The sequence below is a fragment of the Argopecten irradians genome, chromosome 14 (assembly GCF_041381155.1).
Source record: "Argopecten irradians isolate NY chromosome 14, Ai_NY, whole genome shotgun sequence".
NCBI lineage: Eukaryota > Metazoa > Mollusca > Bivalvia > Pectinida > Pectinidae > Argopecten > Argopecten irradians.
In genome coordinates, this window is record NC_091147.1 from 16,870,854 (window position 1) to 16,942,942 (window position 72,089).

Below are 72,089 nucleotides of genomic sequence, written 5' to 3' on the forward strand. Positions count from 1 at the left end.
TCTTTCTGAAATTAATAGCTTAGATAACATGTCCCTGAATGACGTGTTGCAGCTACCATAAGATTTTGCCCACGAAGCAATATATTAAAACCCATGTGCCTTTCAGTTTTGTCCTTCAGAGGTGTACACAAAGGTTAATTTTTCATACAAGATCTAAATCAAATTTCGTAAAACGACCTAAATTCAAGGGTACCTGTAACAGGTCATTTACTTCTTCTGGTAACAAAAACCTGACTGGAAAAGTTAATCACAAAAAGTGCAATCTGAAATTCAGTTAAATACTTTATACACGTATAATATATACAAATTTTTTTTTCTTATATATTACATGTTTGATTAATGTAAAATTCTTTGAATCGTTAAATTCTCTATTTGTAAATAATTACTGAATCATTATACTATGGTGTTTATGGGAATAAGCAATGCCATCGCATGTCATTTCTTGAGAGAACAAATAATGATTTTCTTTTTAAATCTAATTAAGGTTATGAAACGATAACGATAATTGAGCTTCTGTGAATTATGTAATCCCAACGAAGCCATGTATATGTCAGGGTGAATAAAACCGTCTTGGTAGGCTTTTTACTATAAAGGTTAATATAAATTAGATTTGGTAAAGGGTCCTTGTATATCAATAGACAATCTCATGCATGTAGGTATCTTAAATCGAACTAAGTTCCTTATGGCTATAGAAAAGTAGAAATTTCCACCAAAGCGATATATGTATTTTAATCAATTGACAACGTAAGATTATTTTCTTTTGGATAAGAGGGCTTGGGCGTAATGCAAAACCTACCATTCTGTAAATATTTCAGAACCCTATAAAAATATAAGGGTTATCACAATCCTATCGTCAATGTATGCACCATTTTAAAGCGGAACATTTTCCCTATATCCATTGTATTGGTATGTACAAGATTTAACGGGATCATGATACGATGATGAGCCACGTCGACATACCCTTTGTCAAACTTATAATCATACCAAGATGTAGGTTTTGGTTCGCTTTGTCATTAATATTAATGCCACGCCGCCTAAAATACAACTTATAGCGTACCCCTAACCATCCCCCATACTCCAGGGGTGGGTATAACGACAGTGTAAGTAACCCCTAAAGTATCCAGGATTACGTCTACCCCGCCCCTTGATTTTCTTAAATATATGAGTGGACCATTACAGCGACACTGCGGGATTTATATTACGATGTGGAAGAACCTATTCGGAACAAAGGTAAGCAAAACGATTTCGGAAATTACCACGCACATATCTCTCTTAATATGGACTAAATGTAATACTGTTAGATATAATCTGTGTAACATGTAATGGAAAATTCACTATGTTCAAGCCTTATAGTTCAGAAGTTACATTACAGTGTGGATTTTTTCGGAATAGTGGAAAGCGAAATTATTTTGGAAATATCTTTGATTGTGTCTAACGATACTGGAATATAGCAGTATTAGAAAAGAAAATATTCCTGGTCCATGTGCTTCTTTAGCAAAGTAGTCAAAGTGACCCACAAGTTACAGAATATCAAAGTGGAATGTTTTTCAGAATAGAGGTAAGCATATTGGAAATATCTCTTTCGGGGTAATTTGAACTTCGATATATAGGGATATTGATACTGTGTTATTTGAAATGTTTACATTACCACCGAACAGTACCTGTATATGTTGTTACTATGCCCAATGTTTGTTATTTTCCAATATTAAAATTGGCAATTAGGTTTCGCCGTAATATACTAATGCCACAATCAGAGTTCAAGAGGTCACGAAAACACTGGATTCAAGTCTGTGAGAAATCACTGAAAATATGTAAAAATATTCTTAAAATTGATCAATTTGAAAATATATTCATTAATTTTAAATAATTGTAAATTCGATATTCCATACTTTTATTCTTAAAATTCATCAATTTGAAAATATATTCATTAATTTTAAATAATTGTGAATTCGATATTCCATACTTTCAAACACTTTGTTCAGTTTGGAAAATATGCAATGGCATGTTAAAGTCAGTGAAAGTTGCATGTGTGACGTTTCAATCACATGGGTCTGAGAATTAGTAACAGTTTATATAATTATGTGTCCAACAGAGTGCCAATAGACCATTTTTAGATGTTTTAGGGGTCTAGATCAAAAATCGGTAAAAATCATACTCTATATAGAACTAAACATGTAAAGGGTGGAAAGCTCCCCGACACAAAACTTCTACCAAATATGGCTTTAGCGGCTAAAAAAACGGTTACTACTGTTGGAAAAAAGCAATAATTTTCCTTTCAAATCATCCTACACATCTGTATAAAGTGCCGTCACTAAGACGATAGCATTCACTTTTCTACAAAAGTAACACGTAGATGTCCTCTGGAAAATATTCAAGTCTGTAAGACCATACAATAATCACAAAAAAATTATTCCGTCAGAACAATTAAATTTTTTTCTTTTCAGACACGCACAATGCATCGAAAAACACTCCTGTTCACTTTTATTTGCGGTGCTGCATTGGTCCTGCGGGGGATACTCAACCTTTCCTGCGAGAATAGACAGATTTCGCGAAGTAAGTACGTTACACCTATTGATCAATTTATCCGGTGACCTAATGAGCTACAACGCGAATATACCACAGCCCTCCAAAACACTAGTACACAGATGTTCGATCATTCAACTCATTGTTGTCCTTTTATGGAACTGTTTGTTGAATAGAACGTTAAATAAAAGGAGTTTGAAATGCAGTTCTTTAGTGTATCGAATATATACTAATCACGACAAAAATACGTGTATAAAGTAAATGCCAATATAGATGCATTTGCTTGTGTAGAAAAGTTTTTAGATAATATATTGCTCATGAAACTTCACTCACGAATACATGTGCTATTTAGTTTTACACTAACCCTGTTGTGTACCTGGTGCCCCTATTGTATGCTAGTAAAACTCGACTAAATTGAGGATATTTTCTTTTCTCTTCCTTATTTACTTTCTCATTCTTCCTAACTACTAACGTCTCCCCCTTGACACCGCTTCATGATCAGTTGGGACCTCGTCCTGGTGAGGAATGCTCGGGGTTCTGTCATCTGGACGAGACTCATCATTGTCATGGCTTCTGCTCATGTGTATGTGCCAGATAAAAGGGACATAAAAAGAAAAATTGATTGGCATTTTCATCTTCTCCACACAGACAAAAAGGCTTATCAGATACTTAAAAAAAAACATATGGTAAATGCATTGTAGCTGCACCAATTCCTTAGGTGTATGGGTTTTTCTTAGTGTTTCAGAAGCTTGAAGTAGATACAATGTCTTGTTTTAGGATGGGTTTTTTGTTTTTTTGGGGTTGTTGGTTTTTTTTTTTTTTTTTTTTTTGGGGGGGGGGGGTTAGAGATCAATTTGATATAATAGCATTGTTAATAGAATTACATTGCGATGCAGACATTATTCTGTTCTATACGTGGTACTGTAAAATCCTCCATATTGCCGGTAGCATATGCTGAAATTGCTGAGCGCAAGTTTGGTAATAGGTAATATGTCTGATAAATCATTAGATATCATATCATTCTTTTATTATAAACAGATTAGATGCCTTTTTTCATTCTAAACAGAGTTTCTAATTTAATTTTTTCTTTGACGTTTTATGATTGGTCTAGACCGCCTAGACAGTTCTTGACAAGAACACCTGTTCAGAGGTGTCATTGGAAATCCGGTAACCTGGCTATAAATAGACACAGGAAATTCCCTGTCTTTTCTACATTTTTGACCAATCAAAATAGAGCATTGCCGATCATCGGGCAATAGCCATAATATTAAGGAAACATGGCAGACAATATTGCCAGGTAGGATAAGGAAAAACATTTTACACATGTTTAATGTAGCCATATGTTCGAATATTACGTATATTGTGAAGAAGTCTATAAGAAGTGCTAAAAGTACCTAGTGAGGATACGTGAATGAAGCGTTTTTGAATTTTTGCTTAAATTATAGTCGTTATGTTTCCTTCAAAATTGTTTTCTAAAGAGGCATCATTTCATATAACAAAACAAATATTAACTTTTTGTAGGTTAATTGTTGAGCCTTTGAAAGGCGATATTAACGACATTACAATGTCGGCTAACTTTGGCTTGTTTGAAAAATGGGGCCCACATAGTGATGTTCATTATGTACATTATTTGATTTCCTATCAAAAGTTTCCGAATCATTATCGCTCATCTTGACTTCGATTTAGTCCTGTCTCTGCATGATTTTCAACGGGATTTTTTTTTCATAATTCTTCTAAATCATAAAAAAATCAGACAGATACGAATATTGAGATTTTAAGTTCATTTTGTTTAGAATTCAATCTTTAACGAACTGTTGCTGTGACAATGTTTTTTTTTTTATTACCAAAGAATACATCTACCATAACGTCCACAAGTTAGCATCACTGATGGCGGCCATCTTTGTATCAAACTCAAAAGTTCAGTATCTGAATCACGGGTAGCAATATGTATGCCAGGAACACTCAGTTGTGGTCGCTTTTTCCTTTTGCTTTCATTTAAGACTTCTACCACTTAATTCCCTTAATTCATGCCTTGGCATTGGAAATACTTCACTACTGTAGGTAAATACAACATTCAATATGTTACAATCATGTTATATATCCAGTTGATATCACCTGAAGTGTTTTTGTTCACACACACCAGTGATAATAGATAATTTAATTTGTCCATTTTCCATTAACTTATTTCCACATTTTAACAGACAGGAAATTACTCTGGCCATTTTTAATTATCTTTGATTTTCGCTTCACGTTACTTCCCAGGTTTGTAGTGTACAGGGTGTCACGTCCCATTACTTATATCACAATCCTTTACACAGAGAAACAATAGAGAGTTGGTTAATACAGAACATACACCACCATGATTTCAAAGGACCTCTTTCACGAACAATGGAAATTTGCCCACGAACCAATTTCATTAAAACTAAATGTTACATGTAGCAACATTAATGCAAACCCTTAAAATACGTTTAAAAAATTAAAAAGGTCACAGGGGCCTGTGCTGTGGCCAAATTAATGTTGCCCAGTAGAGGTGTATGACAGGGTTCCCTTTTTGATCCAAAAAGGTATCAAAATAATGTTTTATGTCATAAAACTGTATTATTTTCTGAAGAGTATAAATAATTACATATTATGATCACAAATATGTAGGCAAAATGTGACAAATAAAATTTTGGCTACATTTTAAAGACAGAAAATATCGAAATTTTGGGTGTTATTTTCGGCCATGTCAATTATTAACAATGGTAATTCACCCACTTCCAGTTTGAGTGCACCAAAAATATTTTCTAAAAAGTTGGCTCATTACCTGAAGTAAATATTGTGAAAATTGTGGACCGGTAAATTTGTCGTTTAAAGGTTATAATAGAGCAAGGTCTATTTTTAGCAGTATTACACCGTGGTCGCACCACGGCCCTTTTCAATCTTAAAATTGAGAAAACAAAGAAAGTAATTGCTTAATCTTATTTAATACTCATTAGTTACATTAAATGTAAAGTAATATATGATTTTACAACCTATATATTTTAGAATAATCAAAATATTGAATCACAATAACAAAGTATTTCGGAATTTTTAGGGCATTATCGTTCACTTTTCAAGCTAGATAATGATTGCAACTGCATTCTCAGAAATATTCTTTTTATTTACTGCTGAAAGGCATATAAAGTAAAATAATAACAAAATTTAGAAAAAAAATGGGTTGGAGTAGATTATTATGTAAGAGAATCAAGTTTTTACCAATTTTCACACATCCAGTATATTAGTACATATATGTATAATGTTGTTGTTTTTGAAAATATTGTGCTTTCAAAGTGTTGGCAATGGCATCAAATCACACCATTACATACAAGTTTTTGTTTAAAAAAACATAGACAAATTGATTTTTTTTCGTTCAAAATTGTATTAATTTTACTATATTAAGTATTTCTTAGCAGTTTAATATTTAGATTGTTCAGAACATTTTGTGATCAATCAACTGAAGTTTGATTTCGAGTTTTTGATTTTTTTCAGAATTTTCATGAATTCCATATAGATTAACTAAGAATTGTTTTTCAGTTCAAAAAACAACAGCATCTTTTATGGTTAATGAAACAGTCAAAAGTTTTTGAGGTCCATAGTTTTATTTTTCATAATTAGCTTTGTGTATCGTAAACACATCATACTATCAATCAAAATGGCATAAGGTTTATCATTTCAGGTATTAAATTTTGATTTTATAAGAAATTGGGTTATCACAACCTGAATTATACATGTCAGGGGGAGAACAAATAAATTGATTTATACGTGACACAAAGCTAAGCAACATACAGTATATGTAGTAAACTGCATTTAAATGATTTCAAGTTTGACACTCTCATTTCCTGTTTGACTGTTTCTCCATTATCTCTGTACGATTATTAATACCATATCCGCCAATTAAGATGTTTAGAGATGTTTTTGTCCATAAGGATTACTTCAGAATTACTAATTAAATTCAATATAATTCTAAACTCAAAGTCAGTTTATATAGTATGGAATAAAACCGTTTCATCGCCACACACTCTTTACCACGGGGATATACACCATGTACATGTACAGCCTTTCTTTTGTGTCTAATACTCAGTAAAGCTGTTTAATTTTCTAATTATATAATAATACTAACATGGAATTCAAATATGATTATTGAAAATAAAGATACAATCAGGTTTTGATGATCTACTTACAGATAACGTCTATTTTCATTATTAAAACTGCTACATTCAGTTAGTTATTTTGCAAGATTAAAGAAGTATTTGCCATTAATGTATCTAAATCTGAAATGATACATAAATGAGTTTCCCGACCAAATTAAACTTAAAATCTAAAACAATACAATATGTAAAAGTGATTAGATTTACATTTGTTAGCATGAATCAACATAAATGTTAATCTATCAGAAGTGTTAGCCCTTCAAATAATTGAACTACTGTAGGTTTGTAACATGACCCATGTAACCTGGTAACTATTCCCTGTCAAACCACACAGTTACAGAATCCCATTTTAATCACTCTTTTCACTGTAAATATGCTCTATAATTACAAAATAAATCATTAGAACAGTACATATTAGTGAAGCTACTTCAAATGCAAAACAGCTTATTGTGGTCATAAAACACCAAATGTTTTGTAATTTTGATTATGTAAAACTTAATTTTTCTACAAAGTTTCACTAAATAAATCAATTTGAAATCATATCAAGCGTTACAGATGAGTATTGGATTATACATTAATGTTGACACCGTTAGATTCTTGATTAATGATCCAAAATAAGCATATTCATAGCATTATGTAACGTTACTAAAAATAGACCTTGCTATATTATAACCTTTAAACGACAAATTTACCGGTCCACAATTTTTCTGAAATTTTCACAATATTTACTTCAGGTAATGAGCCAACTTTTTAGAAAATATTTTTGGTGCACTCAAACTGGAAGTGGGTGAATCACCATTGTTAATAATTGACATGGCCGAAAATAACACCCAAAATTTCGATATTTTCTGTCTTTAAAATGTAGCCAAAATTTTATTTGTCACATTTTGCCTACATATTTGTGATCATAATATGTAATTATTTATACTCTTCAGAAAATAATACAGTTTTATGACATAAAACATTATTTTGATACCTTTTTGGATCAAAAAGGGAACCCTGTCATACACCTCTACTGGGCAACATTAATTTGGCCACAGCACAGGCCCCTGGGACCTTTTGAATTTTTTAAACGTATTTCAAGGGTTTGCATTAATGTTGCTACATGTAACATTTAGTTTTAATAAAATTGGTTCGTGGGCAAATTTCCATTATTCGTGAAAGAGGTCCTTTTAAAAAAAACTGCAATCAAACATTTTACTTAGTTGCAATAAAAACAACAGCTTTAAAAAGTAAAACGGGTTTTGAGCAATTTTTTTTATTAATTACTGTGTTAAACTACTTGCACAGACATGATTTAATTTGTTGAGATCTGGGACATTACACGATCTATTTTATAAAGATGTAACGTGTTACATTGTCCGTTTTAATACATTCGGAAATACAGGAACATTTGTAAATGGAATTGCTGTAGATGATTTGTTTCTATTTCAGCTGGAAGCGCGGTTGTTACCGTTGATTTCAGTCGAGACTCAGCAAGCTCTATTGGTAAAGACACCAGGGCATGTATTTTAGAATGTAGTTCAGATTTTAAAATCTATTATTTTGATTAAATTTCTAACGTTATGTACTCAAAGAACGCATGTTGAAGACCCCTTGCGCGATTCCATCCCGACCATTCAGAGTAATTACATAAATTGTACGACTTGTTTCTCAATCCATGTAAACTAAATAAAGTTTATATTTCATATATATATTTTTTTTTATTTTTGTAAATGCTTGTTAAATTATATTAACATTTCTTACTAGTTTACGATTTGTTCTTCACATGGACTCTTTTCTCTTTACAGTCATCCAAACCATTAGAGAATACCTTTATGGATCCAGTTCAATCGCAGCGTAGGAAAACCCTTATGACAGAATGTCAGCTATTACAGGAGAAGAACTATTCAGGAACTCTTCCGGAAATGCAGATGCGAAAACATATGATTTATGACGATAAGATAAATCTTCTGTTTTGTCATCTCCCAAAAGTGGGATCAACATTTCTGAAACAAGTTCTCCATATCATATATGGACATAAACATGTACAGGATCCGTTTAGTATAGAGGGAAATGACGCCCATACAATGCCATTTAAAACATTCCAGGACATTCACTACGATGAGGCATTGACGATATTAATGCGCTCAACTAAGTTCATGTTTGTCCGTCATCCATACACGCGCATGCTCTCTGGATATGTCGATAAATTTTTCACAAATAACGTACAGTTTTGGGAAAGGACCGGGATACTCATTTTAAAAAATCACCGTAAAAATCCATCGAAAAAGTCAAAAGATTGTGGTCATGACAGTACATTTCCGGAATTCATCAAGCACGTGATTGAGTCGGAAATATCCGGAAATCACCGAGATCCACACTGGTATCCGATGTTTGACGCCTGCCGGCCATGTAGACTACAATATGATGTTATTGGAAAAATCGAATCGTTTAAGGAAGATCTGGAGAAACTTCTTAAAAGTCACAATCTTCATAAAGTTGTTGACATTTCAAAAATGAACCAAGGAAATGAAAATGAAGCCATTTCATTGACAGTTGATCGAGCATATGAAGTTGTATTACGCAGACCTACATGTATATCCCTTCCGCAGGCGTTAGAACGCGCGTGGAAGGTTCTCCAAATAAGAGGCGTGTTAAGTCAGCGGGCAGATTTTCCGTATGATAAGATCAAGAAAAATCCTAATATAACAAAATCTACTTTTCTTAGAGTTATAGCCAATGATATGAAGCGATTCCCTATGACGGAATCTGATAAGGAGCTGTCTAAAGAACAAGTAATTGTAAACGCTTATAAATCTGTATCGTCAAAGGATTTAGAGAAATTTAATTCAATATTCCATCCTGATTTTACTTTATTTGGGTATGGAAAAATAATAGGAAAGAAACATAATAATTTTTTAAAGTGGAAGCCATTTGAGTTAAAGTTATAAACTGATAACCGCATGAATATGCTATCATTGTGTGCTTCAGCGCCTATTGTGCGAATACAGTAAATTCCAAAGGAAATCGGCCCTTCTGTACGGTTTCTACCACATTGCTTATTATATTAGTTAAATATAACCTTCCGATCTTTTGATTGGTCGACATTTAAAAAAATTTGCTCATCAATCACGTCAATTGTTGGCGTCATCAATTATCAAATGACGTCATGTTCTCATACTCGCTGCTTGCAGAACAAACCCCTGTTGAGACATTGAGTACAATCGTGTGATGATAATTTGGCGGGAAATAAATGACACTCTTTGCCGTAAACTTGTCCGCATATCGTTCGACAACGGGCAGTTTCTTGTTCAAGTACTTACAGTTCCAGAAAGACGCTCAGTTATTGGAAATATATCGTTATTCTGATTATAGAGTTATTTATAATTAAAACAATTTTTGATACATTCTTCATGCAATTAAGATTTTTAGGTCATCTAGGTCATGGTAGCCTATTGCGATAGTCTTTTGTCTATCGTAATGCGTCGTGCGTCTTGCGTTAACATTTCCTTGTGAACACAATAACTTGAGTAAATATAAACCGATCTTAGTGAAACTTTGTGTGTAGACTAACTTTGGAAAGATTTCGGACGATTTCGAAAATTAGCTTGATTTGTGTGTAATTTACGGAGTCATTGTCCTTTGCACTAATAATTATTATTGCACCTTGTGAATGCGACAACTTGAGTAAATATGCACAGAGATTAATGAATCTTTGGATTTAGACAAATATTGTAATCAATTATAATTCATTATTCGATCTTAGTTGTGAACATGATAACTTGTGTAAATATTCACCAAAATCAGCAAAACATAATGTATTCAGAATTACATTAGGACCATGTGGTAGATAAGTCTTTGGCTTAACAAAAAGAAAAACCAAGTTTAAAATAATCTATTGACTTTTGTAATAATCATCATTATTGCTAGAAGATCACAGAGCCTTTGAAATATCAATGGATTATTTTGTTAACAGTAAAATATATTTCATAATGTTATTAATATAATAATAAATATATCATTTTTTCCGCTGCCTCCAGTAATCATACTTTTCAGAATGCTCAGAATGGTTCCAACAGCATTGTGTGTTTCCATTAAATCAGGTTTCGATTGTTTTGTTTATCTAAAAAGTGGAACGAAATATTGCTTATCTCTTGCTGCGGTCGCAACATTTTTCCAGCTATCTTCGGAAATATACTACGAAGATTGCCGGAAAATCTGAGATGTTGCTGCAGGTACAGACCGGAAGGGTAATTGTTTGTGGGTTATTATTTATTTATTTATTTATTTATTTATTTATTTATTTATTTTTGGGGTTTTTTGCGTGTCAATTCTGTGTCACAAGCGATTGCGATAAGTAACGATTGAAAATATAATTACGTTTGCTTAATGCTTAGGTTTATATTTCTTTCTATACCGTAGTATATGTTTGTTATTTATTATAAGTATTCTAGATTTCAAATATGAATGTCAAACGCAACAGTGCTTCCTGAGTACTCCATCCACGTGTATCGTTGCGAGCTAATCTATGATTTGTAATCTTCCTTTTACTTTCTTTCGTGGTTTGAAGTTGTCAATTTATAAGAAAACAATTTTTGAACGAAGTTTGAGCTTCAAATTTTACTTCAAGATAAATATATTTAATAAAAGTAATTGCGTCCCGAAAAAAAACCATGGAGCTATGTCCTGTATGGAATGAAGAACTGATTGTGCATGCACCAAAAGCAAAAATAAGTTATAATATATTATTTTTTTTGTGTTAATTAGACATATATATATACACGATTAAACACCAATTATTATTTGAAGGATGAGTATCGCTTATGCTCTGTCGGTGGTGGATCATCTTTAACTCCATACTTATGTTTTGTTAAACAAACGACTATAGAATCTTGCCATCTCTCGTTCCCTTCCTTGTGAAATCAGCTGTCTTTAAACACCAGACATATTGTTTTCTTATTGTTGTTTAAAGTTATATGTGCCGTAATTTTCATACTCGCAACTCAAGAAGAGTTTTTCATATATTATTCAGCACCAAAAGTTACCATAATTTTGAGAAATACAATAGTTAAGTTAATTTAGGTGTTTTAAGTCAAATAATAGCTCAACATGAATTTGGTACTGCCAACACTCATAATATATATGCTTACAATGCAATGAAATGAGCACGTATGGTCAGATCATGAAGTCAAGTTCTGGTCTCCAATTTCATCTCACATTTTCACAGTGTTATTAGTAATCGTAAAGTGACTTGTGCAGATATATTTTCATCTTAACATAAACAAAGCTTAAAAACAAGGAATTTTACATTGGAAAATTACAGCGTTGCAACTAATGTTTATAAGACATCAGACCTATTTATCAATGAATGAGTTCCATTCATCAGACCTTATGGTTTCCAATATATTGTTGAAGAAATAATTGCATGTAAAAATTTTGGCACAGCTACGGCACATATAACTTTAACGATATTAACTTCACTATTAACGAAAATTTCTCCATATTACTAAACTATTATACGGCGAAAACATCGCATGCATTAATCAAGAAATTTTTTATTTATAACGAATTTAATTATGTAGGTCAACACTGCCGCTGCGGTTTTCTTTTCTCTTCTTTCTCGTGTAATTCCTATACTTAACAAATAATAACTAATGCTCTTTCATGATCTTACTGTATATGTTTCATTTCCGTAAAACTATCTACAATGTATTGCATTTTGGAGATTTTAGTTTGCTTGATGGAGAATAAGAACTGTCAAATGTCAGTTTCAGAGAACCTTATTTTTCTCGTTTTCACAGTTAGAACTCTTGATGACTTCTAGCACTAATCAGAGGGACTCAATAGTGTTGATATCATATTTATAAGAAGAATGAAGTTTGTTTACTAGATAGTAAATGACAGAGACCCATTGTATACCGTGCGTTATCATTGGTATCGAGTTCGTGTAAACTAAATTACGCAAAGTCGTTTCAATAATTATCCATCGATAAACCGCAAGTAAATTGTATGTCTCGCTGTGATGAATTTCGTGTTACTAGAAACAAGACCAGTAATATAAAATTCTAGTATATCCACCCCTAGGTTATCTCATAACAATTCAAATTAAAGAATAGAACAACGGTACCGTGTGGTTGACTGTATGACGCAGAGGAAGAGGAAGTCTCTGTGATTGGTCGGTTTTGTTAATTTTCTCCAGAACTACATTGTACCTCCAGTTTTACTATGAGATGCTGTAAACCAACTCTCTTTCGCGTTCGATTTATTTACGCGAATTTTGCGAACAAGGTAAATTCGTGAAAGTTTATCTCCGCGAATTAATATCTTCCACAATTCTTATATAATCAAATGATTAAATTCAAATGAATTTCCATTTAATTTTACATCCGCGAAACTTAATCTCCACTAAAATGTTTTGAAACGGAAATCGCGAAATTTAATTGCCGCGAAAGAAAGTTGGTTTACAGTATTCCTGTGGTGGATGTAACGTCATAATCAGGTAAAAACGGTATAAAGCTAGTATATTAATAACCCGAAATAAAAGGCCAAAATAAATTTAAAGTAAAATCAAAATCATATCTATGGAATACATATTCAGCCACTATTAGGGCCTTCTTCAGTCCAAAATAACACTAACACAACGTGTTCGTCTACATGTTTGTTTACATCTATTGTGCGCAGGTATGAAATGTCTCGGCCCGTTTTATGTATGCGGTGGGTTATTTCGACCCAACATGCTATGTGCACTAAATCACCCCCAGTGTTTAAACAATGGTTATAACCACAAGATACTTTATTAGATAGACTCATGTAGCCATAAACATAATACTGACGTATCAAAAGGGGATATTAATGGGAAATGTCGGATGTATCAGCTTTTCGAGGTGGCAATCAAAATTGCAGTCGAAAAGTTTGACAATCGACAAAGGGTATGTTATAATGTTAGTGAAAGTAATCAATGGAGCATTGTGCATCAATTATGCCAGACTGCACGATAGACCGGAAATATCTACTTCTTGCTAGAATAAACTGAAAATAAATGTCTACCTCCGAATCGGAAAATAAAGTCGAAAAAGTAACATTTTTATCATTTGAAACAGACTATAAGTGATAGCGTCTTACGGAAAAATTGAACGAAGGTATATGTACATTTAGATAGGAGGGGCGGAAATAAAATGAAAGAAAATGACCGGAATTTGGTACGTCTGCCAGAAAGAAATAATTGATAGAAAGAGACATTTGCCACAACAATCCGGAACAAAACCGGGAAAACACTAGTTCATACAACGATAAATCCTTTCACAATTGCAAGCCATGTTTATTGATTGAAGCCTAGACACAATAACACTGCATAGCGTATCATTTTAGACAAACAATTCCCTAATTGCTTTTAATCCTGTTTGTACAGATACATGTCAATTTAGAGTAGATTGATTAATGGAGATATAACTTGGCTAGTAAATATTAGACATCACAATAGTTGGAGAACACAGCTATACAAGTGAAACAGAATGCGTTGAACATGGACAGCTGCAGTGCAGTATATTGCTGGTGTCAGTTTCATCAATCTTACAGTAAATTTTGTTAAGAAGTTTCCATAGGAAACCATTATGGACATTAATACATTAACTTAATGCTTTCCTTTCATAATATTGATTTATTTTCGATAAATGATCATCCTGGACCCAATATCGTCAACATTCCTTAACGTTTAAAGATGCTACACCGCAACAGAGCATAAATAATATTTTTATTCTGAAAATAATTGATGTTTAATCGTGAATATAAAGGTCTACTTAACAGGAAAAAACATTGTTGTCAAATAAACTTTTACATGTGTTTGTATGATAGAACCTTAAATCGATATCTTCAATTACTAAGTAGCTTTACAGGATACATCGGATCGGACTACCGTACATCAAATGACACTTTTTTTTCAGTTGAGTTTACTTAGAAATTTGTCCTAAGCAACTTTTCCTCGATGCTCCAGGGTTCCTATAACTGTCGTTTTATCCACACTTGAATTATTTCATAGCAAAACTGAAGGTAGCTCACAGGACAAATATTGAACAATTACAGGTCTGCAGAGACTTCCTTTTAGGATTCTATGCAGAGGCACCGATGCCATCCTTCAAAGCCACACAGTCAACCACAGTTTGCCTTTGAATGATGTCTTTGCAAGCCTGTGGTTGGTCAGGTTTTTTCTTCTGAACTGCCCTCGGTTTTGATTTGACACATTATAAGGGCAGACAGATAGATTCTTTATTTCCTCAATGTGGAGATTACATGTCTCAGACAATATATGTTTTATAAATTTATTTATATGTTTTTTAAAGAGAACATGGTAGAAATGTAAGTGGTGTATAAGTTACATATTTTGTGATATACAATCAACAATTGGTCAGTTTAGCTTACCTTTCAGATATAGTGTCACTTAGCAAGAAGACATTTACTTCAGACAGAACATGCTCTATACATCGTACAACTCCGAGGATGCAGGTTTCCCACACATCATCTATTTCGATGACAAGCCTACTGCCGAGGAGGAGCAAATGTTGATCGCTATCTTCGAGTAAGTCATACTTCACACATAGTCAGTAATCTTTAACGTATTCACAATTCTAACAAGTATTATCTTCCCAAAAAGTTAAGTGGGCTACGCGAAAGCTTAACCGGCCGGGTCATTTAACAACCCTGGTTTTAGTACCAGGATCAAAGTGTCAGATCAGGCCATTAGTGTAATTATAGTTACATTTCAGGGCTAAGAGCCATTAGTTCACAAAGCTATGGTCTGTATACACAAACTCTGATTATTCCCTTTTCATTAGAATCTGCTAAAGTAAACATCCGTGTGAGAACATACCGTATAGCTGATAATTTTCGCGAATCAAAATTTTCGCGATTTGGTCCTATAACTCGAAAACCAATTTTCAGCGAATCAATATTCCGCGATTTGGCATCGAGAATATATATATATAATGTAATTTCTTACGGAAGCGTATTAAGCTCACATAGGAAAACGAAAATATTTTATTTGGCGGCTGCGATATAGAGATTGAACAGTGTTTTGATTGCGTTAAAGGTGGTATGAACACAATGGGATACAGACATATCCAATGTAGCGCATTAGCTCTACATGTAGAATATGTCTGTATCCCATTGCGTTCATACCACCTTTATCGCAATCAAAACACTGTTCAATCTATATATTTACATGAATTAGTATATTTTTAAATGTTCGTGATCAAATTTAAAAACTATGTTGTTTGCTAAACTAGTCAGGATGGCCGTCGATATAGTTCCGATTGTTGAATGTTATAGCTGCAGTTTGATTTGAAATATAACAATGACATCTTTCAATTTTTTTTTCAATTTGATCAGATATAAAAAATGTCCCCTTTCCGAGCTACTTCAAGCTCAAAACTTCAATGGCTACAATACAGAATAAATCAACATATCCTCACAACAACCTCAGACGTATTTAGAATTGGCTTATCTGAAAATCTACATTGCTTTTTCTGTAAGACAGAAATAGAAACAATAACACACATATTTTGGGAATGCAGAGAAGTGCAATTATTTTTTGAAAATTTTGAATTTTTGCTAGATTTTTTATTTATTCCTTTTTCTTTCAATAAAAAGACTATCATTTTTGGTATACCCAACAATAGAAACATATATTACAAAACTGACAACCTAATTTTACTCATTTTGAAACAATACATTTATAGATCTAGATGTCTACAACAAAACCTATCAATAACATCATTAAAATCTATTATAAAGGAAAACTATGATATTTAGAAATACATTAGTATTGGCAAAGGAAATAAATGTGAAGAAGAATTCAATCAAGATTGGAAAAAATGGATTAAGCTTATAGAAATCACACCCAATCTCTGACAGCACGACTTGAAATACAATGAAATAATACATCTGATAATTTTAAAATATTAACCAATAATTCTGCGGAACTGCATACCTCCAGCGAATATATCCCATACTACTCTCTCTCTCTCTCTCTCTCTCTCTCTCTCTCTCTCTCTCTCTCTCTCTCTCTCTCTCTCTCTCTCTCTCTCTCTCTCTCTCTCTCTCTCTCTCTCTCTCTCTCTCTCTCTCTCTCTCTCTCTCTCTCTCTCTCTCTCTCTCTCTCTCTCTCTCTCTCTCTCTCTCTCTCTCTCTCTCTCTCTCTTTCTTCCCCTATTGTACATGTATGTATATTTATATAATTTGTGTGTGTGTGAATGTTTTGGCATGTGTGTATAGGATAAAAAAAGAAAAAGAATTGACCAAATTGAGTATGTATAAGTTTGTATATCCTATAAGTGTGTGAGTGTGTGTGTAAGGGAAGGGGGTGATAGTGTGTGTGTTTGTGTGTGTAAGATAAAAAAAAAAGAGAATAAGATTGAGTAGAATGCATGAAAAGGATGGTGTTGATAAGGAATAAGCTAAGAATAAGGATAACTGATAACTGTAATATTACAGATAATAATTTACTGATATAATTCATATTGAAATGTGTTTGTTTACTAAGTAAGGATGAGGAAATGTATTACTGTTGTATGAGAATATGTCTGGAAAAAAAAATTAAAAAAAACAAAAAACAAAAAAAAATGTCCATTTTGAATAAAAATTGAGATAACTGAGGCGGAACGACTACCGATATGTATCGTTGACAGGGTAGTGATGCGGTCCGAAGTGGAGCGAGCCGCCATATTTGATTTTCAACCGAGGAAAGTATCTGTGATATAGCCTGTTGATGGTATGACCGTTGAGCTGTTGAATGTTTGCCATGTATGTATCGGTCTACGTACATGTATAGACTAAATTCTTCTTAGTCATGACTTTTACTTTATTGTACGGATGATAGACAAGCATGGTGTGTGAGGAAAGCCCTCGGTGGTAGCCCCGACCAGCGATTCCTTTTGTTGTTTATTACCGTAACAATGCCAGAACACATATATTGTTTTGATGTCAAATACATATTTAATTGGATCTAATAACAACTCTTTAGTGTTATTCTGAAATTCGACAACGAGGAAACACTTTAAACGGTATTTACACTTCATACGGTAGGCCTGCTGTCAACCGAGTACTGACGAGCATGATATTATCTGTGCCGCCTAAGGATCAGTCTTGAGACAAATAGAAGACCGAAATCGTTTTTTAGTTTATTATTAATTCAAAGCAAATCTGTCATCTGTGAAAAGGTCAAATGTAAATTAAGAAATTAAAGTTCACTTAGATTATCATATGACGCAAAATCTTACCGGAGCGAGAACTAGAAGTAGTCCGATCCTACTCCGGATTTGTATTCATACGTCGTTGCGTTTACGCTTTGAACGCAACTCCCCTCCCGTTGACTATATAGGGGCATATGTAAATATAAAACTATATAACAGCCGCCAAATAATTATCTGGCGGTCGCCAAATGATTTATCTGGAAATACTTTTCAGGATAACGAAAATGTTTTATTTGACGGACACCTAATTTTTCTGGCGGCAGCCATAAAGTTATCTGCCAAAACTTTAATTGGGGGCTGCCATATAATTATCTGGCGGCCGCCAAATAAAACATTTTCGTTATCCTGTAAAATATTTCCTATGTGGGCCTAATACGGCTTTCGTAATTTCTGAATTTTTCTCCTGTGAAATCTTTGAGATCATGGCAATGAGCCGCGAAATCGCTAAAAAAAAACAGCCGTTACACAAAGTTCTCTTTTTAACGGAGAGTAGTGTTTGGAACGGCGTAGAGATCATGGTGTTATTTTAATCATATTTTTAAAGGATATATTGGTGATATCCGGAGGGTTTTTTTTCTTCAAAATGCATTCATCTAAATTTATATGATATATAAACAAGCATGCCATGATTTTATAGAAGAATATCCGATGGAGTCTGTTTTATGATCCTTATTTCCAGAGATTACATTGTACTAATAGTTCATCGGGTCAGCTTTGTCGCATGATACGCTAATAAAATGCGCATGATACCTTTCTTTTATGTATCATTTAGCTATCTTTATAACCTTCAATAAGCTTTGGCGTGTTAATATCTTTCACATTGGAAATTAAGAACAAAAATATATGTGTGAAGACTTGGTATTGAACTGCTAAGGTGACATGTATCTTGTACACAATAACAGTGCCCGGTTTCACAAACGTCTCTTAAATTAAAGGAATCCCTTCACTTAAAATTCTCCATAGGAAAGCCTTACAGATACTAAGGAAGGCTCCATCACTTACGATTTTTTCAATGTTTTGCGATTTGAACTAGAAAGGAGAAAAATATTCCAGTAATTTAAAATCTCCGCTGTCGTGTGTTAATGGTAAACATATTTCAGTATTTTAAAATCCCCGCTGACGTGTGTTAAACTGTTAATGGTAAACATATTTCAGTATTTTGAAATCTCCGTTGACGTGTGTTAATGGTATATATGATTCAACGATTTCTAATATTTCGCAATCAGAGCAATGTCCTGTGAAATCGCAAAAATACCATACCACGAGAAGAACTGGTCATAAGATGATTATGAACCTGGTTTTCAACAGATTTTATGTTGTTCTTCATGCTTGGTAAACATCATGTCTGGGATTCGGGCTTTTCCTGGTGCGTGAGGCAAGAAGTACTAATACATAGTGAAAACGCCTTTGAATATTTATCAATTCTAACGGAAAGATAAAATGACCCGTAATGTTTTATGATACCATGCACAGTAAAAAAAAGTTGAATAGTTAAACAAAAGTTTAATAATAGTTAGGGGATACCGAAATATGGAAGAATTGAATTGAGATGGTGGAGGCAAACTGGAATACATTGAACTGTTCGGGTAGCAATTTCCGTACGAGTAAACTTTTAATATTACGAACAATTTAATGTGTCTCATTGATAAAACTCATCGTCATAATATTATCACGTTTCGATTAACTCAAATTATAACACCTTTATCAAAGTCGTAACATGCATTCAGGCTTTTTTCTCGTAAGTTTCAATAAACTCGATAAATAACATTGTTATACTATGAATATCGTGCAGTCTCCAAGATGTGTTTGTTGTAAAATTGAAAACAAATCTCACTTCCTATTAGAATGTACTAGGTATGACGAAGTTCGAAGACGTTTCATACGTTCATTACCATATACTATTAATATATACATTCTTTTCTTTGGGAACGAAACACTATCTGTACACGAAAATTACATACTTAAATCCGGTAGATTTTCAACTATTGTTTAATCGAACTTTGTCAATATATGCTATTTTATCCAAATCCCTCCTCCCCCTTTTTACTAAAATTCCCATATCTACATTTTCCATCATTAATTCATATTTATTTTACTATTCCTACCCATGTTTCCCTAGAAAACTCTTTTCAATTTATTAAATTTCAGTATTTTGCAAACATTGCATAAATAAACTTTCTATGTGCTGTCTTATCAAGAATGTATCAGTAAGTTAATATCAAGGTGATAGATAAACATAAATATCTTAGACACTTGTTTCTATTTCCCTTTATATCAATTGTGAATAATATTGTTGTATGATGAAATTAAATAAAGAAAGTTTAAACTAAAGACTTATTTATAAGGTAATCAGGCTTACTGTGGAATTATCTACTCTTGTTAAATCAAAATGAAAATGAAATCATACCTGTGTAAAATATATCTATAAAGATCACACAAGAGACAAAAGAAAAAGAATCATCTTCATAACCAACTAGTCTTTATACACAGCCATATTTGGTTGAAAATGACCGTTTGCGATCATAAGAATGTGATCTTAACAAACAGGCCTTTTGTCGTCAGTTGTCAAGTACTGACTTCTGGTCGATGATTTTTCAACGGGTACTCATGCTTTCCTTAACCTTAAAATAACATTAACCATACGATCACTATGCAGATGCTGTCACTGAGACAGGTTTTTACTATTATTGTGATTATGCAATGGTGTTAAATAGTTTTTATATACTAATTTTTGTCTCCATACATTGATGATACGTTAGATCATTACTGAAACCAACATTGTGAATAAGACATTTTGACGGTGCCTAGGGCCTCAATATGGGGGTATTATACAGTCCTCATTAAGCATGAGCCTTTATAACATGTGTAGTGATTAACTTGTCTGATCGATACTACAATATAACTACCTTGGATAGACTACCTTAGCTCATACTCGCAGTGGTCACTTCACCAACAGGTGCCTGCACGGGGGTTGGAGCGCGTTACTGTTCAATATTTTTACATCACCGCGAGGGTCATATATTTTATTGTTGTACTTAAACCTTGTATTTTGTATTGCCAATAGTACAGCTGCTTGTATTACAGTGACATATCGGGACGATCGGCACTTTAAAACACTTTGTCTATATAAGAAAAAAGAGCAAACATTATTCTATTCGATTTGACATTCGATTTGAAATTCGACATGTACTACTGAGGACAATTTGTTTTCAATATCTGTAGTTGTGCATAACATCTAACTAATTAAGGCATGGATATGATTGTTGATAACAACTGTACGGCGCTATACCAATCATCTAATAGGTCTTGTGCTGACAGTCTCCTTAACATGACCACCACCAACAACGAGACCGTCCCTGACAATGGTGAGGTAATCCGACACATGTTTCCCGTGTCTTTGATGAAGAGTTTCGTTATCGCCATGAACAGTGTGTTTCTGCCTATCGTTGTTGTTGTGGGCTTGATCGGAAACTCACTCACCATATACGTCTTCAGGCAGAAGAAAAAGAAAACGTCCACCACTCTGCTCCTGATCAGTCTAGCTGTCGCCGATCTGATGTGCATTTGCATGCAGATCATCTATCTACTGGTCCAAAATCGGAACCACCATTTCCAGAATGTATTGCCGAACTTCTTTGTTAACGGATTCTTCATGACCAGGGCCATTTTTTATTTTGATGGCATTTCAAGATGCATAAAGGTGGAGATCGTTTTGGAACGCTGTTTGGCCGTTTATTTACCGTTCAAAGCCCGTCTCATCTGTACCCCCAAGAGAGCCCTAATCATCGTCGTCGCAGTGTTTGTCTGTGTTCCTTTGTGCAGTATTCCAGAACTGATGCATATCGATGTCCAGGGTGGCAAGGCGTCATGGTCCACGTACCAGATGGCAGTCCAAGCTGTAAAAGATAACAAACTTATCTTCGGTTGGTATGGTAACTTGTTTCAGCTGATGTTTGGTATCACAGCCCTGATGATAAATCTGGTGTGCAACATCGCCATCGCTGTAGGATTTAGTAGGAGCTCGAAATCACTTTCTCGGATAACGGATTCCGCCGACTTACGCAGGGAAGAAAAACAAAGAAAAATAACCCGGATGTTGCTGAAGATGAGCATGTTTTACGTGGTCACGTGCTTGCCGAAGGATATTGGAGCTTTAATTCTTCTTTCGGATAGAACAGGAACTATCGTCTTTAAAGGGAACTATTATTTTCAGTCAGTGCTACTTTTTGGACTTTCGGCATCTTTTCTGAACAATTCAGTGAACTTCATCATCTACGGATCTTCACTCTCTAAATTCTATCAGGTGTGTTGCTGTCAAAGGGAGAATGACCACAGCCTATCTCCAAGGCAAGAAACGACACGGAAATGTACAGAAAAGTCCACAATTTCGATCAGTTCCTACGAAACTACGCCACTTGACACACCGCCGAACGGGTCTGTAGAGTCTGATCCCCATCACAACCATATCTAACCCCTGCTGGTAGGTACTCTTGTCATGAAATTTCATACAAAAGATCAGCATTAAGGTTAGAAGAGGCATCTTTTTGGGACACTTTGGTCTCAGTCAAAGACAATTCGTGTATAATTTCAAACTGCCGTCCGATGATGATAATATCAACCCGAACATTACAATGTGTTCCACAATGGGGGTAACAAATCTTAGATTTTCTGAAAATTAGTCATTATGATATTAAGTTGGAAACATAATCTTTGATTTTATAAGAAATTTGCGGGAATGTAATTCTGAGAAAAAAACTATGAACAATTTAGGAATGTATAGAATTTAAATAAGTCCAGTAAACGTATCTGCCCGATTTTGCTCGTAAGTTAGAAGATTTTTGAAGGAAATGTCATGTTATAAATCATGAAGAAATAAAATAATCGAAGATGAACGGTTATGATTCGAAACTTTGAAAAAATCAATTATGTTATTGGATAAAAATGCTCGTAACAAACACAAGTGAACTATAGTCTCATTATTTTAAAATGTCTTTTAGAAAACATAAATGTATCGATTACTGCTATGTTAAATACCATAACATGTTAAATGTCATGATCGGATTATCTTTGAGTATCGAAGTGCAAGACTTATCGTTTAAACATTATTATATTATTGAAATTGTTATGTAAATAGTCAAGAAATAAACTGGAAGCTATAAAGTGAATAGATAGTCTTATGACTATCTAAGGCCAACTCGATTTGAAGAAAAAAATTCCAAGAAGATCTTGCAGCTTATAAATGAAAGATTTCCAGAAGTAGAAAAGCTGCAAATTGAATAATCGAAAGAGTTCGACTATGGTCGCTTCACCTCATCCCTGCCCATCCTCGATATTCCAGGCGTTACTAAAACTAACTATAAAGCAACAGAAGACACAGGTAATTTGGTCCTTCCATGGAAATCAAAAGAATCCGATAACGGTACACTTTGGTTGTCAGTGTTGCTTTGAAGTTGGGCGTCGCTCTCTCTTTAATCTTCAAGGGAATTCTCTATAGGAATGGTTAGTTTTTTGCCCTGAACTGCCTTCAGTTTTACTATGAAATAGTTCAGGGGTGGATATAAGACAGTGAAAGTAACCCCTGGAGTATCGAGGATGATTATTGGGACACAGTTTATGTCCATGAAGAATAAAACAAGTACAAGATGTAATTTGACGGATAGAAACGAGAATTCTCGGTTAACAGTCAGGATTATAGTTTTACGTGAAATAAATGCGATAAACGAGATGATGCTGATATTCCTGACAACCTCGATGTTTCGCTAAAAGGTAAAAACGTCTGTCCTGGAAATAGAGCATTTCCGACTTATGTCAGGGACTATACGTATTTCTAGAAATTTGCTACGACATGTATATCTCAGAAATGTGAGTCTAGTCTAAATATTAATTTAGTAGTGCCACATGATTATAAGCCATACACACCCGGGTATCAATTAAAACAAATCGATACATTACTTTCCCCGGAAGTAGTCCATTTGCTTTACATCTTACGCTGTTAATGAAAACAATATCACGAAATTAAACAAAATGTCACGATAGAGATAGTTGTACTGGAACTAACGTTAGCACCATTAGTGGGCCAGTATACTAATGGTAGTGAAATGATTTGATTTTCCTATGTAACATTAAGTATGGGTGTAATTGATTAAGCTAGGACGCTTTCCCCTCTGGAGCGCATGGTGAATATCTTCATCATCATACGTCAGTCGGACAGTTATATGGTTACTTTTTCTGACTGTAGTTTTATGTATAACTGTATAGTTGTTTTCATTCGCGCGGGATTAGAGTTCGCTTTATTTTCGGTCAAATTAATTAAATACGCGCGAATAAAATGGAAAGAATTATCAAAAAAAGATAGCATGTATAACTTCTCTCTGTTAGAAAATGGCAAATTATCCCCATATTTACGAGAAGATCGCAAAATTGTCTCGCGCAGCTTTAAACAACTATACAGTATGTACAGTGAAAAAATGGGTAAAAAAGGAAAATATTATAAAACTCTTCCGTATGAAAGAGTGTTTTTCTCTCACACCTCGACGGTTTTTTTTTTTTTTTTTTTTTTTTTTTCGCAACTTTACTATTATGATATCCGCCATTTTGAAATAAATTCGAAAAAACCGCGACTTCAAGTCAATTATCCATACATAAAAATTGCATGATATTTTCTTCTCAAATTCCGTTGTTTGTGTTTTTTAAAATTACTCAGTCTTGTTTCTGAAAACAATATTGTACCGAGAAACATGCTAATTTTGTTAACGCTGTGACGTCACGAGGCTTTATTGCATGGGTAGTCATGCAATACAACTTCAGGCGACATGAGTATATTGCCAGTAGACCAGCCAGTATTACACGTGTTGGTATGAGAAAAAAACATATTTGTCATGACCGGATATCGTTTTATAACCTTAGGCTGTATTACAGGTTTGTACAATGTACCTTCAATAGTCAAAAAAAAATATTTTGTGTTATTATTTTTCTGGTAAAAACACGCCACGTGATCACCGATAAAAAACCTATATTGCACGATTTTTCCGGAAGTGGTTTATAGAAAAAATATACTGCACGGTTATTTTTAGATAACGTTATCGTCTACGTTACCAAAACGCTTCGTGTTCCTGGCGCTTTGAAACAAACGCTTTAATGACCTGAGTTTGAAGCGTAACCACAAAATGTGACAGACGACGTTGAATGTTTCGGTTTCTATCAAAGATGATGATGACTTCCAGCTGAAATACAGTTTAAAGTTATAAATTTTTAACATGAACACGGTAGGAGAGTAGGAAATAATCGAATAACGTTCATTAAGCATCTGGAGCCATTGAATAGTGAATACGTTCGATGTTTATTTTTAAAATTCCACCTAGGCTAGTAACAACATTAGGCCTAGGCTAATCCTACTGTATTTGTACGATTTTTGTTTTACGGAATGGAGTAATAAGCATAAGAGAATGTATCTTAATGTCAATCTGAATCTTTTAATATATGTTTGACGGCAAAGTGGATTATTTCAACGGAGAACAAACTATACATTTAATTGACTGTGTCCTTAAGACATGGAGCTACAGGTTTAATGGAGTACATGTACATGTATGTAATTTACAAGCACGCATGCACCGGGTGTATGTAATAAAAGCTTGAAGTGCATCGATTGATACTGTTTTCATATGTTGTTTTTAAATTAAACTTGTTACAAAATCATAAGATTGTAACTAATCACGTAGCAGAATTTTCAATGCGATGCTTATTTGGTTACACAGTCATTTCAAAAATGTAAAAAAAAAAAAAAAAAAAACAGAAAAATAATAAAACAATTATAGCATTTTGATTTCGGTCAATACATGGTTATATCGACCACAGAAAAAATATCGACCTCGGACTACGTCCTCGGTAAATATTTTTTCTTTGGTCGATATAACTATGTATCGACCTCATCAAAACGCTATATTTGTATAATATCGTTTCATAATTTTATCTTGTAATATTTACCAGGAAACAAACTTAAAAATACGTAAAAAATGTAACAATAAATGCAAAAATATAAATGTAGTAACTAAAAATAATACAAATGAATAAAAAGTAATAATTCTGATATTTTTAATGTGAAAATGTATGGAAAAAAGAAAATAGAATGATATGTTAGTCTTTTCTGTCGACTGAAGGTGAAGTCGATAATACATTGAGAAACAATGAAAAAACCTTGGTCCGACATTGTGGTTATATCTATTTAATCAATAGCTGTACAGTCTGGATAGGGCAGTCGGATATTAATTTTCAAAATTACAAGAAATGACGTCACATAAAAGGATTCCAATATCTATATGAACCGTTCTCCTAACAAAGGTAGATAAAATAATTAGGTTAAATTAATAACATGATAATCTTTGATAAATTTTCTAGACAAAGAAGAAACAGACATGTGATATGACACACAATGGAAATCAATAGATGAAGCCGGTCTGTAACTTGGTCTTACGTTAACACACGGTTAAATATAAGTCGAATTTCCGTTATATAGCGGGTTATTTCAACATCAAACACACACACGTCGTAATGAAGTGATCGTTCCATCGTTCCATCTTACGTGACACCACGATAGAACTGTAGAACATCACGTAGGCTTTATGTACTTATTTACCCGGACTCTTTCCACAGTCGTCATTATAAACCAAGAACAGTTTTTGGTTTGGGTTTTTTTCACACAAAGAAAATGTATACAATTGTTTCCTGTTACGACCCACTTTGAAGAATTAACGCATGAAAAATTATTTCAATGTGGTTTTAAAATGACGCAAGTCTACGCAGTTTGAAGTAAGTTTTTCAAAGTGCGCTGAATATAAATCATTTTGGGGTTATTTTTCAAACTGCGTCATTTTTTCAAAGTGGGTTGTAACAGTCCCCCGAATACCGCCAACCCCGAATACCTCTACAATCGGTAGTGGCATAGCGGTGGACTACTGTATTTAGATTTATTTTTCACTTTGCCGCAGTGACCGATCGCTTATTGGTTTTTGGTTTGTTGGTTGGTCGGTTGGTTAATTCAAGAACAGTCTCCCATGTATGCGGTGTGTTGCGGTTTTTAGAAGACTGCAGTATGTACGTGTTGTGACTCTTAGTAATAGTGTAACTTCTACCCTTGGTATAGTGCTAATTTATCATGTTTCAAGAGTCACAGAACAAACTCGGTTAATGGTATCTCTGCAATTCTGTCAGTGGATTTCCTCTCTGGGTTATAAGTTGCGAGGTACTGTAAACCACTTCATTTTGGCGCATTTTTTTGCGTACTTTCATAAGCTCCAACGTGAATTCAAATGTTTCCGAATAAGTCTATAAAACGTAATTACAAAATGTAAACATACTGATAGCCACTGATTGGGCTTTTATATATTCGCGAGTATGATGTTTTCGCACGCTGGCGCGAACTTTTTATTATAATATATTTACAATTGCCACTGTTTCTGTATCGATAAACTAAGTTGGAGCAGATCTGTTTATTTCCCAATAACTTTAGTGTAGAACGTGACCCGATTCGGTACGTATGGATACATGTAAACATTGGTGGACTTTCTTTGACATTCCACAAAATCACGTGTCAATGTTTACAAATAACACATGTACGAGAAAATCGGAGGCATACAATAAAACAGATTTAATTTTTTGATTGTGTTATTGCTATTTGACCTGAATGAAATAACTGAAATATAAGAACTATTTTTTGAGACGTCATAGAAAAAAGGGCGGATGAAGCTGTCAGTCAACGGCGCGCTTTTTCTGAATGGCTGTTGCATTGTTAAATATGACAGCAGTATAATTTTGACGGCGAATAGCACACGGTAAAGGATTGTATCTGATTTTCTGGTTGATTTTATTGTTTTAAAAAATATTGTAATTATAAGGATTAATCTCTTACTTTGTTTATTTTATGAGATGATAAACCCAATGGAAGAGTCGGTAAATTGAACGCTTCGCGTTTAAGCAATTTACCTCGTGCTCCATTGGGTTTATCATCTCATAAACTAAACAAAGAGGTTAATCCTTAAATACGCGAAAGAGTGGTTTACTGTAATAACCTTACATCTGGTTAATGTGTTTTCTCTTCATCCGAAACATTTTTTTTACCTTCGCTAAACGCATTTTTTACGTGACACTCTACGAATATCTATGGAGTATATATTTATCAGACGCCTAGGCTAGCGAAGATATAAAACACATAATGTAAGTCCTTACATGTGAAGCGCTAAAATTGCGTCACATTTTTCACAATAAATATTGTACGCCTTCAATTTTGTCCATATCTTTAATAAACTATTGAACATGGCAAAGCAATTTTTTCTTCATCAGTCATGTTATGTAGAGCTTTGAATTATATAACATTAATACAGATAATATGTGCTGTAGTGAGTAGAAATTAATTTTAATTCATTAGTTTGAGCGACGGGACTGTATTTTTCTTTTATAACCTATTTACGACAAAAAAGGCATACGATTCAATATACCTGTATGTCCATAAACACGACAACCCCCTATCAGCTCAAATCTAAGAATGTTTTTTTCTATTTATATGAAAATACACAGGCAATATTTCTTCACGGCGAAATTCACGTGACTATTGTATAATAATGTACTGCAAACCAAATTTCTTTCCCGTTATTTTCTCGAATTTCGCGATCCGAGTAAAGTTGCGAAAAAATCCGTCGCAAATAAATAGCTATACCATTTATAATGAACGGAATTTCCTTTCAATTTTTAAATCCCCGAATTTTAATATTCCCGAACTTGTTTTGAAATGGAAATCGCGAAATTTAGTTGACGCGAAAAATGTTGGCTGACAGTATTCAAAACAATGTCAGTTTTGTATCATTTTATCCTTTGGTGCTTATATATGAAATAAATGCATAGATGTGTCTCATTGACTTGTTACAGAGAGAAATGTATATTTTTGATATCTCATTTTTTGATGTGAAAACTAATCTGATTAATACCATTTATTCATTTTGTATTAAAGGGATAGCGAGATGCGTTAAGATGATTTTGACTGTTGTTTGTAATCAAACTAGCACTCTTTATCTTTAAAATAAGATAGGCTGGATGGCATTGAAACATGCTGTTAAATGTTCAAAGATGTATATTTTACATTCAACTTCCTGTTACAATGATTATTATATTAACATATTTGATAAATATTTTGTATGACAAATGATTTTAAAAGGTAGTTAAATGTTAAAAATATTGTGTGGCATAATTATTGTAATGAGAAATTAATTGTTCAATGATGAACATTTTTGTATTGTAAAAGGAAATAAATTATACATATAATGAATAAATTTGCTACATTACATCACAGTCGGTTAATTTCACGGGAACATGTTTTCCGGAACTTAACATGCTAGAACAAATCGACGTGTTAAGGAATGATAAAAGAATAAATTATGACTCTAGATATGTATTGGTAAATATTTCATAAATGTTATTTGTTATAATCATTTTTTACTTAAAATTATTTCTTTTATGTAACAATTATGATTTTTTTTTTGTTCTGCACATGATTACTCGCTTTATTGTAAATTATAATTAAAGATACTCCACTGCCGACGAATGGCATTTTTTCCTCCATCAAAAACAGGAGCGGACGAATTAGTATTTTTCTACAGCTACAAAAGTTACTATCTTTACACCATTACCATCATTGAAAATTTTGAGCTTCTTATTTATTTCAAGATAGAAAAATTATTTAAAATAATTAATGGCGTTCTGAAAAAAATTCAATGACACTATGCCCTATGTGGAATTAAGTCTGATTGTGCATGCACCAGAAGCAAAAATGGAATATTTTATATGGATTTATGTATTAGTAAGACACATTTAAATAGAGATTACATAACGAGTGGTTATTGAATATTGCATTTAATCCGCACGAGTGAGTAATTTTTTAAAAGTTACAAAAGACAAGAGCTTTAGCGAGTGTCTTTGGTAACTTTTAAAAAATAACTTACGAGTGTGGAATAAATTCAATATTCAACAACCACGAGTAGTGTGACCTGATTCTACCACAATCATATTCGATTTCTACCGATAGAAGTACGGCAGGGATACGGTAATGTGTATTTACCGAAATATGCAAATAACGTGTAGTAATATTTTCATCAGCAAAAAGACACTTATTCGTATTCAAAAATCATCGTTTGATAAAGAATCCATCGATATCAAATTCTTCTAATTGGGAACATCTTTTAAAGGGTTAAATAATAATACCAATTTAATGTCTTAAAGAGTTCAAATATTAATAGTTGCTTCCAGAAAATAAAACTCAATGTTGGACTTCATGTTAACATGTAAAAGCATTCGCACGACACGGCATCGTCTATTTCCCGCCAGATAATCATCAAGCAATTACCATCAAGATCAAGTTCGTTTCATTCAAGTTAAATCTAAGAAAATCATCAGTAAAATTCTTGTCCGTCAAGATATTAGTACCAAAGGTCAATTAAACATGTATAAAAACATAACGTATTTTGACACAACTACCACGACGCATACGCTTTCCAACATCAGTTTTGGACGTCAAGCAATCACAAAAAAGAATGACGTCATTTGATTATTAAAATCGTTGACAATGATGACGTGACACTGAGAAATAAGTAGTTCGGTCAAAGTTCACCGTGTCAGCCAATCAGAATGCGTACAGAGTTTATACCACGTGTGGTATAAACAATATTGTTAATCAACAGCTGCAGTATTTATTCAATGTCTTGAGAGTTGAATAACACCGCCTATTGTGGTAGAAACACGGTTATACATCAGTTATTGTTCAAATGATGGGAATCGCTTATGTTCTAGCAATGGATCATGTTTAACTATGCAAATGTGAATATTTTTACAATTCAATTTAACAAAACTTCAATATTTGATTTCTGGTTCATTGTTAAAAGAAATTTAATATTCAAACTTCAATATGATGTGGCAATATATTGTAACAAAGTGTATAGTATTCAGGATGTAAATTTCATTTAATTTGTTATTGTAATTATAAAACAAAGAAACTATGTCTGTCAGATTGCATTGAAAAAGGTATATTGTCAAAAACATATTATGTTTCTGATATTGTTTTATTGAGTAACTTTTATTTCTTTGAACTTTTTTGATCAGTTATCATCGTTTTACTAGAAATTTGTGGATTTCGTCATCATACTTGATTATTTCAGATATCCTTGGTTTTGGAGCGAAAAGACGACGAATGAATCCTTAATTACAGGGAAAATCTTAATTTAAATCATTAATTTGGTTGGTTATGATTATAAATTCTAGATTTTTATATGAGGACTTCAACATTTGATAACAAATCTGGTTATATATCGATATATTTTTTGTATACTTTTCATAATATTTGATATACATATTGTGGTGACAAATAAAGTGAATGTCTTGTCTATGTCATATTGTTTTTATTCTGCTCTCGTTTTTCATTAAGTGAAGCATGATGTTGGAGATACGATATAGTTGTTAATTTTTGCGGGGTGTAAAATTTCGCGTTTCACTGTTTGTAAGTTATTCGATGGAATTTATTTTCGCGAACCTTCTTTGTAGTCTTTGACAGCGTTATTCACAAGATAAATATTATCATGTAAAACCATACACTTTTAAGTTCGCGAACTTGGCGAAATTCAAACACCCACAAATATTAGCATCTACACAGTAGATATTAAACGATGAACCCGATATTGTTACACTATCAATCACGACAGAAAATACCTACTACAAAGGTTCCTATGTTGGCATTATTGAATGTTAGCGCGAAATCGATTTTTAATAGGTAAGCTCAGTTGGGAATTTGCGCATTTCGATAAAAATCTATACCAACAACCCATAGAAAATATCAGCAATTCTAAATAAATGTTTTGAATAAACAATCATATTTTAGCAAATACTGTTTGGCACTAAAGGAGTAACATTTGATTACCGCTAAAATATGTACGTTTCAAGGAACTATTCATCTCTCTTAAAAGTCCCATCACCGACGTTTCTCCTCGAGACATAATGCGCAATATGATCATTGTCTACAAAACGCTGGCATCTATATTGACTAAATTTCTTCCTAGATATACATGTACTTTTCTTGCAAAATGGTAAAAACAGTACTATCCGTGAGTTGAATGTTGTGTTGAAGATTTAGAAACATATTGCAACTAAGTGTCCACCGGGAAAAGCATAACGAAATCGTGTAGTAAGGTATGTTTGAAATATTTTAACCGAATATCGTAATATTATTTCTATGGAATCGTTTCATCATTCGACATAACACACTTCCGGGACTGTCGACACATAGCAAGTGAAGGATCGATCTGAAATCAGAGAAAAACACCATTTATCAGGCGGGAAAACACCATTAATCAGGAGGGAAAACACAGAGAAAAACACCATTAATCAGGAGGGAAAACACCATTAATCAGGAGGGAAAACATCATTAATCAGGAGGGAAAACACCATTAATCAGGAGGGAAAACACCATTAATCAGGGGGGGAACACACAGAGAAATAGTGTAAATGTGCGTAGTTTAGCGATAATGAGGTAAAATATCGTTACGCTAATTGTATTTTCGGTAGATAGTTCAAGATTTTAAGGTTAAATTTGATTACGCCAAATTTAGCACGTTTACAGTATTCCTCTTTGCATATTACAGAGTTAGCTCTTTTGCGGGTAGGTATCGATTGTTACGTCATTACTTTGTGAGCGCAATTCTCCGAAACGTATGACGTTACGCTCGTAAACATATGACGTCACAATCAATACCTACAGATAACTCTGTTATATGCAAATTCGGAAACAATAGGGAGTAAAATACAATGGGCATAGAAAACAAAGAGTAATACACTTCATATCAAAACAAAAAAAAGAAAAACACAATAAATAAGAATCAAACAAATGAATTTGTTTGTCTCTGCGTTTCTTTTTTTACGTTCTATTAATACCTGGGGTCATTAACGGACCGACAGGTTCTAAATTATCAATAACTGTGTACCTTATATCTCGAGACAGGTAAATAGTTAAGAACAGGTCTTAAATTAAATTTTGAAATACACTCAATTTGCGAAGAAAAATATTTGCCTTTAAATTTGAATTAGTTGTATTTTAATGTTATATTATTATCAAGTTAAAGTTCTTTTTATCAATAAATCACTGCAGATAAGGAAAATTCAAAAGAACACACAATGCACAATAAAAAAATGTCATTGATTGCTTTTAATGTTAAAAGGTTGAGTGACATGGAATAAAATGGGGAAAGTTAATTAATAGAAAACCTAGGTATCAACAAGAATTTATTCCAGTACATGCCCAAAGTTGATACAAATTGCCATTAAATCAACTGATGTTAGTTCGTATCAATTACTAGACATTTGTTTTACAAATGAAAGCTTTATACTATGTACATAGAACCTTTTGATTGATGGAAATATTGGACTTAACGTCCTTGAGATTTGATGGCGATATTATGGATGGCACTTCCGCATTTTATAAAACCACACAAAGTGCCAAATCGTGTAGGGACATACCTCTAAAGTCTTAACTTACAAAAATAAAATGTAATGGTATGGACTGTCACGGAAACCCTTTGCTTACATTACTCTAACCTTCCGTATAATAACCTAGCAAAAAGTCTACTCTGTGGTGGCTTGAAATATGACTTCTTTTTCTGAATGGCCGATTTTTTTTTCTTTATTTACAGTTGCGCTGCAACCATACTATATATAACCCTGTCAACCGGATTTGGCATTCGTCAGTCTTTGAACTGTTATCCCCTTATTATGAAGTCAATATCATTGGGACGCCATAATTGTCGTGCGAGCGACCACGAAAGATATTTTTTAAATTGTTATCAAATGTAACAACATGTATAAGCATTAAATTTGTTGCCGTCCAGTTAGCATTCATACTCCTAAAATTGCCAACTAGATACAGTTCAATAGTTTGCTTAAATGAAAAACATTCTGAGAATGGTGCGAAAAACCGCTGGTATCGTGACGTCGCAATAGCTACGTTCAAATGAATCTGCAATAATTTTTTTTATTTTGACAGGCAATCTTAAAAAATATGTATAACGATGTCGCTAACCATTCGTTTATAAAAACATATGCTACGCGAAAGACAAAAAGACAAAATTTATATCCCTATGAAATGTAAATTTAGCCCTCCAACTTACTGTGGGTTGTCCTGGCATCTGTAATCTATCCCATGATCCTTTATGGCCTGTTGCAGGGTGGGAAGAGTTCCATTCTCACACGTCTCCCTGGAAAGTTAATGTAAATGTCACGGTGATTTCGAATGATTTAGCTATACTTATGTACCAAAGACTGATTTTGTATTTAACATTCAAAGACTTACATAAAATACATGCATTTAAACTAATCTACGGTTGCAACAACAACTTTTTGTATGTTTGGACTTCAGAGATTTTATCGGAAATATTTCCAAACTAATCAAGATATCAATAAACTTTATTTGATATTTTCGTTTTAATTTGAGCACTATTGCGATCTACATACCTTGATATGTAAATAGAAAGTCAAAAATATTTGGTTGATCATGAGTGAAGGTTTAGACCAATATTTATTTATTGTTGCGTTCTTAAAATAGATTTTTTAGAACTACACACATGTAATAGCACTCCAAGTCACGAAATTAAATCACCGTGAAAAAATCGCTAGGCATGAAAACGCGAAATTAAGTTTCCGCGAAGAAATTTTACAGTCGTCAGTAAATTATCAGTTTATAAGCCGTCCCTCCTAATCTTTTATCATACCATAACAATGCCCGGTATATGTAGGGAAATATTCATAAACTGATTCTTGTGATTTTTATGACATTTTCAATCGCAAATTGAAAACTGTAATTATACTAAGTGCAACAACAGTGGTTGACAACGTCGTCAAGGAACCTGTTGTTGTTTTAAGTATAATGTTCTTTCAATATTAGTATTGTGAGATATCAAAACGACATTTGAAAAAATACTCGTACAATAGCCATCGATAAGACAACATAATTATGGATTGTAAATGGAGATATATATCGGTTGGTACGTATTTAAATAGAGAAAAACAAAACAGGAAATTATCAAAAGTGTATCAGACTTATTGAAGTGTACCTGTATGGCTTGTTGATGTCGTGCACAACATAAACATCCACCATTTTCACCTCGGTTGGAGAGAGTGAGGGAAGCTCAAACTTGGCGAAGTAACTAAGGAAAATACAACATCATTACAAGAATGATTTTATAAACAGTGTTGTGTGGATTAATATGGATATAATAAGTATCGAAATACCATAGAATATTTTTAACGTTCAGTATCGAACTTGACCATAGGAATCAATTTATAAACTGTCTACAAAGTATCACACCATACCGATTGAATTTATCAGAAATTAATGCTTGGAAAAAAGTTTAATTACAAAATTTAACACGTGTTATACTAAATATAATAAAAATAATATTTATATTTCGTCCAAATATTTAATACGACAAATGTCCCATTATGTTGTAATATGGACCAAATTCCTCTATAATTAACATTCCACATATTCCTTTGATCAGAATACAGATGGAGTAGTTATGTAAGTATTTATGAAACCTATGGTCCATTTAGTTCCCAGAGCTTTGAAGCAATCTTCATACTGTTCACTTCTAGATTTTCTGTTAATCTCTGACCTTGCATCTTAATTGTGCTTTACGTCATATTAACAGTAAGGGACATTAAATGAAAACATTCCTTGTATTCAATGTGTTGCATGATTGATTGTTTGAATGATTTATAGGGGAGATAACTAACCTACCTTTCCGTACTGTAGGCAGGTCTCGCTGGATTTGATCCGTCAAGTAAAATAATCACTGTACCTTTAGCTTGTGAAGCGAACTGTCCGTTAAAAAAAGCAGAATAAACATATTCTAACCAATAAACCCGTGCATTTCTTGTAAATATAACAAAACCTTTTTCACGAACAAAGACACACGTGCGTAAAAGTTTTTAGTATTACAACATGGATGACTTGGGCCGTCATTTTCGTAGCATTGTAAATATTTATTCTATCAAATCAGAAAGGCAATAAAATGTATTTTTCGCTCATTTCGATATGAGACAGATATCGTTATTTCAATAGTTTACGGTTTTCATTGAACTATTTTTGTTCCTGAGTATATTAATAAGATATTGTAGTTGAAAATACTTCGACTAAAGAGTAATCATTTCAGAACATATAATAATTAGGTGAACAATGCGTAAGAAAGAGTCGACAAATAGGTTTGTATCGTGTGGATTAATGTATTAATTTCAACACCTGGGAGGATGCTTTTCCCCAGAAGGCTGTGCTTGCGGTTTCTGGACATCCATTATACGGGGGACAACTCTGATAGTTGATACCAGGGGGCGCTTTCTGTCCGCACCACGTTAATCCATTCATGATGTATCCTAGCAACGTGTCTTCCAAAGTGATAAAACGTTTCCCCGACTCAGAATAGTCATGCGCGACACGGTATGTGCCCGACCAAAACATCGCCTTAACAATAAAATTATAACTTTATATTTTCTAAATTTAACAACATTGATAAATTTTGGAGTCATTAGTTTCTCTAAATAATACAACTATTAGGTAAGAATATCGACTCTCAGTACGCTCGTACTTGTTTCCATATGATCAAATTCATAGCAAATACTTGTATTGTACATGTCTCCATTTTTTATGAATAAATATAGTTTAAAACAAAATGAAAAAAAAATATTTAAAATATTCGCGTAAAAAACATTAAATAAAATTTTCTCTTTGTCCGGGAACCAAAATATGAATCTTAAGCCTTATCTTATGAAGCCAAACGTAACCATCGACTAAGGGACGGGAAAATAACTAAAATAAGTTGAAAAATGACATAGATTATTTTCAATTGAGGAATGCCAGGTTTTTTTTATTACGTTTGATCTTGTCTGCACACGAAGAAATATGAAATTGTTATATATTTATATAAAAATCATGTGATCATGAATTTGGCCAACAAATACAGTCTGCAATATTCCTTGGGCTGGCAGCTCCTTCCACATCAAAATAATCGAATCTACCTTGTCTTCAGGGATTGATGTCAGTGACATCTCGATGAAATCACTGTAATCCTTCGTAGTCAAACTGCAGGGTTCCTTCCCAGCAAAAGATGTATTGAACGTTGACCAAAGTGTCTTACAGTTCACCTCCCTGTAATTACAGTTTCAAATCTTCAGTCAATAATACACACCGTTATTTTTGCATTAAAAGTAGTCCATCATTATGCATGAGTTATTTTTGCTTTGTGGCACTGACGAAAAAACGCGAATTTTACAATTCTAACACGTGTGTTATCAACGCCTATTAACATTTTGCTAACCAAATTTAAGATGAAGGCTCTCTGCAGAACTGTATCCACTTAGATTAGATATATTACACTTTTGGGGTCTATTCAATTCTCAATGGAAATGTATCAATTTGTGTAACTTTAGTTGGAATATCACGCAGTACGTAGCTAATCCTAAGGTAACTTTATGAAAAAGCATTTTTTTCTGAATAAAAATGCTGTGGTCAAAACATTAAAAAAAATTATACGGTAATGATAACCAATATTTAACACAGTTGAATCCACTAATTTGCTAATATCCATCTTTTCAAATAAAAAATTGGATTTAAACCTTCACACTAAAGTTATATATGCCGTAATATTTTCATACCCACGAATCTGGAAGAGCGTCTAATATATTATTTAGCACAGTTACGAACATTTTGAGGATTACAATACTTATAATGGATAGGTTTTTATTGTACAGGTAAAAATAGGAGATGAAAACGATTTTGGCAGATAATTACATCTACAGTGCAGTGAAATGAGTGGATATGGTCAGATCATAAATTACACATTTTTACAACGTAATTGTAAAGTGATTTCTGTAGGTGTGTTTCCATCTAAACATACATTGACTTTAAGAATGTTGACCCCACCAATTTGTGTAAACCATCTTATCATTACCATCGCTCTAACAAAGCGCTAGAATAATGTTATTATTATCAGGACATGTCCATGTTAATTCCATTATAAGTAGCAGGTAGGTGATCTTTAGGTCAGATACTAAGCAAAGTAAATCAATGATAGTTTAATAAGTTGTAAGATCTTAGGTATATAGTTAGGAAACGGGTGGTTCCCGCTCATAAGTCATTAGCGTAATTAGCGCTAATTTGCCCCTGGCGTAAATATTTCCGGGTTTACAGTACCACTAAGGAGGATCGGTAAGCATAAATGTTAATAAGAATTCCATTATTATACCTGTTGAACCCCAGCTTAAGGTTATAAGGTTAAAAAACATGTCCCAAGACAACATCACCTGTATTGAAAGATCATAATAGAATTGTCTCTGCATTATTTTTCTGACAATTATTGTTTTCACTGACATTAACTTAATAATTATGGTCTTGAAAAAAATATCATTATTACCATATAATGATATAATGATCACACGTTTGATGATAGCTACTGTCTATTATTATAGAATAATCTCTTTGGCGTATGTATTATAAATCATGAACCTTTGTTAAGGTTCATATGGTGTTATGTCACCAACATAGAATTAAATATTGACCGTGGGCGTAGCGCGAGGTCATTATTTCAGGTTCCACCAGCATGTCCCTATTTTTTTACATTAGATACATGTAATTAGCTCATTTGACAAATATCAAACGAGTTAATTATTAGAAGAACGATGGCTATAGGACTTCACCCTGAAGAACTCTATGTTTGGGTAATGACGTTACGTAAGAGTTATTAACTCGATGCTTTGGAAAATGGAAACACCAGGTCTAAGCAGGAATATGTAAATCAGCTGTTGAATCTAAGCAGACGAAAATGACGGGATAACGTGAAAAAATAAGTGTTTTAAGGAAAAGAAAACAATTTCTAAAATTTTGACACCGTAGATATAAGGAAGAACTAATATGTTTGTTTAGATTATTACTGGATGTAACTACAGCTGTTAAAGAGGCTAAGGTTATTTACATGTGGTTATGTAATCCTAGCTTATATTCTCACATTTCACCCTCACAACCACAACAAAGTAAAATGATAATCCTTAAATGGGGGGCTTCAAAACCCAATGGTAAAAGTTAACTATTGAAACAGATGTCATTTTCATGAGCACTGAACACCATCAGCTACACATTTAACAATGACCATCAGTCTTTTTTTTATTAAACACAAAGCGATATCTTATTGAAATACTTTGTGACTGAGGATTTGAAAACAAATGTTTTTGAAGGTAATACTATCTTAATATCAACATACATTTATTTCATATCAACAATAGGCTAAAACAAACCTTTGTGCAATTAAATGATAATACAATACAGACATGACAATGGTATTTAAGTAATGCTAATGTGCCTTGAAACAGAATTTTCTGAAAAAGGCAGTACACAGTGGTGATAGGAGACTGAAACTTGTGACGTAACTGTTACACTATAAAGCGAAAAGAAATAATATCACACGATCCTCTACACCAGAATCAAATATACTACGTTGGTAATGTTTAAAAGTTATTGTGACCACAGTTCTAGATCTAAAATGTAACTGATTTATAGTTATAGAAAAGTTCTTATTCATCCAGTGTTCTTAAATTGATGACAAAAACTAAAATGCTACTGCTGTAATCATTGCGATTGCATGAACAATGTTTATTAATCTGTTTATTCAAATAAAAGAAAAAGGGCCTATTCAATGCATTGTTGCTTCTTAGAAATTTCTTCACGTGATGCACTGACATGAATACATCAAATGTCGGATGCATCAAAAATCGTACAGAAGAGTCGAGCATGTGAAAAGGAAGTTTTCAAATTCAAACTCAACGATATGTGAAAGGAAATTTTCAAATTCAAACCCAACAATATATGAAAGAAAGTTTTCAGATTCAAACTCAACAATATGTGAAAGGAAGTTTTCAAATTCAAACTCAACAATAAACCATAAAAAAAGAAATCTTTTTGTCCATGAAAGGCTAGTTGTTACAGCAATGACATGATTTGATTTTTGTGATTTAAAATACACTAAGTTAGAAAATTGATTATATAGTCTTTTTGTTACCTTTACGAAACTATTATTTTAAATTTTTTTCATTGTTTTATTTTTGAAACAAATCATTTATTTATAAATAAAATCAAATCACATTGGCTCTTACATTCACTGACACAGACATCAAACATTTTTTTCTTAAAATTCCATCTTTGAATTGTATCACACACATACCACCCTATTATTACACACTTACATGTACAAAGAGAGGACAAACAAGACAGTTTGCATACACTCTTAATTCATAAAGTTTAAATTCCATAGTCTAAACCATACATACACAGTCAATCTTACAATACGCATGCACTCACTTACACACACAAGGACATAAAAAAGAGAGAAGATTTAGAAAAAGAATGAATTTAAGAGCATTGAAAGTCCTGTTGAAACGATGCATTCAATATTGTCTTTATAACCTCATCTTATTCCTCATCTAACACATTGTACAATGTACATTGTATTTGTTTCCACTACACATTCGGCCCTGAAGATACATTTGAACTCTTCTAGCTCAAAGACTAGAAGAGTTCATTTAGAATTTTCAGGGGTCAACAGGTTAAATAACTAAAATTCCATTCTATGTCAATAAATTATGGATTCAGTTGCTTTTGGAACATTTGCCAGAAACAGCAAAGCAAAACAAAGATGTCTTCGCTTAAGTGATAATGTGTTAAAATTGAAATCGAAATAATGTAAACAAAATCCTTTTTTTTTAATAACAGCAAGAAACAACAGTTATTTATACAAGAAATAAGCATTGTGTAAACAAACGTTTGTGCCTTTAGTGTGTTTCATCCATTTCATAGGATAATCGCAGTCCATTACGAAAGTAAACAATCTAGATTCATAACTCAATTTCAGAAGAATACTAGTAGGCTAAATGTTGGGGGTTATTTGAAATCAAGAAATCACCAAGTAAGGGTTAGAAGTATTTGTGCTTAAAACTCACATAAACACATTATTTCTTTGTTCGCGTCATTGTAAGGAGAACGCATAGCGCCACAAACGTAGAGGTGAAAACGGGTTTAAACGAAGTAACAAGTTGCCATTGCTGCCTAAAATTAAAAGTGTCATAATATGAACCTATTACCTGAACTGGCCTACATGCATCTGACAACTCTCTACCCCTTGGTCTTAATCAGCGGGTATCGCTGTGTTTGTAGGGGAATTTACACACAACCCCCACTCCCTCCTACCACAATCTCGTGTAACCAGTCCCCGTAATCGCTGTTACTGGTTTGCCTCAGAAAAGTAGTTGAAAATAGTCCAAGAAAAACCTGCCTTAGCGACAACCCCTGCATAGTCTAATTCATCTGGTCCCAAATGGACTGTTTAAAAATAACACAACTTACCCTGTGTATAAAGATCACTTTTCAATGGAGACCTCTTTTCCTTGTACCTTGAGTGGGCTTTATACACAGGTTTGACATATGACATTAAATACACGACGATTGAAACATTACATATTATATTATGTTTACATTAAAACGACAGATACTGGAAATGAACATACGTTTGTGGGTATGGTTTGAGCAGCTCCTGGTACGCCAGGCATCGTCCGAGGAAAATGTCCTGTATTCCGGGTGTAGTTCCTGTCGCCAGAACACTGGCTTCCATAGAAACCAGAAACATAAAACACAATACCTGTATGTTATACCCCATATTTCTTACAGGCGATTCTATTGTCCTATTGTATGGGTTAATGGGAGATATCAGAGAAGTCCCATAAAACGTTATCATTCGAGTGATAAACTTCACACACGACGGTAGACATCTGTATTTATCTTGATATAGCATGTGAAGAAGTGTGATCACTTGAGTGATAAATTATGTAGGATTAACAGGAGTGTCAAACAATTTATACAAATTTAGGTTCTTCTGGTGTGTCTCCACTATTGCAAGACGAACATTTATCCCAAACCCTTATTGTATATCGTGTGCGAAAAATGTCTTCTATACATTTGTTTCTGGTGTAACAAAAAGGGTTTTTTTATCCTGTTTGAAATGAAAAGTTTAAAGGGGGGTATAGAAACCTTTGGGGCTTTATAATCCACTGGGGCACTGCATTGCATCTGTTATCATGTGTATGTATGTGTTTTCGAGCAATACTTTAGTAAAAAAGAACAATGTCCATGTGATGGTTTCCATATACATAAAAAGAAAACACAACTATAAAACAATTTTTTCTCCCTAGCGCTTTCTCGGCTCAAGTCGGTCTTCAGGGGTTTGAATTCTTTTATTTGTGAAACATGACGTCATAGTACAATGACGTCATGTAAGATTACGTCATGACATGGTACATAAAGATATTGTGAATGGTTCTGGAAAAAACTAACAAAAACATGAGGACAAAATAAAAACTAATATGAAGTTCCTTTGTTCCGTTCTGAATTTAGCATAGGTTTCATAAGTTGAATGAGATACATTTCTTTATTTTCTCTTTTTAAAAGATCTGAATTAGACATTTGATATATTGGTAAAATAAAAAAGTTATCATTAGCACACATATAACAATGTTCGTTTACTGTTAAATAGTTGTCGGTGTAATGTAACTCTCTTTCTCAATTCCATTCCTGTCTGACCAATATAAAAATCTGAGCATTTGCTACAAATAAGTGCGTATATAACATTTTTGGATGTACAATTCATATCAGTTTTAATTTTGAAATTAAAACCATTTTTGAATATCACATGTTTTGCAACGCTTATTGCATACATGTTTTGACAACGCTTTTGCATATCTTCGAATCAAATTTTGACGCACATAAAATACGTTTAAGGTTTTTAGGTTGACGCTTGCAATTTATTATTTTCTCTTAGTTAAAATAAATTTCATTCTGTCGCTATTTTTCATGTAATCTTCACAACCTTTTACAATTGGAAAAATGTTGTAGTCGTTTGGATTAAAAGTACTGACAAAAGGTATTATATTGCTTTTGGATTCCACTTTATTCGATTTCCTTAAATGAATAGGTCCTTCTTTTTTTGCTCTTTCAACTCCATTATCTATAACTTCTTGTGGATAATGCTGTTTGCGCAGATAAAAAACTAAGTTCTCTAAGCGTTTAGCTAAAATAGTTTTATCACTTACGATTGTGATTAGACGGGACGCTAAATTAAAGGGGATATTTAGCTTTACATGCCTTGCATGATTTGAATAAAAATCAAGATAGTTATGCGAATCCGTCGGCTTACAATACAAGTCAGTAGTGATTTCACCATTTTTAATATGTACAGATATATCCAAAAACGGTAGTTTTACTGTACTAGAATCCATTGTGTACTGTATATCAGGATGTAGCTTATTAAGTTCTTGAAATAATGTATTTACATCTTTATCTGATTGCCAGATTATAAAACAATCGTCTATAAATCTGATGAAATTCCTTCTTAAATAATCAGCTTGTTCATTGTCTATTTTCCCGATGTTTCTGTAAAGAATTTCCTCTAGGTAACCAAGAACCAAAGTACCATACGTAGGGGCAACCTTTGTCCCCATCGCTGTACCTTTACATTGCCGATAATATGAATTATCAAAATAAAACACATTTCTATTCAAAACTATTTTCAAAGCTTCCAAAATAAAGTTTTTACTTACTCGATTGTGAATTAAAGCAGGGTGTTTTTCTAGCAAAAAATTGACTGCTTTTAAACCAAGTTCGGTAGGAATGTTTGTATATAAACTAACCACATCAAACGAAATCAATTTGCTACCTGGTACAACCTTTTTTGGTAACCTTGTTAAAAAGTCAAAATCGTCTTTAACAAAACTCGGTACTGTAGGACAAAGTGGTTTTAAAATGATATCTAAAAAATGACTTAGACGTTGTGTAACGCTATTAGATCCACCGACTATAGGTCTGAATTTTAAGTCAGTTGGACAATGTATAGTAATTAATATACTCAGAGTTTTGTTCTTTTATAGCATTAGCAATTTGACTGCTTTTATGAATCTTCGGTAAACCATAAAAGTAACTAGTTTTAAATGAAAAATTTGTTAAAGTAATCTATTTCCTCTTTAAGAAGTTCACCGCCTTCTCTGTTAACCAAGTTTACAATTTGTTTAAAAGTCATCTCATCCTGTTCAGAATTACATTCGTTATAAAATTCTTCGTTGGATAACATTTCCCTAATCTTTTTAGCATAGTAGTCAGTATCCATGACAACAACAGCGCCACCCTTATCAACCTCCTTAATAATTATTGTCTTGTCTTGTGCTAAATTTTCTTGTGCTTTTCTTAGTTGATAAGACAAATTACTTTTTTCTATTTTGTATAGGAAGCGGATGTTTCTTTAGTCTAGATATAGTTTCTTCTAAAGCAATATCGTCACATTTAGGTGGATTATAAGTAGACTTATTTCTCACAAGTGGTAAATTTTCTGTGGACTGATCGTAATTGTCAGAAAAATATTTTTCTTCTAATCTAAGTTGTCTACAAAATCGCAAAACATCGCATTCTAATTCTTTCTTATCTGATTTTGGAGTAGGACAAAATTTAAGACCTTTTTTAAGCAAATTAATTTCATGTTCCGTTAAACTGCGCGACAACAAACCAAAACAGACCATCTCAGATATTTAACAGTAAACGAACATTGCCATATGTGTGCTAATGATAACTTTTTTATTTCACCAATATATCAAATGTCTAATTCAGATCTTTTAAAAAGAGAAAATAAAGAAATGTATTTCATTCAACTTATGAAACCTATGCTAAATTCAGAACGGGACAAAGGAACTTCATTTTAGTTTTTATTTTGTCCTCATGTTTTTGTTAGTTTCTTCCAGAACCATTCACAATATCTTTATGTACCATGTCATGACGTAATCTTACTATGATGACGTCATTGTACTATGACGTCATGTTTTACAAATAAAAGAATTCAAACCCCTGAAGACCGGCATGAGCCGAGAAAGCGCTAGGGAGGAAAAAACTGTTTTACAGTTGTGTTTTCTTTTTATGTATATATATATATATATATTACGTTACTTACACGCATGAACTCAGCAACCTAACTACCCAGAATACATGTGTCCAAACCATAGGTCAAAATAATTATTTATACAGACCACGATGTTGTTCCAATCATTTTCTATGTTTTCACTTCTTTGTTCATCATTTCTATGATACAAAGGATATGTATGTGTCATACCTATGGTGTCAGCATCACATTGGCCAATTATTTATTATTGTACTGAATGAAACTGAAAGGTACGACACCAATTAGTAAAGAGCGGCCATTTCACAATAAAAATGACAGGATAATTTGTTTATCTTCTCTATTGATCTTGAAGCGATGCTTTCACACTTATTGTTACAGTTCCTGGCCTATTGACAAGTGTGGACGTTTTTATTTCATCCAAATGCATGACAAGCATATAGCGAACAGTACAGACCAATCATAAGATGACGAGGGACAATATTGCAGTCAATATACTAATGAACTACATATGTATATACAATGTATATATATATATATATATATATATATATATATAAGACCTGATCACTGCAGAAGCCACATTGGTGCTTATGACAAATAACAATGTAGAAAAGAACAAAAGCAATTTTATCATTTAGTTACTTGCCAACAGATTTTTTCTTTTCTCTGTAGCACGATAGAAATATTTACGCAACATACACATAGTGTTAACATTTTCCCTAGAGAATAATTTGATATGCTTATGTACACTTGGTCGGCGATATAAAATACCTTTTTATGTATGTTGCTCTTAATTCAGAATACTAGTATGCCGGGCAGAGAAGTACACGTAACTGTGCATCTTCGACATAGTCAAACTAGCAAAACTGAAGGCTCTGTGGGCGACAACTTATATGACAGGTAGTTTAGTTTGGTACTTGGATGTACATCAAAAGAATAGAATAAAGACGTATTGTATCGTTTTAAGTTGGGAGTCGGTAGACTTGTGATTTGATTGTTTGTTGTTGTTTTGTTTTTTTGTTTTTTTGTTGTTTTTTTTTTGTATTGTGTTTTTGGAACAAGTTTATTTTGTTCTTGTTTAAATTATTTCAAAATCTCTATATTATTGTTTGCATTGAATAAATTACCAACATTGTTGATTAGTAACTATAATGATTGACTTTTGACTTAGTTTTATAACTACATTTGTAGTTGTTTACTTTGTACTGAGATTGGATTGCTGACTCGGTTACATGAAAACAATACATATATGTTGATCGGTAATTATATTTAATGGCTGGCTACACAGATCATTTGGTTTCAACATTATTCTGTTTATCTTTTATAAAGTTATTCCGTCTTTGCATATAACAGAGGTAGCTCTCTTGCAGGTAGGTATCGATTTAATACGTCATTATTTTGTGAGCGAACTTTACGTCATTTTCTTCGAAACGTATGACGTTACGCTCGCAAACACATGACGTCACAATCAATACCTACCCGCAAGTGCAGATAACTCTACAATATGCAGATTCGGAATGATAACATTGAAAGATATTTAAAGATGATCCACCGCTTACAAATGGTATTTTTTCACTATCAAAAAGCAATTTGGACTGCTTTTATGAATCTTTGGTAAACCATTAAAAGTAACTCGTTTTAAATGAAACAATTTGTAATTCTATTACCTCTTTAAGATAGTTCACACGCCTTTCTCTGTTAACCAAGTTTACAATTTGTTTTAAAAGTCAATCTCATCCTTGTTCAGAAATTTACATTCGTTATAAAAAATTCTTCGTTGGACTAAACATTTCACCTAATCTTGTTTGCATAGTAGTCAGTATCCTTGACTATAAAACAGCGCCACCCTTATCATCCTCCTTAATAATTATTGTCTTTGTCTTGTGCTATGCATTTTTTTTTATTCTTGTGATTTTCTTAAGTTGATAAGACAAATTACTTTTTCTATTTTGTACTAGGAAGCGGATGTTTCTTTAGTCTAGATATGGTTTCTTCTAAAATCAATTACTCGTCCACATTTAGGTGGATTATAAGTAGACCTTATTTCTCACATAGTGGTAAATTTTCTGTGGACTGATCGTTAATTGTCAGAAAAATATTTTTCTTCCAATTCTAAGTTGGCTACAAAATCGCAAAACATCGCATTCTAATTTCTTTCTTATCTGATTTTGGAGTAGGACAATAATTTGAAGGACCTTTTTTAAGCAAATTAATTTCATGTTCCGTTAAACTGCGCGATTGACAAATTGATAAACTTTTGGTAGTACCTGTTCAGTCAATGAGTCCTGGTTTTTCCCCCGCCTTTCAATTTGATGATGGCGCTTTTCTAAAAAAGAACGTCGCGAAAATTCTACCAATATATGTCGTACCATCTGTTGTAACCGGAAGCGACAATGGCGGTGACTTTCTCCTATTTTTTCTCTGGTCGAAGGATTTCCTTTTATAAAATGGCTACTGAAAATTTAAATCTTAACAAAGAATTTTAGGTTTGAATATCTAAGTATTGGGACTTCAAAATAATTCAATAGCGATGATGGTGATTTAACAGCATCGGAATGAAAGTTACATTACCGGTTCTGTCATCGTGTTCTAGCTTATCTTTCATGCAGTCATTCTATCAGTAGTTTCTGAGCTCTTCCTGTTGTTACAACGCGAAGGTGTGATTCAAATATCGATATGAAATTCCAGTCCCGTAATCAGTCCACATATTCATTTCGTATTGTACCACTCTTTCTTTCATTGTTTTGTTCACAAATATTTGCGGAATGTTGTTCCTCAGTGCGCATAGATGTCACAGGTGGATTCTTTGAGGTCATAAATGAGGTCTGTACGTTCATTTTCACTTGTAATTTTAATCATTTTCTCATGAAAACATCAAATATGAAACTTTTTGAAAATCTATTCTTATGTTTGTCATTTTGTTGGCAAATATCTCTACTTTTTTGGCATAAAAGCAGTACTGGCTCCTATTTTTACTCAAAGAAAAGTTATAATTTTTTCAGTCGAATACTAATTTGGTAAAGAACAATACGTGACTTGGTAAAAATTAACTGGGGTTTTTCATTAGAAAGCACAGAATATACACTTTAACTGAATTTTTGTTTTTAAGGTAATTCCAATTTGACTGTTTTCTTTCCATTCAACTGCCATTTTTCCGTCCAAAAGCAACTTGTCTTTGACAATTGCAGCTTCAGTGCATTTATTTTAAAAAGTTCATAATTTCTGCATAGTTCGTACCATTAAAGATTCATAAGTGTGTGAGTTTCATCAAAAAATAGTACCAAAGTATTTTGTTTCTATATTTTTCCTTATTATCAAACTGTACCTTTAGGTGCAACAGATTTACATGTCAGTAATTTTGTACTCGTATAAAATCACAAATTACTGTATAGGACATTAAAATCCTGCTTTAAACAGTAACGTATATGTTACAACATACTTAAATATGTTGTACCGTTTTCTGAATCCATTTTTAAAACTGTTTTCTCTATCATCATAAATATTAGTCAAAATGCATCAAAGAACAACGTACATGTGAGCGGTTTCACATCTACTAAAAAAAACAATACTTTAAAAACATTTTTGCCAAAATTAGCAGCGATTCTCGCTCATGCTGTTCTTCAGGTATTTGAATTCTTTATGAATTTGAAAAAACATGACGTCAATAGTACAATCTGACTTCAAAAGATTACGTCAATGAATGGTACATATCGATATTGTGAAACGTTCTGGAAGAAAATAACAATGAAACTATTGAGCGACGAAATAAAAACTAATATATGAAGTTCCTTTGTCACGTATCTGAATTTAGCACAGGTTTCATAAGTTGAATGAAATACATTTCTTTATTTTCTCTTTTTAAAAGATCTGAATTGGACATTTGATATATTGGTAAAATAAAAAAATTATCATTAGCACACATATGGACAATGTTCGTTTTCTGTTAAATATCTGAGATGATTGTCCCCCTGTTTTGGTTTGTTGTCGGTGTAATGTAACTCTCTTTCTCAATTCATTCCTGTCTGACCAATATTAAAAATCTGAGCATTTGCTACAAATAAGTTGCGTATATGACATTTTTGGATGTACATTTCATTTTATATTGTTTTAATTTTGAAATTAAAACCATTTTTGAATGTATAATTTTTACACTCTATAATTAATATCACATGTTTTACCAAATAAACGCTTTTGCATACATTTAGTGACAGAAGTATTTTGCATTTTCGAATCAAATTTTGACGCACATAAAATACGTTTAAGGTTTTTTAGGCTGACGCTTGCATTTTATTATTTTCTTGTTAGATAAAAAATCAATTTCATTCTGTCGCTATTTTTCATTGTAATCTTCACAACCTTTTACAATTGGAAAAATATTGTAGTTGTTTGGATTAAAAGTACTGACCAAAAGGTATTATATTGCTTTTGGATTCCACTTTATTCGATTTCCCTTAAATGAATAGGTCCTTTTTTTTTGCTCTTTCAACTCCATAATTCTATAACTTCTTGCCGGATAAAATGCTGTTTGCGCAGATAAAAAACTAAGTTCTCTAAGCGTTCAGCTAAAATAGTTTTATCACTTACGATTGTGATTAGACGGGACGCTAAATTATATGGGATATTTAGCTTTTACATGGCCTTGCATGATTCTTGATTTGTGATTATACAGTACACAATGGATTCTAGTACAGTAAAACTACCGTTTTTGGATATATCTGTACATATTAAAAATGGTGAAATCACTACTGACTTGTATTGTAAGCCGACGGATTCGCATAACTATCTTGATTTTTATTCAAATCATGCAAGGCATGTAAAGCTAAATATCCCCTTTAATTTAGCGTCCCGTCTAATCACAATCGTAAGTGATAAAACTATTTTAGCTAAACGCTTAGATAATTTAGTCTTTTATCTACGCAAACAGCATTATCCACAAGAAGCTATAGATTATGGAGTTGAAAGAGCAAAAAAAGAAGGACCTATTCATTTAAGGAAACCGAATAAAGTGGAATCCAAAAGCAATATAATACCTTTTGTCAGTACTTTTAATCCAAACAACTACAATATTTTTCCAATTGTAAAAGGTTGTGAAGATTACATGAAAAATAGCGACAGAATGAAATTGATTTTATCTAACAAGAAAATAATAAATTGCAAGCGTCAACCTAAGAACCTTAAACGTATTTTATGTGCGTCAAAATTTGATTCGAAAATTCAAGATACTTCTGTCACTAAATGTATGCAAAAGCGTTGCAAAACATGTGATATTATTATAGAGTGTAAAAATTATACATTCAAAAATGGTTTTAATTTCAAAATTAAAACTAATATGAATTGTACATCCAAAAATGTCATATACGCACTTATTTGTAGCAAATGCTCAGATTTTTATATTGGTCACACAGGAATGGAATTGAGAAAGAGAGTTACATTACACCGACAACAAACCAAAACAGACCATCTCAGATATTTAACAGTAAACGAACATTGCCATATGTGTGCTAATGATAACTTTTTTATTTTACCAATATATCAAATGTCTAATTCAGATCTTTTAAAAAGAGAAAATAAAGAAATGTATTTCATTCAACTTATGAAACCTGTGCTAAATTCAGAACGGGACAAAGGAACTTCATATTAGTTTTTATTTTGTCCTCATGTTTTTGTTAGTTTCTTCCAGAACCATTCACAATATCTTTATGTACCATGTCATGACGTAATCTTACTATGACGTCATTGTACTATGACGTCATGTTTTACCAAATAAAAGAATTCAAACCCCTGAAGACCGGCATGAGCCGAGAAAGCGCTAGGGAGGAAAAAACTGTTTTATAGTTGTGTTTTTTTTTTGTATATGGAAACCATCACATGGACAGTTTTTTTATATATATATATATATATTACGTTACTTACACGCATAAACTCAGCAACCTAACTACCCAGAATACATGTGTCCAAACCATAGGTCAATATAATTATTTATACAGACCACGATGTTGTTCCAATCATTTTCTATGTTTTCACTTCTTTGTTCATCATTTCTATGATACAAAGGACATGTATGTGTCATACCTATGGTGTCAGCATCACATTGGCCAATTATTTATTATTGTACTGAATGAAACTGAAAGGTACGACACCAATTAGTAAAGAGCGGCCATTTCACAATAAAAATGACAGGATAATTTGTTTATCTTCTCTATTGATCTTGAAGCGATGCTTTCACACTTATTGTTACAGTTCCTGGCCTATTGACAAGTGTGGACGTTTTTATTTCATCCAAATGCATAACAAGCATATAGCGAACAGTACAGACCAATCATAAGATGACGAGGGACAATATTGCAGTCAATATACTAATGAACTACATATGTATATACAATGTATATATATATAAGACCTGATCACTACAGAAGCCACATTGGTGCTTATGACAAATAACAATGTAGAAAAGAACAAAAGCAATTTATCATTTAGTTACTTGCCAACAGATTTTTTCTTTTCTCTGTAGCACGATAGAAATATTTATGCAGCATACACATAGTGTTAACATTTTAACTAGAGAATAATTTGATATGCTTATGTACACTTGGTCGGCGATATAAAATACCTTTTTATGTATGTTGCTCTTAATTCAGAATACTAGTATGCCGGGCAGAGAAGTACACGTAACTGTGCATCTTCGACATAGTCAAACTAGCAAAACTGAAGGCTCTGTGGGCGACAACTTATATGACAGGTAGTTTAGTTTGGTACTTGGATGTACATCAAAAGAATAGAATAAAGACGCATTGTATCGTTTTAAGTTGGGAGTCGGCAGACTTGTGATTTGATTGTTTGTTGTTTGTTGTTTGTTTTGTTTTTTTGTTTTTTTGTTGTTTTTTTTTTGTATTGTGTTTTTGGAACAAGTTTATTTTGTTCTTGTTTAAATTATTTCAAAATCTCTATATTATTGTTGCATTGAATAAATTACCAACATTGTTGATTAGTAACTATAATGATTGACTTTTGACTTGGGTTTATAACTAGTTGTTAACTTTGTAGTGAGATTGTATTGCTGACTCGGTTACATGTAAACAATACTGGTATGTTGGTCGGTAATTATATTTAATGGCTGGCTACACAGATCATTTGGTTTCAACATTATTCTGTTTATCTTTTATAAAGTTATTCCGTCTTTGCATATAACAGAGGTAGCTCTCTTGCAGGTAGGTATCGATTAATACGTCATTATTTTGTGAGCGCACTTAACGTCATTTTCTTCGAAACGTATGACGTTACGCTCGCAAACACATGACGTCACAATCAATACCTACCCGCAAGTGCAGATAACTCTACAATATGCAAATTCGGAATGATAACATTGAAAGATATTTAAAGATGATCCACCGTTGACAAATGGTATTTTTTCACTATCAAAAACAGGAGCAGACGATTTGGTATACTTAACGCCATTACCAGCATTGAAAAGTTTGAGCTTCTAATTTTACTTCTAGTTAAAATTATGAAAAATAATTAATTGCATCCCGAAAAAAATCCGTGGCACTATATCCTAAATGGAATGAAGTATTGATTGCGCGTGCACCAAAGGCAAAATAAATTATTTTATATTATTTTTTTGTGTTTATTAAACATATATATATATACACGATTAACACCAATTATTGTTCAAATGATGAATATCATTTATGCTCTGCCGGCGGTGGAACATCTTTAAGCATCGATGTCAATATTAGTTTTTTTTAATTTCATCTGAATATGAAATAAATTTTGTTTGCAAACAAAATTCGTTTTATATCTTCGTGAAATTAAAAAAAAAATAGTAACATAAATGCTTATAATTAATTTTCAAACAACTTCAAATATTAAAATACGTTTAAACGTACAATTCCATCGATTTCCTAAGGGATTATTATGGTGAAAACTGAATAGAAATATATTTTTAAAAATGTTAAAAAAGCAAAGTAGTTTCAATTTACAAAATAAAATAACCCTCATAGTAATTAAGGTACACCTCTACTTGTAGATTTTCTTACATTTAGTAAGTATATATTTTTGTTCTTATCCATAAAGTTTTGCAATATAAATATATCGTATATTGTCTATCTACCATATTTCCTCCTACTATACCCGACGTGCACTCCAGTCAACATGTTCTTAGTCTACAACATTTTCTTTCCTTTGCTATGTTCAAATAACTATGTAAAACACGTGTACATAGAGTCGTGCAAGCTTCACCAGCGTACAGATACAAAAGGTGAACGACACACTAAAGAAATTAGAAGAGGCAAAATGAAAGGATTCTAAAGAAATATATGAATAGTTTACATCGATTCCGTGGATCAACCTGGAAAAGTCAATTGTGAGTCTTGCAAAGCGTCATAATAGGTCTAATGACATACAATAAGAAACTTCAAACTAACTATCGATCGTGGTATGGATATAGAGACATTATCTAATATATGCGTCTTATTATCTGACGACATCTTACCTTATTACGGTAGATAATACTCGTATACAGTATACCAATATGCTTAGAAGCTATATTTTATAAAAAAAAGAATTGTTATGTATCTTATTTGTTGCACTTTCAAAGGCCACAAATGAAAATTTCCAAATACTTATCAAAAATCTAATAAAAGGGAAACTCATGATAGATCCTCTGTTTCTCTTTTTTAAAACAATATGGTTAATGCGCCCGCCATTTACTCATACTAAAGATTTTGAATAATAAAAATGCGAATGTTGCTACATTAAAGGGCACAACATTTTGATCGCTTATAAGTAGTGCCGAAAGACAGTTGTTGAAGTTTCCGATCATTTTCAAAGGACGTCGCGACATCAATCATTATCTAATACGTTAGTGACAAAAGAAATACATTTTTACCTCTTTATGTATAAAAAAAAAGCTTTCCCTTTAATTTCACTCTATTTCCATCTAATATAGCCTTTGAGTGTTTTATCATTGTTCGTTTTTATAAATGAAATAAAACTTTGGCTAATTTTAAGGATGAAAATGTATTATCAAACCAGGCTAAATACGAAACAGATAGTCAGTAATTATTTACGGCTGAGATCTTTTCGGTGAAGTTCTCCTCTAGAGTGATGCACTTAGATCACAGATGTTCCACTGCGCTTACTTCATAACTGAAAAAGTCCTTTCTATCCATAAATTGTTAACTGCCGTCAAGACTTCTTCGTCAGATCGGAAATGATTTGTATGTTTGTTTGATTAAATTAACGTGCTATTTACAGCCACGGTCAGATAAGGACGGCCTCCCAAGTATGCTGTGTGTTTTGGGAGACTGCTGTATATTCGTGTTGTGTCTTCTTGTATGATACTGTTGCTCTTTTTATAGTGCTGTATTACTGAAGCTAGTTAGCTAAACCTGCCTATATTATTAGGCTTTTTTAATTAATATTTTTTTGCCTAATATATTGGACAAAAAAATATTTTTTAAACCTAATAATGTAGGCAGGTTTAGCGGATTATACTGAAGCATCCCGCCGAAGACACCAATTAAACAACACACTCCACACGTTCACATTATACAGACAACGGGCGAACCAGTCGTCCCACTCCCTTTATGCTAAGCACTAAGCAGGAGTAGAAACTACTACTTTTAAAGACTATGGTATGTCTCGGCTAGGGGACAGAACTCAGACCTTACCTTACAGGTGCGAGCACTCAACAGAAGGCCAAAGGTGAGGCGGTGCCAAGGGAGACGTTAAGGTAAGGTAAAGGTAAGATAGGAAGAAAGAAATGTGATAGTCTTGCTCTTTGTTCCGAGTCCAAAGGCTAATAGAATCTTTCACCCACTTTGGTGTGAGACAGGAGAATCTCAACTCTCGGGGTAAGATTCTTAATTTGTCAAACACGAGGCGCTGCAGAGTATTTGACAACTTAAGAATCTTATTTCGAATGTTGAGATATCGTCTCTCATCACAAAGAGGGTGAATGATTCTTTTTCTCTTACCCTAGGTGAGCATGTGCAAAGATCTCATGTAGATTGTCTTTACCCTAGGGTGAGAAAAAAAAATCTCACACCGGAAAAATTGCGGATTAATAGAATCATGGGTCTGTGAAGTGGACAAGGATATCTCAACCCGAGTGAAAGATTTTGGCCGGTCAACCCAAGGCTTGTCAATCTTAAAAATATTGTTAATGTTATTCTAACTAGAAATTCTTTCATCTTGATTTGAAAATTGCCATTTGACTTTGATAAGCCTAATCATCCTTTGAACAACAGGGCTTCGATAATTTAAGCTGCCTTCAATATGGGTTGTAGTTTTGTTACTAAACCCTCAGTATGGAGTCTAACGCTGACTTTCTTCTAAAATCTAGCCTTGGATTTTTTTTCGAAAATCATTTTATTCAATAAATTATACAAATAACAATATATTTCCCTTTCGTAGAAGGGCTCTCTTACCATATTCCATTTCGGATTATTTTAATTTAAACAAACTTCCACTGCACCACTCACACTTAAATAATAATATCTTCAGTATTTGCACTTTTATACACATTAATCATTTACATCCAACCAGCGTTTAGGTTAAGTTTGCGGTCAGCGCCGCAGATAGAGCTATGTAATTAACGATTTACTTTAAAGATCACCAATGCGCTTATTACCTATCAATCGACGTCATTATTTAACGTCTAAGCCGTTTATCATATTGGTCAACAACCGAGATCTTACAGACACAATCTAATTGGCGTCTTCCTGTTTATAGAGAAATCATTGAAAAATGCACTGTCCACTCTGTGCTACTACATGCTCATCAGTTCCATCTTGCCTGTATTAGAAATTGTGATTAGGTCTGTATTTGGTTTGTTTAGGTAAAAGTCCTATTAACAGCCGGGGTCATTCAAGGACGTACCAAGTGGATGAGGTAGAGAAAAATCGGAGAACCCAGAGAAAACCCATCGACCAGAGGTCAGTATACTAGACATGGGACTACGTTTTCTGTTGTGAGTATTCCGTCTTTGCATATTACAGAGTAAGCTCCTTAGCGGGTAGGTATCGATTGTCATGTCATTGTTTTGTCAGTGCAATTCACGTCGTTTTCTCCGAAAAGCATGACGTTACGCTCGCAAACACATGACGTCACATCAATACCCACCCGTAAGTTCAGATAACTCCTTACTGGTCATCAGGAATAGCTTTGTCAGAAACATGGGGATTAGGAACATTTTAAAATAATTTTGACACTGACCGTCATAGGGAAGAAGAGCATGGCCTGATTAAAAAATAGAACTTATTTATTTAAATCGAATATGATCAAAGGCATACTATGGGGTAGACAAAACGGTTTGAATAAATAATATCATCTCCTTGGGTCGAACAAAACTGCATGACACTTTTCATTTAGTCGCTATAGTCATAATTTAAGTTCTAAGTGGATTTGGAATTTGAACAAAATTTGGCCAGAAATATTCCGGAGGGAGAGGAACAGATTTTATATGAATACTGACCCTATCTCCTTTGGAGGGAAGGCCAAAGTCCAATATGTGTAATAAAGGAATTTCCCATTTAAGTTGACTCTAGTCTTGAAGGGGACAAATGGATTTGACCAAATTCGTCAAAACAACTAGTGAAAGGTAGACCACAAACCTGTATCCCAGACTTGCCACCAATAGATACACTTTCGAGGCCCCGTTATTATAATGAGAACACTTATTTAACCCTGTCTGTCCGAAACTCTATCTCTATCTACTTTTTTCTAGACTCGGATACCCAGATGGGTGAGGTGCTAGGCACTTGCCCTCTCAGTTACAGAGATAGAGTGGTTGAGGTGACTGAAACAAAGTCTTGCTGCTATCGAAGGTCTCGAAGTGTTAGAGGTAGATGTGTCTGAAATTCTTGCTGCTTCCCTAGACCTTCAGATTGTCACAGTAAGAGAGGTTGATGTGTCTGAAACTCTTGCTGCTTCCCTAGACCTTCAGATTGTCACAGTAATTAAGTGATTTCCTATCAAGCTTGTGTTTAAGAGATCTAAACATATTCATTTTTTAATAAGTTTTTTTCGTAAATGTAATTGATGTGGTCTGACCAAGAACCGTAATAATTTCAGTAGACTCCAAGATATTTATAATTTTTCACATTTGCTACAGTATTATTTATAAATGTCAGATCGGGATCGAGAATATCGGCATCATGTTTATTAGAAATAATAAGTGCTTCAGTTTTAGGATTTAAAAGTATTCCCCATTTATTAGCCCAAAAAGATATTCATAAAAAATCATTATCTAAAATTTCAGCAGCAGTTACTTGATTATTATTAAAGTGAACAGTCGGGCAAGGATGACTAATGTCTGTAAAAATGGTGTGAATGTATCCAGTATAATTTCTTATGAAATGGAAAAATAAAATCTCTCGTCAAAATCTGTCTGCGTACGAAGAAATTAATTTAAAGTATGGAAATTCTAAAACGTCCTCCCGGCTCACTTTGTCCGTGGTTACATTTCCACGCAGCCTCGCTTTCAATGCTTTCAACTTTTCTTTACTTTAATGGTCAGAACTGGGAAACTAAGCAGAACTTAACCGTCGTATTAATATGTGAGAACTTTTTGGAAGGCCAATGAACGCATTAAGACTGGTTTTCTTTGCCCGACTATTCACTTTAATGAGAACAAAGAGTGATGTCATCTGCAAAAAGTTGACATTAGAGTAAATTTCATTTTCTAAATCATTTATATAGATTAAGAATAGTTATGGCCCTAGTACTGAGCCTTGAAGCACACCAGCTGATAAAGTTTTCCAAGATGATTTATATCCATCAATTAGTACTCTCTGCTGTCTATCCATTAAATAATTTGTAAGCCAATTGAGAACATTATCTTTTATACCATACTTTTTTTAATTTATATACAAGACCATCATGCCTAACCCTATCAAATGCCTTACTTATATCACAGAAAACTAACCTTGCCTCTTTGCTTTTATCAAGTTGCTTAAGTATTTTATCATAAACAGATAAGAGTTGATTTAAAGTGGAGTCTTCTGGAAGAAATCCTGACTGATTTTTTGAAATTATGTTATAAGACGACAGATAATTAAAGAGATATTTAAAAAAATTATTTTCTCAAGAATTTTGCTAAATAATGGTGTAACAGAAATAGGCCTATAATTAGATGGGTCACTTCTTATTCCTTTACCTTCATAGATAGCTGTAACATTAGCATTTTTCCAGATTTTAGGTAGATGTCCAAGTTCAATTGATTTACTAAACAGAATATGTAATGGTTTAATAAGTGATTCAGATACACCTTTGATAAATTTAGGGTGAATTGAGTCAGGACCTGGAGGTTTTTTTACATGGATGAGATGAAGCTGGTCAACTATGTCTTGTTCAGTGATAGTAATATTTGATAGTTCGTGGGGAAAAGGGGGAACATCGTCAATAGTTTTATTAGCTGTAGAAATAGATGTAAAAAGGAGTTCAGAGATTCACACTTCTCTACTGGATGTAATTTCAAATCACCATTAATTTCCAAAGGATAATCTGTATCATATTTATTTTTGGTATTCATTACAGACTTGGCAATTCGCCACCCCATTTACCTGGAGGGATACTTTTGTCCACTAGATAATTTTGTAATTTGAAAAGATAATTTTGTTTCGCATTTCTTACCATAGTTATCACAATGTTACTTAGAGATCTATATTTTTCCCATGAAGCAGGAGAATTTATTTGTTTAGCCTTAGTGTGTTGTCTGTTTCTCTGTCTCATCTTCAAGCGTATTTCATTATTCATCCATATTCTATGACCAGGTCGTATAATTACAGTTTTTTGTGGTACATATTGGTTAACACAATTAATTATTTTATTAGAAACAATTTCATTCAAAATATCAATGTTTTCAGTAATACCAAGTTCCCTGTCCCAGTCAACTGATGAAAGATATTGATTAGCATTATCAAAATCGGTGTTATTATAGTATATTAGTGTTTTTTAAAAGCACGTTTGCGTATAGTCTTGAACGAAACAGATGCACTTACAGCACAGTGGTCACTACAAGCTGGAGGATGGACAGATACATTATTTTTTTTATTTCTATCATCAGTCAGGATAGCGTCAAGAGAAGATGATGAAGTGGAGGTTATCCTAGTAGGTTCATTAACAGTGTTTTCCAACCCATATTTATTCATTACACTTTTAATATGTGAATTATATGTTAATTTCAACATATCTTGATTGATATCGCCAAGTAGAAATATTTTTATCTAAATGTGAAACTTTCTCGGTGGCTTCATCAAATGTGTTCCAATAATCAACTAGAGAATCCGGGGGTCTATATAAACACCCAATAAGTAAATTTTCATTTTGTAATTTAACTTCTTTCCAGATCATCTCCAGACTCTCGTGTTCAAGATCATTTCTCTGTTTTGCACTAATAGTGTTTTTGACATATCAAAACACCTCCCCCTTGTCTATTTTATCTGTCCTTTCTAAATAAATCTGGAAAAACCTCAGTCAAAATATCGAGGTTGATGTGTCTGAAATTCTTGCTGCTTCCCTCGACTTACGGATCATCAGTGATAGAAGTTGGTGTGTCTGAAATTCTTGCTGCTTCCCTCGACCTACGGATCGTCAGTGATAGAAGTTGGTGTGTCTGAAATTCTTGCTGCTTCCCTAGACCTTCTGATTGTCACAGTGATAGAGGTTGATGTGTCTGAAACCTTGCTGCTTCCCTAGACCTTCTGATTGTCACAGTGATAGAGGTTGATGTGTTTGAAACTTTTTTCATTGCTGTGGCACTTGCTTATAAGTCTAACATTCTACTCTGCACCTGAGGTCAAGGCATAACTGGTAAGGAGTGCAATTAAATTTTTGATATTTTTGTCATTACAGTTAAGTATTGATAACATACAGATTTCTCTGATTTTTGATACACCTAACATCTACTCCACATCTACTTCGCTTAGGATAATTTGACATGGAGATTAATCCGACCCTCTTTAACAGTCGCCACGTTGACTATGCTGGGAACCCTCCGGCATTAACCTTGACCTTGAACAACCAAGTGTTCCATCCCGTCTCTCTGCACTGCTCTGTTAGCCCTGTTGGTCCTTGATAGCCTTTCTGTCATGTTCTTCCTCAGATCCTTCTTCACATGGAGGAAGTCAGACCTCCCGACGCAACTGCCACCATATCGACCATATCACTACCTTTTACTTGCATGTCCGCTTTCGGTGTGGTGTTACGTCAAATGTTTAAGTGAAACGTCAGAATTTTCAGGGAAAATTAAGTAATTTATGATCAAAAAGTGTGACGTTAGAATTGATACCTATCCACGGTTATTTTGATTGACAATAGCATTTTGTGCCTGAATGACCACAGTTATGACTGGAATATTAAATGCAGTAAATAATTACTTGGTACAAGGTACAATTTTCTGATACTCTTATCTTAAAATGAATTTGGTCTTTTACTTGAAACTTAGGGAAATTCAGAAAACATCTATCCATCTCCACGGTTTCAAGGATTAGTCTAGATGTATAAAAATCTATTTCTCAAAATGTTAGGAGTAATAGGAAGGCAGTCCAGCCACAGAAATATGGGATTTCTGTTGAGTTTTATGGTCAATTATATATTTTTTGAAATATGTAAAAATAACATAGTAATAACAATGTAACACTGTGTATTTCAATAGAAGCTAGTATTTTAATTATTTGAAAGACCAATTGACATCCGTGCATTTGTCAAAATTCAATCATCCTGATTGTAGATCTTGTTTTTTTGGCAACTCTCGAAAGCAACTGATAACGTAACACGTTATAACTTTGGATAATGGCTGCTTTTGACCATTGGTGTTTAGCACGCTGATAAGTCAAAGACCCACTATAGACTAATATATAGAGTATATATTATACAAATATTTCATGGGTTACTGTGCTCTAGTTCATAATATTTAACCGGAGGTGGTGGTAATCAACAAATGTTATATATGCACGAGGCCGAAGGCAGAGTGCAATATAATATTTGTTGATTACCACCATCGAGGGAAAGATAGTATGAACTAGAGCACAGTAACCCATGAAATATTTGTTTTATCATATAATCACCAGTTTTTTTAGTTGAATATTGTTAAATCCTATTGAAGAATGAAGATTGACGTAAAGCACAAGAACGTCAGATTGTAACTCCGGTTTGGATGTCTTATTGTCTTCTTTCATATTACTAGTCCTGCGTGCAAAATTTTAATTTAAATCAATTGCCGTGTCCATCCTCTACTCGATAAACGTCTACATGATATGCTTGATTCAAGATCTATAACGATAGCGCGAAATTGAGCGTGAACCTTTGTGACAGAGAGGTGTTCCTAAAGCCGTGCAATATAACATCTCGAACCGTGCAATATAACGTTTCCATGGAAGCGTGCAATATAACTTCGAACTGTGCAATATAAACAAGGTTTGTTTTATTGAACGGTTGGGATAATAGTTGAAAGTATATTTCCTCATTTATAGATTGGTGTAAACAAATTATGTAATAACAGTCTATAGTGGGTCGTTGACTTACCAGCGTGCTAAACACATGTGCTTTTGAATAAAGTTTTCAATTTAATAAACAACACATTAAATAGATTCATAGATCTAAGATTTTATTGGTCAAAGCTCACTGTAACATTTTTATTAAGGAAGACCAAGCAAACATATTTGAAAGCATATGAACACAAGTGTGCTAAACCAGTGCTTGGCCCTTCCTTAAAGTGTGTTCCTAAGAATGGCAAGACTTAATTATACATGGAACACATATATAGCATCTATTTAGTGTATATAAAAACGTTCTGCTGTGTAGAGAATATGTAAATGTGGATATTTTTGCATGTGGATCATTTCGCATAGTCAACTTTCAAACTGTTTGGGACATATATACCAATTTTCAAGCTGTGCACCAATAGTTCATGTATTCACATGTAAGTATTCACATGTAAATTTGTAATACATAATAAGTTCACCCATGGATATATTTGTGGAGATTTTAAAATAATGAAAATAAGTGAAATTTTCCACATACCAAATATAAATCAGATTAGAGACAGACTGAAGTAAGGAACATAACTCTCCACATGTTGATGAAAAAAATATCATTATTGTCAGTGGTTTAAGTTCAGGGATCATCTGACTTTAGTAGTCAACCTACAGTTGCTATCACCATATGCTTTTTACCATAGATATGTTTTATGAAAACTTCATCATTTGTAAAATAAACCATCACATATTTTTGGAGAGAGAAAAAAAGGAAAGTTGGTCCAAATAAAAGTATACATGACAGCATGCAGTGCAACAAACATGAACTTATATAGCACTATATACATGCTGGTGAAAAGAAACATAGGGACTTGGCATGAATTTCCAACCAATGGGCAATAAATATATGTATGATACTATAATACATATTGAGAAATACAATGTAGTCGTAAATTCGAGCCAAATCCTTGTGAGTCAAATCCCTGTAGACAGAAAGTCATAGGGGAACACTAAATGTGATATGTATATTTAATGAACAAAATTGACAACAAATATGATAAATGGTACAATTCCTTATATATTGGGATACATAGTGATAGAGTTTTGTTACAAGAATAATAATAATATGATTACCTAGTCATTTATAAAATAGAGATTTTTCGAGTATTTTTAAATCTAGTGTAAAGGGAGACAACTCCAACACAGAAACAGTAACTTAATGAATTTACTAGCAATATTAAGAGAATTGGAACTGTTAAAGTATTACTGTAATTCAAAATTATGATTTTCATTATCAAACAGTGTTCAAACAGTTAGTTGTGAACATCAAGGATATATTTATCTTATAGACAACTATAGGTAGTGCAGTATTAATGGTGGGTTGCAAGTAAGCACCGGAGTGGTGATGGGTTGTTTTTCTATTACATGTACAGGCATCCTCGATATTCCAGGGGTTCCGATCACTTATGATCTCTACACCCCTGGACTATCTCATAGTAAAACTGGAGGCAACAGAATAGAACAGGTAATTTATTCATTTGATGTTCATCAAATGAGCCGTATAATGGTACACTGTGGTTGACTGTGTGGCTTTGAAGTTAGGCGTCGCTCTCTCTGTAGTCTCCAAGGATATCTTTGCTAGCCTATAATTGGTCAAATGTTTTCCGCTAAGCTGCCTTCAATTTCACTATGATATAGTCCAGGCGTGTAGAGATCTTAAGTGATTGGAACCCCTGGGATATCGAGGATGATGTACAGGTGAACTTATGGATAATATGATTCTTGTGATATAGCTTTATGCCATAATTATACAGTGTATATCTCCCTGTATATAAATATATATACACAGTTTAGTAATATACACATATTTTTAGATAAATATATCAACTAGTGTACATATGATAAATGTACATATAATTAACACTACATTCATCAAAAATTCTACCAATAATTATGTTAATCAACTTTAAAATCACCATGGCAACTCCAGTAGCAAAACTAGACATGGCTAGGTATATGTTAGAAGTCCTAGGATTTGTATACAGAATATGTCTATGTACATATATGTTCTTTTATTGAAAGTTCAGGAAAGCTCTTTACAAAGGCTTGTTTTTCTAACTTGTTTCTATTCTTAACAGGAAATAAAACGAAATCCTACAAAACATACACACGACAAAGAAACAGGACCATGCATTACGTAACACTTGTAAGGCCAAAAATTTTATATATATATGTTTCCGGTAACCCATTTTAAAAAAGAAGGATCGATCGGGTTACTGGAAACATAAATATTTTTTGCATGGCCTAAGGCTTAACAGTAACAAGGTAAGTAACTTATACATATATATGTGTATATATACAATGTATAGTGAGAGAGGAAGTGATGAGCCAGAGTTATCTAGTCTAACGTGGTAATAATGCCTTAATATATCCCATCAGCATGAGACAACAAAACATGACTAAAACCATATAAATGTTCCAGGAAAGTGAAGAAAATGCGCAAAAAAAAAGGACTTTTCAAAAATATTTCAGTAAATTCTATAATGTATATTGCAATTTGTATAAAATCTCACCATCATGTTTAATACTGAATCGTTCAACACAAACTTTTCAAAAAAACAACAACACAAAACAAACAAACAAAAGAACTCCCTCTCAATAACACAACAATCACTCATTTACATCTAATTATCTTGGCAGCATCATGGTTAGAGGCCACGGTTGATTGCACTTGCTACACTTGACTTGATAAGTGTAATACAGTCAACCATGAATCTTCTACATTGAGGCCATATCTACTTCTCTACTATAACTAGGCAGAATGTCCTACCAATCAAAAAGGCAGAATGTCCTACCAATCAAAAAAGCAGAATGTCCTACCAATCAGAAACTATCAGTAAACTACAGTCAATATATATAAGTCTACCATTGGCTAAACCACTACACTACTAGTATACTACAGCTGATATGTAGCCATGAATACAAAACGTCCTATACAGGTCCACGTCATGGGGTGTGTAGGTGTGAAAATCACAAAAACAGTCCTTTTGAAACTCACAGTAACATCAGCTGGTTCTTTTCTCTCTGTACTAATCACCTTCACCTCTTTTCTCTCTGTACTAATCACCTTCACCTGTTTTGCCACTTACCTTTGACACACCATTGTTAAGTGGTCAATCACCATTGTATAATACCTATATACCTGGTACCTAAACTACCAGTGTCTATTCTCCTTTACTAGACTGGGAGTTCTGGTAAGACCTACAAGGAGTTCATAAACAGGTCGTCCTTATCAGATAGTGTATGTGAAAATTTTAATTAATTCCGATTGAAAACCCGTAATAATATCAGAAGTTGTTTTTCTTACTCTGTATGTAAAACAGCTACAAACTAGTACCAAACTGCTACAAACTTGCATATAGCCTGGATTACTCCATGACCCTTGTGTGACCACTGAGTAATCTCACACCTGTAAAAAATGGTATGTACACCCATAATGACCTTTAATGTGTCATGAATCTGTATTGCCTAAACCATAAGCCATATATAAAAACTTCTTTTAACTCTTTTCTGATACTCATTAAGATGTAGCACTTCAAACTATCTATGTTTAGGGAAAATGAGACAGGTAGGGCCTTTAGAGTTAGCACTGAGAACACCAATGACAGAGGGCACCTGTTCATTAATTGACTTTATATAACTGCAACTTCAATACAGCACTTACACAACAAATCCATACTATCTCTCAACAAAAATTTTTGATTTTTTTTTTACCAATAGGTCAGTACAGAGGTAATAATGTTTATTTCAAGTGACCGTAATTAATTCCCCAATACTTCACACTGAAATCTTCACGGAAGAAAAATTGGTTTTGTTCAGGGAAATGGAAACAAAAGTTAAATGTGATTTCACATTTCTAAAATGATCTCACTTAGGCTCAAAATGAGTTATTTCCTTCTAATCAGAAAATAATATATTTGGGTTTATAGTGTTTTAATATCTTATCAGAAAATACTGGTTCTTTTTTTTTTTTTAGTGTTTTTAGCGAATAACAAATATATTTGGACTGGATTATTTTCATGGTATGGAAGAAATTGATCATATATATATCCAAAGACTTGTATATCTCAAACCCATGTAGAAGATTGGACTAATCAATCTGTATGTCACTCAGTCAAACACTCCTGTTCATTCTACACACACTTCACACTTTACCACTGTGGACGAGCAGCCACTTTTTTCTTTTCTTGATGAACAAAAGTTTCCCTTGTGATGAGATCCAAGTCAGAGTCCTCCATGTATGCAAAACTGAAGGAACACTGAAACTCGCGCTCAAACGACTGAAGGAAGGCACCAATAGTGTCCTTTATAAGAACGGGTTGTTGGAGTTCTTTAGAAAGCGAGGTCACCTCCTTACCCTCAATACCACATGGAACGATGTGTTTAAACCATGTAAGGTCTGTGTTACAGTTCAGGGCTATCCCGTGATGGGTTACAAAACGGCTACCATGTACACCTGCAAACAGACACAAACATGCTAGTTTATATTACAATCAGACATCGCAAAAGTTGAAAAAAAATGGCAGGACATTTGGACCGGCAAGGACTGTGAATAAGCCGGACCGAACAAGATTTTGCTGGACTGAACAATAATGTGAATTTTTGAAGTAAACTGGACTTCCTGCTATTAGTATCCAAGCACCTGTTTTCATGATTATCTATTGGAGTTTACATTTTTGCCATGTTTGACACCTGAATAATACTTCAGAGACGCCATTTCTTTTGAATTCTGGTACTCAATAATTGCCAGATGGTTAGTCTGAACCGGATTTTAAATAGGCGGTCCGAGTCAAATTTTGCCGGACATTTCTGTCAGACACGCAAATTTCGCGATTTCTGTTACAACTGAAATAATATAATATATATCATATGGATTGAATACAAACATAACACTATCAGCAGGTATTTTAAACTTTTCTATGAACTATCAATCACTTTCTTTTCATGAGATACAAATTTGTTCATGTACTTTAGTGAGGACTTTAATCCAAATTCAAGTATTTCGTGAATAATTGTACGAGATGAACAAATGATTGTGAGTAATTGTCTTTGATTGTTATTTTTATGTACATCCATGTATTAGCGAGTATGCTGGAAATAAAAAAAGCATCAATTACTGAATGTACCATATACACCGTTATTAGCACCCAGAGCGCTTAAAAGATTGTAAAAAATGGGGGCAATTATTAAGGAAAGTTATCTGTCACAGTAAGCATGCATATGACTTTTCCCCTTTGAGACACATTATTAAATCGTGATTCACATGTGAAAGACTTGTAAAAGACAGTAAAAAACCATATTATAAGTTTAAAGTTTACAACCAAGGAAACTATTATATTCTATTTCATAATAAGTATTATGACTAAAAATGCCTATTAAACACAAATGTCTACATATGAAACTGGAACCAGACACCAGAATTGAATGGAATGGTATGTCACTGAACGGAACAGACAAGGAAAACACTAACCTTCCCCCCTCTTTCCAAATATCATGACAGGGCTATATAGTAAAGACTAAAGTCATGATGATTTTTGTTCTTGGACTATCTTATTGATAGATAATTTAAAAGTGCAGAAAAAAAAAGTTGATAGGTTAAAGGCATCCAACATTCTACCATCAGGTTCCCACATCATAGTCGAAAGCCTGTGGCTCACATAGGGCAACTGCCATATATACAACATGTAGGAAGAGGGTTTTTCTCAAAAGAAATCTCGTTTACTCTCAAAATGGGCCATATTTATTATCACTATTTTGTAATAAGAATGTTAAATAATAAATCTATAATTAGAAAGTAATACCCACCTATGGCTCCAATCTTCCTGTCCTGAATCCATACACCTACGTTGTCTGTTGACGTGGCGTCCAGATCAAAATGTTTGCAGGTTTTTATCATGGTTTTTTCCAGAGCACAGACATACCAGCGCATGCTGGGCTCAAACTCGTGAAGGTTGAGAATGGGATAGACCACTAGCTGTCCTGGGCCGTGGAATGTTATCAGACCTCCGCGGTCAGTCTTGTAAAACTCAGCTCCCTTGGATCGCAGATCATTGGCCATTTCTTCTGTGTATGTATAGTCCCTGAGCCCAATAGTGTACACTGGATTGTGTTCTGCCAAGAGAAGAACATTCTGCCCAGAGACTTTCTGACCACTGACTACTGTATCCAGCATCTGACGAACAAAGTTCTTCTGAACACTGTAAGCAGACATAAAGCCCATCCTCCCAAGGTTGATCACATTCACAAGTCTAGACGCTGCCATGGTGACAAACCTGGAAAAAATGTGTCTTATATTACCTAAAGGGTCATTTTATATTCTATTTCAAGTCTCATTATGTTATTGACATCGAAAGTGAAATATCTACAGTTGATGTAGCACTTCTATAAGTGTTGGTGCATAATTAAGTCTAGTTTGGTTTTCTGTAATATTTTGCTGATTTCAACAATGAAGGTTTTTTAATTAAGGGGATCTCCCCAGTAGTTATCCAAGGGTTCTGATGCTAATACTGACAAGATCTATTTTGTATATAGCAAGATCATACTTTTACTTCTGACATCCATTATTCATGTTATATTCACTTGTTCTCAGTAAACACAAAAAAGTATATATGGTACACAGTCATTAAGTGTTGTATGTTTTAGATAAACAAGTTTAAAATGTGCATACTGCCGAAGGAAACCAAACAACACTTAGTCCATCTTATAGCCAAGCATGTTATTGTTTAGCTTAGTTGCCAGCTGGTTTAATTTCATGTGGAAGTCCTTGGTTCTCTACTTATATATCCAATAGGATAAACAATACACAAATACAGCAATGTATTTCACAAAAGACACTGTGGATGATTGGTTACATTGCTATCCAATTATTAAAACTTTACCTGATAAAATTTGTTGGTGTTTTAACTATGTGCCAAGTTAACCATTTATCAATCAGCTTTCTATATAATACATTGATGGCAATCTAAATGTTTGACACATCATCATTAGATCATAAAATGCATATTTTAGGTGCAATTTAAGATGCATCAAACATATATATTTACATATTGTAGAATGAGATATAAATATAAACCTTTTAAATCATGTTCAGACAGGGACATGACTTAACTCAGTACCTTATCAAATTGCTTCTTTCAATAAATCATTAATTATGATTATGATCCAAAAATTCACAATTACTTATATTTTATAGTCTCTCGAAAACGTCTGGATTATTCTTTGTTAATACACACAACATTGAGGCTGCGTTCTAGTCCAGACATGTAATATAGTCTTTAGCTAATATTACAATATATCTTAAGATATTGTCTGAGTCTATATAGAAGTTGAATTTAATTATCCTTCTGGAACTGGCACTCTGCCCACAATATGACTTTGCTTTGTTGCATTTTGTTGTCAACGGGTCAATAATCACAAGCATCATCATCACGCACAATGCAACCTTCAATAATTTGGACGATTTTCAAGGTTAAAGAAGCACAGATGCTTATAATGATAAGCATTCATCGATAAGCATACTTACCAAACAATACGTGGGTCAAACGTCGGAGAGCACTTTGTAATTACCAATAAAGCCTCCGAATTGTGCCCCCCTACCAGTCAGTTATGAAATTATAGGCGTCACTGGTGACAAAGTCGGTCATCCGTCATTTGTTTTTTACACTGGATTTACTCTTTTCCAAACGGGTGCAATGCAAAACTTGAGTTTATAAATGCAAATTTCAGTAATGAATAGAGACCATAAGCATCGTCACGTTCACTGACAGAGACGGACTACGCTCTCTCCGACGTATAAATGAGCAAGCCTACGTGACTTCATCCACCACTTCGACGTCGTTTGGTGAATGGCCTTGACCTTGGCTCACCGCGTGCAATTTCCTGTTTTGGTACGGAATTCTGGGAGGTTCGGTCTATACGTTTAACCAATCAAACGCCACCGTTCATTCAAACAGCGCCATTTTCAAAGAAAGGTATGCCGACAAGCATGGCGGAAGGTAAATATTATGAGGTGATCGAAAATTATATGCAAGATATCACGTTTGAAGGCTGTTGTTTACATCTTAAATGTCATTGAAATACGCCATAAAGGTTTATTTTTCTTCTCTCACCACGCAGAACCCTGCTGAAGATCGTAATTTGACACCAGCAGTGGCAGTGCATTATGTGTCAGATTCAGCTCGATTATTTTTACAAAGTCTTTCGTATCGTATTTATAATAAAACAAAAGAGCTTACCTTAACGATTATCAAAAGGAGAATGTAATAATCCATGTTGTCCAGTATTGTGTTGGCTCCGACTGGAGTCCGATGGACTAGCTATCAATGGATTTTTCTTTTTGGGGCCGGGGGGGGGGGATGCTGTAACAGGTGATCTTTGAAATTGACATAGGTCTGCCTATGATTTTATAGCAACATACAATGGAGGACTAAGACACCCAGATCCTCTATGTCCATGTCTTAAAGCAATACATATAATTTGAAATAGTTGATTCATTTGTTGCCGCTATCTGGTGTTGTTTTGCTTTACATATTCTAGTTGAATTTCATAATGGCGTATCAATTTTCCATTAATATTGTTCAATCATTCCAAAATATTAAACTGTTGTCACCCTGTATTACAGCCCAAGAAGAATATTCCATAAAATTTACACCATTAATGTTAAAAGGCAAACAAATGTTTACAAATGTCTTTGTGTATATGAGCACAGGAGTTTGACGTTCTGTCAATAATATATAGCATAAATATATAAACAAAAACCCCTAAATACTATATAAAAACATTAAGAATTTAATGCATCACACAACCTTCAGTAAAAGTTTTGTTGCAGACTATAATAATGGCAATAGTTTATCCCGACGTCATTAAATAAGGACATTCCCATTACGCTATATTTGGATATGATCCAACATTAAAAGTGGATATGACGTCACTTGTAAAGGATCTCCTAATCTGTTTTTGACACATTTTACTGTACTCAAAGAGGTATCTGGACTGAGACCAGTAATCTTGCATGCTTTTCACCACCGATTTTCAGTGTTGACATCGCAGTTGATTGAACTGAGAAACCTATATATATCGGCCAATCAAAATACAGCAAAACACTAGTCATATAATAAAGTCATTTATCATATATTGCTTATTAACTGATCAGAGTCATATCACTGTAATGAAATTGCACACAACAGGTCTTGATCATAATATGTCGAATCCAGACACATTCTTCAATCAAAGCAATATAGCAAATTAAAGGTGTGCAACATTAACCTTGATTATGTGTCAAGTCAATATGCTTGAATTTCATCAGCAAATTTCATATTGACAAAAATTATTCTTATATCATCTAACAAACAAGTTACATATCAAAAAGCATGTTAAATAATATAAACAGTTATGAAAGTTATAAATACCGTATTCGACCTAAAAGACATTTAAAAAATTGAAAGAAATGAAAAGGAGCTTAATAAAATGAAATTATTGCAAAGCAAAGTCCGCAAGCCTATACAGTATTGATAGTTTTAGTCTATTTTATGCCCGGGCAATTGAAATTGAGGTCAAACATAACGTGTACACTAAAGAACAAAACCCTTTATTTTGTTTTTGCGAAAGGGTAAGTATATATATATGAAGTGTTTAATAATATAGCGTTTTTCGTTTGATATATTTAAAAAAAAATCGTTCGTAATTTTAATGCCGCTGAGATTCTTTTCCTTGTGAAAAATACTTTTTCGAAGTGAAATTTACTAAGTACCCCTCGCTGCCCGCTCTGAGCTCGCTATAAAATAACGTTTTAAACTTTTCTACACTTCCTTTTTCCCGTCGGCCAAATTATAGAAAATATGTTTTAAAGGGCTATTAAATACAGACCTATAAGCTTACCATGTCAAACTACCTAGATACCCAGCCCTTCAGAAATGTGTGACTGTTATAACATGTGTAACACACATGTGCGAAAAAAAGGACACGGGTATTACAATGTAACCCGTGGACGGGGTTGACTTTTGAACAGCAAGGTGAAAATCGCGGTGTGTAAAATTTTGACAACTGTATTCTACCTGTGAACTCGAATATACAGACTACGAACGGAAGTGTTACGTAACAGACCTGATGTATGAAAACTTTTAATTATTATGATTATTAACACACACTTGTCATCGGTAATGGGGAGTGGAGGGGTATGTATAGGTATTATACACGATTTTGTACATCTCTAATATCCGTGAAGTCTGCTTACATGTTTATATAATATATAATCATGGACTGCAAAATACAGCGTGTATTGCATATATATGTATTGTGCTTGAATTGAATTTAAACTCAGACGTTCACGATGCCTATGTAGGGAAAATCACTTTTTTTTGTTTATTTATTTTCTCATTTAGCAGCGCACTTCCACGGAGAAATCGGGGTGTTCCAACTGATTCGCCCGTTTCACTGAACCCCATACCACACTACATCAAACGGACACACCTTGCAAGTCTGTCCTCTGCCAATTTGTCCTGCCTAGACAGCCACCGAAAGGAGGGGAAGAAAGCATCTTGTCCCCCCTGGTCCTTCTTTATCAAGGCGGTGCCTTGATTTATA

General features: G+C 33.4%; 5 protein-coding genes and 1 long non-coding RNA gene across 6 annotated transcripts in view; 3 read left to right on the forward strand and 3 right to left on the reverse strand.

Moving 5' to 3' along the window:
- The first annotated feature begins 1,203 nt into the window (after nt 1–1,203).
- LOC138307063 (carbohydrate sulfotransferase 14-like) lies at nt 1,204–9,625 on the forward strand. Its single transcript, XM_069247690.1, has 3 exons — nt 1,204–1,230; nt 8,127–8,180; nt 8,483–9,625. Exons 1-3 carry the CDS (start codon nt 1,204–1,206, stop codon nt 9,623–9,625), a joined length of 1,224 nt encoding a protein of 407 aa, XP_069103791.1.
- Nucleotides 9,626–21,167: 11,542 nt separating this feature from the next.
- LOC138307064 (somatostatin receptor type 5-like) lies at nt 21,168–22,388 on the forward strand. Its single transcript, XM_069247691.1, has one exon. The coding sequence runs from the start codon at nt 21,168–21,170 to the stop codon at nt 22,386–22,388; it is 1,221 nt and encodes a 406-aa protein (XP_069103792.1).
- A 6,950-nt stretch (nt 22,389–29,338) lies between these two features.
- LOC138307800 (ADP-ribosyl cyclase/cyclic ADP-ribose hydrolase-like) lies at nt 29,339–41,755 on the reverse strand. The gene is made up of 7 exons (XM_069248689.1): nt 41,543–41,755; nt 37,010–37,139; nt 36,237–36,455; nt 35,736–35,815; nt 35,050–35,142; nt 34,108–34,194; nt 29,339–32,250 (listed from the first exon to the last, which is right to left on the reverse strand). The coding sequence occupies exons 1-7, from the start codon at nt 41,689–41,691 to the stop codon at nt 32,154–32,156; spliced, it is 855 nt and encodes a 284-aa protein (XP_069104790.1). The 5' UTR covers nt 41,692–41,755; the 3' UTR covers nt 29,339–32,153.
- A 19,803-nt stretch (nt 41,756–61,558) lies between these two features.
- On the reverse strand, nt 61,559–64,836 carry LOC138307612 (uncharacterized). The gene is made up of 2 exons (XR_011206021.1): nt 64,576–64,836; nt 61,559–64,545 (listed from the first exon to the last, which is right to left on the reverse strand). It is a non-coding gene; the product is annotated as an uncharacterized lncRNA (long non-coding RNA).
- Nucleotides 64,837–65,466: 630 nt separating this feature from the next.
- On the reverse strand, nt 65,467–69,352 carry LOC138307614 (octanoyl-[acyl-carrier-protein]:protein N-octanoyltransferase LIPT2, mitochondrial-like). Its single transcript, XM_069248419.1, has 3 exons — nt 69,031–69,352; nt 67,314–67,780; nt 65,467–65,964 (listed from the first exon to the last, which is right to left on the reverse strand). Exons 2-3 carry the CDS (start codon nt 67,768–67,770, stop codon nt 65,660–65,662), a joined length of 762 nt encoding a protein of 253 aa, XP_069104520.1. The 5' UTR covers nt 67,771–67,780; nt 69,031–69,352; the 3' UTR covers nt 65,467–65,659.
- A 106-nt stretch (nt 69,353–69,458) lies between these two features.
- Nucleotides 69,459–72,089, forward strand: part of LOC138307613 (protein ECT2-like) — a 51,050-nt gene continuing 48,419 nt past the window's right edge. The window contains exon 1 of the mRNA XM_069248418.1: nt 69,459–69,502. Within this exon, the coding sequence (XP_069104519.1) occupies nt 69,481–69,502 (22 nt within the window). The 5' untranslated portion in view covers nt 69,459–69,480. The remainder of the gene's footprint in view (nt 69,503–72,089) is intronic.

What these genes read in the sequence shown, in the direction of transcription:
- LOC138307063 (XM_069247690.1), top strand. Translation starts at nt 1,204, where the DNA reads ATGTGGAAGAACCTATTCGGAACAAAG. An exon ending in AGAACCTATTCGGAACAAAG is followed by an intron (nt 1,231 to 8,126) that starts GTAAGCAAAACG and finishes TTTCTATTTCAG; the next exon opens with CTGGAAGCGCGGTTGTTACC. An exon ending in AGACTCAGCAAGCTCTATTG is followed by an intron (nt 8,181 to 8,482) that starts GTAAAGACACCA and finishes TTCTCTTTACAG; the next exon opens with TCATCCAAACCATTAGAGAA.
- LOC138307064 (XM_069247691.1), top strand. Translation starts at nt 21,168, where the DNA reads ATGGATATGATTGTTGATAACAACTGTACGGCGCTATACCAATCATCT.
- LOC138307800 (XM_069248689.1), bottom strand. Translation starts at nt 41,691, where the DNA reads ATGGGGTATAACATACAGGTATTGTGTTTTATGTTTCTGGTTTCTATG. An exon ending in CATCAATCCCTGAAGACAAG is followed by an intron (nt 36,456 to 37,009) that starts GTAGATTCGATT and finishes TTTATTGTTAAG; the next exon opens with GCGATGTTTTGGTCGGGCAC. An exon ending in GACATCAACAAGCCATACAG is followed by an intron (nt 34,195 to 35,049) that starts GTACACTTCAAT and finishes TTAACTTTCCAG; the next exon opens with GGAGACGTGTGAGAATGGAA.
- LOC138307614 (XM_069248419.1), bottom strand. Translation starts at nt 67,770, where the DNA reads ATGGCAGCGTCTAGACTTGTGAATGTGATCAACCTTGGGAGGATGGGC. An exon ending in CAGGAAGATTGGAGCCATAG is followed by an intron (nt 65,965 to 67,313) that starts GTGGGTATTACT and finishes GTCTGTTTGCAG; the next exon opens with GTGTACATGGTAGCCGTTTT.